This window comes from Hemiscyllium ocellatum, chromosome 6 (genome assembly GCF_020745735.1).
Source record: "Hemiscyllium ocellatum isolate sHemOce1 chromosome 6, sHemOce1.pat.X.cur, whole genome shotgun sequence".
Taxonomy (NCBI): domain Eukaryota; kingdom Metazoa; phylum Chordata; class Chondrichthyes; order Orectolobiformes; family Hemiscylliidae; genus Hemiscyllium; species Hemiscyllium ocellatum.
The window spans coordinates 120089769-120161857 of NC_083406.1; the positions used below are offsets into that span (position 1 = coordinate 120089769).

General features: G+C 42.8%; 1 protein-coding gene across 1 annotated transcript; it reads right to left on the bottom strand.

Annotated features, from left to right (window-relative positions):
• Positions 1 to 9959: 9959 nt before the first annotated feature.
• On the bottom strand, positions 9960 to 57495 carry map6a (microtubule-associated protein 6a). Its single transcript, XM_060826897.1, has 4 exons — positions 57292 to 57495; positions 35509 to 35915; positions 18472 to 18706; positions 9960 to 10206 (listed from the first exon to the last, which is right to left on the bottom strand). Exons 1-4 carry the CDS (start codon positions 57493 to 57495, stop codon positions 10009 to 10011), a joined length of 1044 nt encoding a protein of 347 aa, XP_060682880.1. The 3' UTR covers positions 9960 to 10008.
• Positions 57496 to 72089: the final 14594 nt, after the last annotated feature.

Sequence of the window (72089 nt, forward strand, 5' to 3'; positions counted from 1 at the left end):
TGCCTGTGCATAAAGTCTCCTTGCTGCAACTTCTCAATGCTGGTTTGCAGCTCTGTTCTCCCTACGTGTTCTCCAACTGGATTGGAGAAAGGTCCATGAAGATCATGAAGTCATCGAGTTGTATGGCATGATTCCTGATGAAGGGCTTTTGTCCGAAACGTCGAATTTCCTGTTCCTTGGATGCTGCCTGACCTGCTGCGCTTTAACCAGCAACACGTTTTCAGCTCTGATCTCCATCATCTGCAGACCTCACTTTTTACTGGCATGGAAAGACCCTTTGGTCCAACCCATCTATGCTGATCAAATATCCTAAACTCATCTAGTCCCATTTGCCAGCACTTAGCCCATTTCCCTCTTAACCCTTCCTATTCATATACCCATCCAGATGCCTTTTAAATGTTGTAATTGTACCAAACTCCACCACTTCCTCAGGGCAGCTCATTCCATACATGCACCACCCTCTACATCAAAGATGGCCCCTCAAGTCCCTTTTAAATCTTCCCCCTCTCACCCTAAATGAATGCCCTCTGGACTCCCCCACCCCAGGGAAAAGACTTTGCCTATTTATCCTATCCACGCCCCTCATAACTTTGTAAACCACCATAAGGTCACCCCTCAACCTCCAACACTCCAGGGAAAACAGCCCCAGCCTAGGTGTTTGCAAATATCAGATGCCAGTGTCCGTGGATGAAGGGTGTGCCTGTGGATTGCATGCTCTCACATAGCCTGCAGTGTGAGGGGTGTTTGCAGATGGCAGTGAGCTGAATTAATTCTGTATTCACTCCAAATACCATGGCAAGAATTCTTGGCGTCTGTTTAACTGACGGCTGATGGTAGGATTGGAAGCTGCATTTATGTGAGACAGGATGTGCGGTTAATAAGGTAATTAACGAACAACAATCCATCCCAAAATGCAACTCGCTGCTGCCCAGTGAGAATCTAACCTAAACGACCAGAAGGTAGTTAAAAAATACGGCAACTTGTTTCCCAAAGCCAAGACAATCTTCACTGAACTTGTCACATGATTCTATCACATTTCATGCTGTCATTCAGGCCCCTGTATGATTCCACCCCACATGGCAACAGTACTTTGGATGTCCTGACATTGTGAACGCTGCTATATAAATGCAGGACTTATTTTTGTTGTCTCACAAGTAATGGTTAGGTGTAAGAATAATGTGATGACACAGAATTCCTTGTAGACCTGTCGTACACTCCCAGTCATTGGGTTGGCATTGTATCTGCAACGGACACTGTGACATTTACACTTCACTGGGTTTCATCATTTCTGCTTTTTAATATTCGATTTAGCTGCTAATTACTGCCCCTCGCTTCCCGGAATAACATCACAGTATTGATCGGCTCAGTACAGATCCAATTGATTCCTTTTCATCTCCATGACAACACCACTAATCATTAATCCTTTCTATGCAAAGAGTTCTAGGTGTCTGTACTTGCTGGGTCAGTGAATGACCCAAAGGGGTGGTGAATAGCCTTGTAAGTCCAGATGGCTTAATTTACACAGCCAAAACTGATCCCACACTGCTCATAAAGCAGAACCTCTTCAGATTATATTTGCTCCTCATGTCCCGACAGGATTATGATCTACCTCAAAATTGCCTCCCTAAACTCTTTGCTTCCCCAAACTTCTCCTGGTACATTAATATTCATTGTTAGTTCCCAGTCTCTCAAAACTCCCATCACCCACTATCTCCTTAACCTCCTCCAGCCCTACAACCCTCCAAGAACTCAGCATTTTTCCACATTCCCTCATTCCTGATGAAGGGCTTTTGCCTGAAACGTTGATTTTCCTGCTCCTCGGATGCTGCCTGACCTGCTGTGCTTTTCCAGCACCACTCTGATCTAGACTCTGATCTCCAGCATCTACAGTCCTCACTTTCGACTATTCTTCCAGATTGGGCAAGTGCGGCCTTTTACACATCCCCACTAGCTCACCAGCGACACTGCTGGGCCCTGAGGCTCTCCCTCATCTCCTCCACCTCCTTTCCCTCATTGTTCTGGTCACTGCACTGTAGGAGGCATGCGATTGCACTGAAGAGAGTACAGAGAATTGTCCTTTGTCCTTGTTCTTCTAAATGGAATTGGTCATGGGTTTGGAAGGTGCTGTCTAAGGAATCCATGTAACTCCGAGTCCTCTACAGAGCTTTGAGGGCCAAAGGCTTGTTCAAACAGGATAGTTTTGGAAAATGGTCTTAAAGGAGGAAAGAGAGATAGAGAAGCTGAAAGACTGACGTCATGGTGGCTCAGTGGTTAGCGCTGCTGCCTCTCAGCTCCTGAGACTTGGGTTCGATTCCAGCCTTGAGTGAATGTTTGTGTGAAGTTTATACATTCTCCCCATATATGCGTGGCTTTCCTCCTGGTGCTCTGGTTTCCTCCCCCAGTCCTAAGATGTACATGTTAGGTGAATTGGCCATGCTAAATTGCCCATAGTGTTCAGGGATGTGTAGGTTAGGTGCATTAGTCAGGGGTAAAATGTAGGGTAGAGGAATGGGCCTGGGTGGGCTACTCTACGGAAGGTCAGTGTGGGCTTGTTGGGCCAAAAGGCCTGTTTCCACACTGTAGGGGTTCCATGATTTAGGGAGGGAATCTCAGAGCTTGGGCCTGAGGTAGCTGAAAGCACAATGCCAGTGAAAGGACAAATAAAATTGGTAAGTATGTAATTCATAACCTGTTTAAAACCCAACTATTTCCACAATGGCATACTTTAAAAATGTTACAGCTGTAAGATTTTTCAAAGCCAGCAATTAAAGTGAGTGTTCATCAAATCCGTTAAAGATTAAACTTGATTATTCAACCACGGCTGCTGCTTCTCTTCCCTTCAAAACCTGGACGGGCTAGACACTAATTGCAATACTTGACTTCTAAGTTCCCAGCATCCCCCCCAAGACTCCCCCCTCCAAATTTCCCAACCAAGATCAACCAGCTCAACTGAAACCATCTCAAAGAATTGATTGTGTTTATCGCAGACAAAGCCAAATTTTGTTGCCCGTCCTGACATTGCCTGCTGAACATATTCCTGACAGTAGTTAGGAATCATCCACATTGCTATGGGTCTGGAATCACATGTAGGCCAGACTGGGTAAGGACAGCAGTTTTCCTTTCCTGAAGGACATACCTCAACATGCGTGCGTGAGAGATCATGTCTCACAAACTTGATTGAGTTTTTTGAAGAAGTAACAAAGAGGATTGATGAGGGCAGAGTGATAGATGTGATCTATATGGACTTCAGTAAGGTGTTCAACAAGGTTCCCCATGGGAGACTGTTTAGCAAGGTTAGATCTCATGGAATACAGGGAGAACTAGCCATTTGGATACAGAACTGGCTCAAAGGTAGAAGATAGAGGATGATGGTGGAGGGTTGCTTTTCAGACTGGAGGCCTGTGACCAGTGGAGTGCCACAAGGATCGGTGCTGGGTCCTCTACTTTTTGTCATTTACATAAATAATTTGGATGTGAGAATAAGAGGTATAGTTAGTAACTTTGCAGATGACACCAAAATTGGAGGTGTAGTGGACAACGAAGAAAGTTACTTTAGATGACAACAGGATCTTGATCAAATGGGCCAATGGGCTGAGAAGTGTCAGATGGAGCTTAATTCAGATAATTGCGAGGTGCAGCATTTTGGGAAAGCAAATCTTAGCAAGACTTATGCACTTAATGGTAAGGTCCGAGAGAGTGTTGCTGAGCAAAGAGACCTTGGAGTGCAGGTTCATAGCTCCTTGAAAGTAGAGTCGCAGGTAGATAGGATAGTGAAGAAGGTGTTTGGTATGCTTTCTTTTATTGGTCAGAGTATGAGTGCAGGAGTTTGGAGATCATGTTGCGGCTGTACAGGACATTCGTTAGGCCACTGTTGGAATATTGTGTGCAATTCTGGTCTCCTTCCTATTGGAAAGATGTGGCGAAACTTGAAAGGGTCCAGAAAAGATTTACAAGGATGTTGCCAGGGTTGGAGGATTTGAGCTACAGAGAGAGGTTGAACAGGCTGGGGCTGTTTTCCCTGGAGCATCGGAGGCTGAGAGATGACCTTATAGAGGTTTACAAAATCATGAGGGGCGTGGATAGGATAAATAGACAAAGTCAGGGGTCAGGGAGCCCAAAACAGAGGATATAGGTTTAGGGTGAGAGTTGAACTTTTTCACACAGAGTCATAGAGTCATAGAGATGTACAGCATGGAAACAGACCCTTAGGTCCAACCTGTCCATGCCGACCAGATATCCCAACCCAATCATGTCCCACCTGCCAGCACCTGGCCCAGATCCCTCCAAACCCTTCCTATTCATACACCCATCCAAATGCCTCTTAAATGTTGCAATTGTACCAGCCTCCACCACTTCCTCTGCCAGCTCATTCCTTACACGTACCACCCCCTGTGTGAAAATGTTGCACCTTAGGTCTCTTTTATTTCTTTCCCCTCTCACCCTAAACCTATGCCCTCTAGTTCTGAACTCCACAACTCCAGGGAAAAGACTTTGTCTATTTACCCTATCCATGCCCCTCATAATTTTGTAAACCTCTATAAGGTCACCCCTCAGCCTCTGATGCTCCAGGGCAAACAGCCCCAGCCTGTTCGGCCTCTCCCTATAGATCAAATCCTCCAACCCTGGAAACATCCTTGTAAATCTCCTCTCTTCATGTTTCACAACATCTTTCCGATAGGAAGGAGACCAGAATTGCCCACAATATTCCATCAATGGCCTAACCAATGGCCTGTACAGCCTCAACATGACCTCCCAAATTCTGAAATCAATACACTGACCAATAAAGGAAAGCATACCAAACGCCTTCTTCACTATCCTATCTACCTGCAACTCCACCTTCAAGAAGCTATGAACCTGCACTCCAAGGTCTCTTTGTTCAGCAACACTCCTTAGGATCTTACCATTAAGTGTATAAGTCCTGCTAAGATTTGCTTTCCCAAAATGCTGCACCTCACATTTATCTGAATTAAACTCCATCTGCCACTTCTCAGCCTATTGGCTTATCTGGTCAAGATCCTGTTGTAATTTAAGGTATCACTCTTCGCTGTCCACTACACCTCTAATTTTGGTATCATCTACAAACTTGCCAACTGTACCTCTTACCCTTGCATCCATATCTTTTATGTAAATGACAAAAAGTAGAGGACCCAGCACCGATCCTTCTGACACTCCACTGGTCACAGGCCTCCAGTCTGAAAAACAATCCTCCACCACCCTTCTACCTTTGAGCCAGTTCTGTATGCAAATGGCTAGTTCTCCCTGTATTCAGTGAGATCTAACCTTGCTAATCAGTCCCCCATGGGGAACCTTGTCGAACGCCTTACTGAAGTCCATTTAGATCACATCTACCTCATCAATCTTCTTTGTTATTTCTTCAAAAAACTCAATCAAGTTTGTGAGACATGATTTCCCACGCACAAAGCCATGTTGACTATCCGGAATCAGTCCTTGCCTTTCCAAATACATGTACATCCTGTCCCTCTGGATCCCCTCCAACAACTTGCCCACCACTGAGGTCAGACTCACTGGTCTGTAGTTCCCTGGCTTGTTCTTACCACCCTTCTTAAACAGTGGCACCACGTTTGCCAACCTCCAGTCTTCCGCCACCTCACCTGTGACTATCAATGATACAAATATCTCAGTAAGAGGCCCAGCAATCACTTCTCTAGCTTCCCACAGAGTTCTAGGGTACACCTGATCAGGTCCTGTGGATTTATCTATCTTTATGTGTTTCAAGACATCCAGCACTTCCTCCTCTGTAATATGGACATTTTGCAAAGTGTCATCATCTATTTCCCTCCAGTCTACATCTTCCACATCCTTTTCCACAGTAGATACTGATGCAAAATACTCGATTAGTATCTCCCCCATTTTCTGTGGCTCCACACAAAGTTCACCTTGCTGATCTGCATGGCAGATGCAGTTTAATGTGGATAAATGTATGGTTATCCACTGGTGGCAAGAAGAGGAAGGCAGATTACGACCTAAATGGAGTCAAGTTAGATAAAGGGGCAGTGCAAAGAGATCTGGGTGTTCTTGTACACCAGTCAATGAAGAGCATCCAAGGAGCAGGAGAATCAATGTTTCGGGCATAAGCCCTTCTTCAGGAATGACGAAGGTGTGAAGAAGGGCTTATGCCCGAAACATTGATTCTCCTGCTCCTTGGATGCTGCCTGACCTTCTGCGCTTTTCCAGCAACACATTTTTCAGCTCTGATCTCCAGCATCTGCAGTTCTCACTTTCACCAGTCAATGAAGGCAAGCATGCAGGTACAGCAAGTAGTGAAGAAGGCTAATAGCATGCTGGCCTTCATAACAGGAGGGATTGAGTATAGAAGCAAAGAGACTCTTCTGTAGCTGTACAGGGCCCTGGTGAGACCACACCTGGAATATTGTGCGCAGTTCTGGTCTCCAAATTTGAGGAACGACATTCTGACTATTGAGGGAGTGCAGCGTAGGTTCACAAGGTCAATTCCTGGAATGGTGGGACTACCTTATGTTGAAAGACTGGAGCAACTGGACTTGTATACCCTTGAGTTTAGAAGACTAAGAGGGGATCTGATTGACACTTATAAGATTATTAAAGGATTGGACACTCTGGAGGCAGGAAACATGTTTCCACTGATGGGTGAGTCCCGAACCAGAGGACACAGCTTAAAAATATGGGGTAGGCTATTTAGGACAGAGATGAGGAGAATCTTCTTCACCCTGAGAGTGGTGGGTGTGTGGAATGCTCTGCCCCAGAAGGCAGTGGAGGCCCAGTCTCTGGATTCATTTAAGAAAGTGTTGGAAAGAGCTCTCAAGGATAGTGGAATCAAGGGTTATGGAGATAAGGCAGGAACAGGATACTGATTGAGGATGATCAGCCATGATCATAATGAATGTTGGTGCAGGCTTGAAGGGCAGAATGGCCTACTCCTGCACCTATTGTCTATAGTCTATTATCTTTGAGGGGCCCTATTCTCTCCCTAGTTATCCTTTTGTCCTTAATGTATTTGTAAAAATTCTTTGGATTCTCCTTAATTCTATTTGCCAAAGCTACCTCATGTCCCCTTTTAGCCCTCCTGATTTCCCTCTTAAGTATACTCCTACTGCCTTTATACTCTTCTAAGGATTCACTTGATCTATCCTGTCCATACCTGACATATGCTTCCTTCTTTTTCTTAACCAAACCCTCAAATTCTTTAGTCATCCAGCATTCCCCATATCTACCAGCCTTTCCTTTCACCCTAACAGGAATATACTTTCTCTGGATTCTCGTTATCTCATTTCTGAAGGCTTCCCATTTTCCAGCCGTCCCTTTACCTGCGAACATCTGCCTCCAATCAGCTTTCGAAAGTTCTTGCCTAATACCGTCAAAATTTGCCTTTTTCCAATTTAGAACTTCAACTTTTAGATCTGGTCTATCCTATATTTTAAATAAAATAGAATTATGGTTGATAGCCCCAAAGTGCTCCCCCACTGACAACTCAGTCACCTGCCCTGCCTTATTTCCCAAGAGTAGGTCAAGTTTTGCACCTTCTCTAGTAGGTACATCCACATACTGAATCAGAAAATTTTCCTGTACACACTTAACAAATTCCTCTCCGTCTTAACCCTTAACATTATGTCTGTCCCAGTCTATGTTTGAAAAGTTAAAAGGTGGTACGTGTATGGAATGAACTGCCAGAGGGAGTGGTGGAGGCTGGTACAATTTCAACATTTAAAAGGCATTTGGATGGGTATATGAATAGGAAGGGTTTGGAGGGATATGGGCCGGGTACTGGCAGGTGGGACTGGATTGGGTTGGGATATCTGGTCGGCATAGACGGGTTAGACTGAAGGATCTGTTTCCATGCTGTACATCTCTATGACTCTATGATATTAGAGAACCAGATGGGTTCTGTTCTGAGACAAACATTTCATTACTGCTTTATTATTTGTGTCTTAGCAATGAATTTATGTTTCATCAGCTGCATTAGTGTCTGCAGCATTCACCTGGGCCAGTAGAATACCAGCTTAGTGACATTATGATTATGGATCAGTCTTGCCTTCTTCTGAGAATTGCCTCCCAATCTGGAGAGTATCCAGGGCAAGCTGTTTAGGAGGGGAGTTAGAGAGAAACAGATCAAATGAGAGCTAGAGAGGAGCACAGAATTATATAGAGAGAGAAGGGTAGATACAAAGAAAGAGAGAGACAGATAGAGAGAAAATGATGAGTAACACACAGGTGGAGGAATGTACACACAGAGACTACAAAAAAAGAGTGGATTGCTGAGAAATGAGATAGAGAGAAAAAGATGGACAGTGAGAGACATAGAATGTGAGATAGACAAGTGACACAGGGAAACAATGGAAACACAGAAATCTACAGAGAGTAAGACTCTGATAGAAGGAGATTAAGAGAGAACGCATTGAAAGTGTTCACAATTTGCATTTATTGGTAAATAACTGCAAGCAAAGGTCACAAAGCACATCACAATCAGGAGCTTTACACTTACGTTAATTGATCATTCCCATTGCCACAACATGAATGAAATAGCACCAAGTGTGGTGTCCCCAGCACAATCAACGGAAAACTATCAGCGTGTCCGCAACAGGGTCAGGGCCACGTGGCATTGAGGAGAAACTTCCCATCATGTCGAGGAACCAATGGTAAAAAATGTATAATGCAGTCCTTCATTGCTGAGGTGACAGGGAGTGTTGCAGGAGTGGAGACATATGCAATAGAACTGTTCCATGTGCTCATGTGTTTCCATGCTCACATTAGTTTTACACCTGTTGAATGTTACCTGTGTGTGGACACACACACACACAGGAGGGCTCTTGCGGCACATTGGTAGTGTCCCCATCTCTGAGCCAGGAGGCCCAATTGTAAAGATTTCACACACACACAGGCTTCGGCACTAATGAGTGAGTGAGTAAGTGAGTGAGTGAGAGAGAGGACATTTAAAAAGACATAAAGTGGGGAATGTGTGTTGCATCAGTCATTGCACAATCAGGCCCTTTATGTGACCACCTCCAGGATGAATCCTAAATAAATCTACTTCTCCCTTGTCAATTTCAGCAGCCTACTAATATACACTACTCAGATTTATTTTCTTAATTACAGAAGTGGTTCATTCTTTCTCTGACTTCCACATCTTTCTCACCTCCAACTCACTTCTGTCTGGTTTCTGTACTAAAAGGTGAATGGGCCATAAACACAGGCCCATAAAAAGACCCCAACCAGATTCCGAACGACCTTTTGTTGGGTCTTGTCTCTTTGCCACTGACTAGACATAAAAGGCGGCCCTCATGGTGTTTTTCGAGGGGCAGTGAGGAAGGGGAGGAAAGGTGTCAGAGGATTTGAATGAGGGTCATTCTTAATTTTAATGTTGGTGCCAAAGTCCATCCCCTGGACTCAGCTTTAAGACCTTCAGAATGCTGAATGAGGAAGGTAGGGGATGATCAGCACCCAGGGCTGAAATTGCGGACTGGAATCTATTAAAATTTGGATGATTATTATAAAAAGCCTAAGAGCTACCCTAAGAGCTAAGCGATGGACCAAATCAAGAGGAGCAAGTAATTTATGTGGAGAATCAAAGTGGTGACTTTGGGTTGTTCTGCACACATTAGGTGCAGGAGATCAGATGGTTAACAGCTGGATCCAGCAGATCAATAAAGTGAAGCCACTTTTTGTTGCTGTCTTGTTATCTAGATGATTAGTGTTGCTGCTGTTACTCTCACAGTGCCCAAGATGGTGATTGTCAACCCGTCATCACTAGAGAATAATCTAGGTATATTGCTGTAGGTATGGGATTCTGTGCTATAGAAGCTGTGTTTGGTTTTTGGGTTAGCAGGATTGTTGGACATTCTTTATCCTGTATATAGTAAATAGGTGAAATGGGGTATTGTAGCGAATTGATCTGTATTATTCAGAAGGGCTGCTGAATGGACTAAACGTGACCTCTGACCTTGTGCATGGTGGTGTCCCCGGCTGATGAGGAAGAGTCTGATTACTTGTTCCCGTGGCCCCATTTACAGAACGTTACTCTTTAGCCTCGGCGAGTTTATTGTTCATCTCCTGGCTCTTCGCCTCTTCCTCTGGCTTGGGGGCAGGAGCACTCTCCACCATTTTTTTCTTCACAGCCCGTCCCGATGTGCTCTGTTTCTCTTTGGCCTTTTTCGGCACTTTATGACTTGACGGTTTTTTTGGTTTCGTACTCTGGGTGCTTGGTTTATCCGGCTGAGGGCGGGAGGAAGAGAGGAAAACATTGAATTATTTACAAATGCCACATCAAACTGAAGTTAGAATCATATAGCACAGAAGGAGGCCACCTTCCTGTGTGTATCAGCTCTTTGCAATTAGTAATGCTGGAAAAAAAGAAACATATTGGGGAAGTATTTTGTTTTTCTCCTACTAGGATGGATGCAAGAATGCAACTCTCAAGGGGGTGTGACAATGCTGCTCCTTTAACAAGGCAATATTGTCCTTGGTTTTCTCAAAAGGGGTTGTAAAAGGCATCAGTTCTGATTTATCTGGGATAAGGTCACTTGGATTAGGGCTTACAGATACAGTCTAAGACAATAATCAGGGAAAAGGACTTTCAGCTTTTTTAAAGAACATTTGTGCAATCAAAGTGGAGTGGCCAGTTCTGCCGGTTCAGGGATTTTTTTCGGTTTGGTTTAGTTTTATCTGGGAATTCAGAGAAGCTGAGTGCTTCAGCAAATGATCCCTGGCTAATCCTCTCTGCAATTTCTCTGTCTCCTGTAAGAACCAATGTTTGAATTTGCCTTTTTGTCAAGGATTGCACTTATGGGATGTTGCAGGAATTCGGAACAGCTCCGTGTTAACTTGAGGGAGATATCATGTCAGTCAGGTTTTCAAATTGTTATTCGAAATTCTGTTTACTTTTGTTAGTGTTTCCTTCGGCAGTGTGTGAATAAATTCTCTTTTCCTAAAAGTGAAGCGCTTTGACCACTCCTGGGATATCCACCTTACATCTGCCCAAAGCAACTAGACAAGTTACGGTCTGGGCTACCTTCTTAAAACATTTTGAGGGGGTCCGGCCTGGTCCATAACAGGAGACAACAATTTACACTATACAAAAGGAGTCATTCAGCCCCTCTGGCCTGCTCCATCATGCAGTGAGATGGCATCTGATTTCATTTTGTTCTCAACTGCACTTACTCTGGTCAGTTTTTTATTCATTCATAGGATGTTGGCTTTGCTTGCTAAGCCAGAATTTATTTCTCATCCCTATTTGCTCAGAGGTCACTTAAGAGTCACCACGTTGCTGTGGATTTGGCATGACATGTAGGTCAGACCAGGTAAGACTGACACTGAAGCATATTAGTGAACCTGATTGTTTTCCAATAATCGACATTGGTTTCATAGTCTTCATTAGGCTCTTAATTTCAGATTCTTTAAATTTACTTTTTTTTTCGCTTTTTATTCATTCACAGGATGAAGGTGTCATTGACCATGCAGCATTTATTGTCCTGAGGGCAATTAAGAATCAATCACATTGCTGTGGGTCTGGAGTCACGTGTAGGCCAGAATGGCTGTTTCCTTCCTTCAAGGACATTAGTGAACAAGATGGGTTTTTTTCCTGACAATCAACAACAGATTCATGGTCATCATTAGACTCTTTAATTCCAGATATTGATTGAATTCAAGTTCCAACATCTGCTGTGGTAGGATTTGAACCTGGGTCCTCAGAACATTACCTGGATCTCTGGGTTAACAGCCCAGCGATAATTCCACTCCTGCTGTTATTAATTATTGACTCACAGGGCAGTCAGGAGTTAATAGATCTATGCCATTAAAATACTCAATGAGTCCACCTAACTGCTCTCTGGGGAAGAGAGTTCCATACATATATGGTCTAGTTAAATTGAATATAGCTGGAAAAAAGACACATTGACAAAGCTCTCATCTTGCACTCATCAGTGCACACATAAGAACGAATGCAATTTGTAATTAGCCATGCTATAAGCTCAACTGATAATCTTCAATTGACTAATAGTGTTTCCCTTGAAATTTGGCATTCTTGTCTGTGTGTCCAGATGAGTGCAAGATGCAAGATGCCCCAATGTGTCTCTTTGTTAGCACTACTCAAGTTCCACCTTATCATATCTAATTAGTTCCACTTCACCCTGCTCTTTCCCCATTGTGCTGCAAGTATTTCCTTTTAATTAATTATCCTTATACATTTAAAGTAAATTATTTAAAATGACCTTTTGAAATCGTCACTGAATGTGCCCTCACTACACGACCAAGCAATGAATTTCAAATCATTACAATCCACTTTTCATCTCCCTAAAGTTCCTTCATAAATTATCTTAAATCTGTGACCTGCAGTTACCAATCCTCCTGCCATTGAAAGAAGCTCCCCCCCTTTAACTAACACTGCTCTAAGGAGAACAGCTCCTGTATGCTTATGCAGATTGTGTGGATGTATGTGTAACAATAACTAGTTGCATTTAAGTTGCACCATTTTATCATGGAAAAATATGTCTCTGAAGATGTTTGAGAAAGCGAGGGAAGAGAAGAAATGAGAGGATGGTTAAATATTCGGTTCAATGTGGTTTTCAGAAACCGAAAAGCAGATGGAGCTGATAATATTTAATTAGGTTTCGAGAGGCCAACAGGTCATTGAGCCTGTTCAACTATTCAACTAGATGATGGCTGAACTGCATCTCAACTTCAGTTCCCCATCTCAAGTGCACATCCGTCGTACACCAAGGGAAGGAGGAGCAAGTGGAACAGATCGTGAGGGTGCACAAAGAAGACAACAAAGAGAATGTTAATGCAAGTAGAGGTGTTGCATTTGGTAAGGCAAATCAGGGCAGGACTTATACACTTAATGGTAGGGTCCTGGGGAGTGTTGCCAAACAGAATAGTTGAGAAAGCATTTTGTACACTTGTCTTAATTGGTCAGTGCATTGAGTATAGGAGTGGGATGTCATGTTGTGGCTGTACAGGGCATTGGTTAGGCCATTTTTAGAACACTGCATTCAATTATAGTCTCCCTGCTAAAAGAAACATGTTGTTTAATTTGAAAGGGTGCAGAAAAGATTTACAAAGAATTTGCCAGGGTTAGAGAGTTTGAGCTATAGGGAGAGGCTGGAAAAGCTGGGGCTATTTTCCCTGGAGTGTCAGAAGTTGAGGGGTGATGTTGAAGAGCTATATAAAATCATGAGAAGTATGGATAGGGTAAATAGACAAGGTCTTTTTCCCAAGGTAGAGAAGTCCAAAACAAAGAGTGGAAAGATTTGAAAAGGCTATAAGCGACAACAGAGGGTGGTGTGTGTATGGAATGAGTAGTGAGAGAAAGGATGGAAGTGGGCACAAATATGACATTTGAAAGGCACCTGGATGGGTACATGAATAGGAAGGGTTTAGAGGGATATGGGTAAAATGGGACTGGATATATTGAGGATATCTGGCCAAATGGACCTAAGATTCTGTTTCTGTGCTGTATAACTCTATGACTGTATGAGTGATATAAATAAAGAGTAGCTGTTAATGGTATTAATGGAAGATGTCAACTGCAGAAAATGGGTCCACTTTGCTGAGTGCAAGCAAGGCAACATGTGTCGTTTCACCTCCTCCCTCCTCACTGTCCAGGATCCCAGTACACCTTTAAGGTGAAGCAACATTTTACTTGCAATCCTTTCAATCTAGTCTACTATATTTGCTGCTCATAATACAGTCTTCTCTACATTGGTAGTACCAAACGCTTTGTGAAACAGTGATGCTCTGTCTGTAAGAATGACTCTTCCAGTTGCCATGAGGAGGAAGTGAGGACTACAGATGCTGGAGAGTCGGAGTCAAAAAATGTGGCTCTGGAAAAGCATAACAGGTCAGGCAGCTTCTGAGGGGCAGGACAGTTGACATTTCAGGCATAAACCCTTCATCACCCCTTCTAGTTACCTGTCATTTCAAAGACAGAGAAGAACAAAGAACATAGAACAGTACAGCACAGAACAGGCCCTTCAGCCCACGATGTTGTGCCGACCACTGATCCTCATGTATGCACCCTCAAATTTCTGTGACCATATGCATGTCCAGGAGTCTCTTAAATGTCCCCAATGACCCTGCCTCCACAACTGCTGCTGGCAATGCATTCCATGCTCTCACAACTCTCTGTGTAAAGAACCCGCCTCTGACATCCCCTCTATACTTTCCTCCAACCAGCTTAAAACTATGACCCCTCATGTTAGTCATTTCTGCCCTGGGCAATAGTCTCTGGCTATCGACTGTATCTATGCCTCTCATTATCTTGTATACCTCAATTAGGTCCCCTCTTCTCCTCCTTTTCTCCAATGAAAAAAGTCCGAGCTCAGTCAACCTCTCCTCATAAGACAAGCCCTCCAGTCCAGGCAGCTTTCTGGTAAACCTCCTCTGAACCCTCTCCAAAGCATCCACATCTTTCTTACAATAGGGCGACCAGAACTGGACGCAGTATTTCAAGTGCAGTCTAACCAAAGTTTTATAGAGCTGCAACAAGATCTCACGACTCTTAAACTCAATGCCCCTGTTGATGAAAGCCAAAACGCCATATGCTTTCTTAACAACCCTGTCCACTTGGGTGGCCATTTTAAGTGATCCATGAACCTGCACCCCAAGATCCCTCTGTTCCTCCACTCTGCCAAGAATCCTATCCTTAATCCTCTACTCAGCTTTCAAATTCGACCTTCCAAAATGCATCACCGCGCATTTATCCAGGTTGAACTCCTTCTGCTACCGCTCAGCCTATCTTTACATCCTGTCAATGTTCCGTTGCAGCCTACAACAGCCCTCTATACTGTCAATGACACCTCCAACCTTTGTGTCATCTGCAAACTTGCTGACCCATCCTTCAATCCCCTCATCCAAGTCATTAATAAAAATTACAAACAATAGAGGCTCAAGGACAGAGCCCTGTAGAACACCACTCACCACAGACTTCCAGGCAGAATATTTTCCTTCAATTACCACTCGCTGTCTTCTGTTGGCTAGCCAATTCTATATCCAGACAGCTATGTTCCCCTGAATCCCATTCCTCCTGACCTTCTGAATGAGCCTACCATGGGGAACCTTATCAAATGCCTTGCTGAAGTCCATATACACCACATTCACAGCTCAACCCTCATCAACTTTTCTAGTCACATCCTCAAAGAACTTGATAAGGTTTGTGAGGCATGACCTGCCCCTCACAAAGCCGTGTTGACTGCATTTAATCAAGCCATGCTCTTCCAGATGCTCATAAATCCTATCCCTCAGAATCCTTTCTAACACCTTGCAGACGATAGACATGAGACTCACTGGTCTGTAATTGCCGGGGATTTCCCTATTTCCTTTCTTGAAGAGAGGAATTACATTTGCCTCTCTCCAGTCCTCAGGTACGACTCCAGTGGAGAGCAAGGATGAAAAGATCTTCGTAAGTGGCGATGCAATTACATTTCTCGTTTCCCAAAGCAGCCGAGGACAAATCTGGTCCGGGCCTGGCGACTTGTTAATCTTAATGTTTGACAAAATTTTCAGCACATCAGCTTCCTCTATCTCTATCCATTTCAGCATACACACCTGCTCTTCAAAGTTTCATTCGCTACAAAGTTTGTTTCTTTTGTAAAGACAAGCAAAAAACTCATTTATCTTGTTCTCAGGCTAAAATTTTTGTCATTGAGTCATAGAGATGTACAGCATAGAAATATACCCTCCAGTCCAACTTGTCCTTGCTGACCAGATATCCTAGTGTAAAAAATGAGGACTGCAGATGCTGGAGATCACAGCTGCAAATGTGTTGCTGGTCAAAGCACAGCAGGCCAGGCAGCATCTCAGGAATAGAGAATTCGACGTTTCGAGCATAAGCCCTTCATCAGGAAATCTACTCCCATTTGCCAGCACTTGGCCTCCATTCCTTTAAATCCTGCCTATCCATATACTCTTCCAGATTCCTTTTAAATGTTGTAATTGTACCAGCCTCCACCACTTCCTCTGGCAGTTCATTCCATACACGCACCACCGTCTGTGTGAAAACTTTGCCCCTTAGGTCCCTTTTAAACCTTTACCACCTCACCTTAAACCTATGTCCTCTAGTTCTGGACTCCTCCACCCTGGAGAAAAGACTTTGTCTATTTATCCTATCCATGCCCCTCATGATCTTATAAACGTCTATAAGGTTACCCCTCAGCCTCCGATGCTCCAGGGAAAACAGTCCCAGCCTGTTCAGCTTCTCCTTTAGCTCAAAATCTCCAATTGACAACATCCTTGTAAATCTTTTCTGAATCCTTTCAAGTTTCACAACATCCTTCCTATTGGAGGAAGCCCAGAATTGCACACAATATTCCAAAAGTGGCCTAACCAATGTCCTGTACAGCTGCAAAATGACCTTCCAACTCCAATACTCAATGCTCTGACCAATAAAGGAAAGCATACCCCTGGACTTACTTTAGCATTCCAGTGAAGCCCAACATAAGCTGGAAGAATATTGAGTCACTTTTCATTTAGGCACTTTACAATCTTTGGGATTCAACATTGAGTTCAATAGCTCTGGGCCACAAACACTGTGCCCCTGTTTCAATTATATTCCCTGCCCAGTATTTTGTTGGCATCGGTGTGCTCTCAGCAGAAGTCACCTATTTCTTAATAGTGACATCTATCTTTGACACCTAGATTATTCCTCTATCATTGGCATGTCCTTTGGCTTCTGCTTTGGGAACTCTCACCATCTGTTCCATTTATTCCTCCTCCCATTTTGGCAACATTGTAGAAACCATCAATGTCTCGCCACCCACCCCCACCTTCAGTTCCGAAGAACAATCATTGCATTTGAGAGGTTCAATCTATTTCTCTCTCCACAGATGCTGCCAGACCTGCTGGGCTTCTCCAGCACTTCAGTTTCAATTCAAACCACTTGCATGTTCAGCACTTTGGTTTTATTTGAGTGTTTATTGCCTTTATGTTTGAGGATACAATTGTTCCCTTGCATCTTTTGGAGGGTGACAGAACCAGATTTCCATTCCCCTTTGTGTGATATAATGTTGCCTAATTTCAGGTCTGGATCCAATTTCAAGATTACACTCTGTGGTTTGTGACTGTTTCCTAACTCCCAACTTGACCTGTACCTCCCCACATCACCACTCCCCACCCCCCAACCCCCTGAACCAGCAGAGAAAATAATTTCTCTATTATCTATTGTTTGCAATTCCAACATCTCAGTTAGATCAATCTTCAGCCACCTAGACCAAAGAGAATAGAGTCAAATCTGCATAATCTGGTCTCCTTATTTACACTTTTAAATTCCAGTGTCAATCTGCCTTGCACTCCCTCGGAGCTGGGTCTTATCTTCCAGAGGTGTTTGGGCTCAGAACAAAACTCAAATAATAAGGCATTAGAAAATCATAAGACACAGCAGCAGTCGGCAATTTGGTCCATCGAGCCCATTCTGTTGTTCAATGAGATCATGGTTGAACTGAAAATCCTCTACTTCATTTTCCTAACATTTCCTCCTAACCTTTGATTCACTGACTGATTAAAACATTATCATTCTTAGACTTGAATATACTTAGAGCCATAGAGTTGTAGAGATGTACAGCATGGAAACAGACCCTTCGGTCCAACTTGCCCATGCTGACCAGATATCCTAATCTAATCTTGTCCCACCTGCCAGCACCCGACACACATCTCTTCAAACCCTCCTTATTCATATACCCAGCCAGGTACTTTTTAAATGTTGCAATTGTACTATCCTCCAGCACTCCCTCTGGCAGCTCATTCCATATACGTACCACCCACTGCATGAAAAAGTTGCCGCTTAGGTCTCTTTTATATCACTCCCTTCTCACCCTAAACCTATACCCTCTAGTTCCAGACTCCCCACCCCAGGGAAGAGACCTTGTCTCTTTATCTTATCCATGACCCTCATGATTTTATAAACCTCTATAAGGTCACCCCTCAGCTTCTGGCACTCCAGGGAAAACAGCCCCAGCCTATTCAAGCTCTCCCTATAGCTTAAATCCTCCTACCCTGGCAACATCCTTGTATATCTTTTCTGAACCCTTTCAGGTTTCACAACATCCTTCCGATAGGAAGGAGACCAGAATTGCACACAACATTCCAGCAGTGGCCTAACCAATGTCCTGTACAGCCACAACATGACCTCCCAACTCCTGTACTCAATACTCTGACCAGTCTCGAAAGCCCTCTGTAGTAAAGAATTTCATAGATTCACTATCCCCTGAGAGAAGAAATTCCTCTTCAATTCTATTTTAAATGTGTGACCCCTTATTCAGAGATAATGCCTTCTAGTGCTTGGCTCTCCCACAAAAGGAAATAAGCCATTCACTTTTACCTTTTCAAATCCCTAAGAATCTAGCATGCTTCAACAAGGTCTCCTCTCATTGAAAATATCTTTCTGAATAAAGACATTGGCCAGTTGATAGAGATTCCCCTTGACGCCCTTTCTCATGGAGGTAATGAAATTGGAAAAAAGGCGAAAGGTGCTGGAATCTTTAGTCTTACCTTGGCAGGTTCCTTATAGGCTTCACTGTAGAGGCTTCGCATTTTCCTGCGTTCAGGGGCCTTGGTATCTGCTGTCCCGGGCCTGATAATCTCTGCCCGCTTGCTAAACTGCCCCCGAAAGGTGGTGTTATAGCTGGTTTCATGAGCCACCTTGGCCTCTGGGGGATGGTACAGCTGCTTCGCTTTGACTATCTTTGTAGGTTTGACATCTACTGTCCAGGGTCTGAATTCGTTCCTGTAGAGACAGAGAAATTTCCATTTGTTGCAGTTGAATTTAAGGAAGGATTATGAGGATGTTGGGAATTAAGAGCTGGAGCCAACCATTTGACCTTAACAGCCTCCACTGCCACTCACTAAGGCAAGGACTTACCTTCTCCCTCTCACCTGCTTGCACCCTCCCCACATATCGGTCTCCAAAGAATCTCTCCATCTCTGTTTAGAATCGTCTCAATGCCCTAACATCCACAGCTCTCTACAATACAGGCATCTAAAGATTCATAAATCTTTGAGAGAGATCATTTCTCCTCATCTCAATGCAAAAAGATTGATTTTCTTTATTGCAAGTTTGTGACCCTTTTGTTCTAATTCCCAAGCGAGGACGAAATAATTTTTTACATGCTATGTTGTCATCAAATCATGGAATCTCCACAGTGCGGAAGCAGGCCACTCAGCCCATCAAGTCCATAACACCCTTCCGAAGAGCATCCCATCCAGACCCATTCCCCTATCCTATCCCTGTAACCCTGCATTTCCTATAGCCAATCGACCTATCCTACATATCTTTGAACTGTTGGAGGAAACCGGAGCACCTGGAGAAAACCCATTGTCAAGTCTCTGTCATGACCGTTAAGAATTTTACAGGCATTAAAGGCTACTGCTCATTAAAATCATAGAGTCATAAAGATGTACAGCACAGAAACAGATACTGTGCTCCAACTCGTCCATGCCGACCAGATATCCCAGCTGCAAATGTGTTGCTGGTCAAAGCACAGCAGGCCAGGCAGCATCTCAGGAATAGAGAATTCGACGTTTCGAGCATAAGCCCTTCATCAGGAATAAGAGAGAGAGCCAAGCAGGCTGAGATAAAAGGTAGGGAGGAGGGACTAGGGGGAGGGGCGATGGAGGTGGGATAGGTGGAAGGAGGTCAAGGTGAGGGTGATAGGCCGGAGTGGGGTGGGGGCGGAGAGGTCAGGAAGAGGATTGCAGGTTAGGAGGGCGGTGCTGAGTTGAGGGAACCGACTGAGACAAGGTGGGGGGAGGGGAAATGAGGAAGCTGGAGAAATCTGAATTCATACCTTATCCCAACCCAATCTAGTCCCACCTTCCAGCACTCGGCCCATATCCCTCCAAACCCTTCCTATTCATATACCCATCCAAATGCCTTTTAAATGTTACAGTTGTACCAGTCTCCACCACATCCTCTGGCAGCTCATTCCATACACGTGCCATCCTCTGCATGAAAAAGTTGTCCCTTAGTCTCTTTTATATCTTTCCCATCTCACCCTAAACCTATGCCCTCTCGTTCTGGACTCCCCCATCTCAGGGAAATGACTTTGCCTATTTATCCTAGACATGCTCATGATTTTATAAACCTCTATAAGGTCGCCCCTCAGCCTCCTAAACTACAGGGAAAACAGGCCTAACCTATTCAACCTCTCCCTGTAGTGCAAATCTTCCAACCCTGGCAACATTCTTGTAAAAGCACAGCAGGTCAGGCAGCATCAAAGAATCGATTCTCCTGTTCCTTTGATGCTGCCTGACCTGCTATGCTTTTCCAGCAACACATTTTTAAGCAGCTGAAGTCCTCACTTTCTCCCAACATTCTTGTAAAGCTTTTCTGAACCTTTTCAAGATTCAGAACATCTTTCTGATAGGAAGGAGACCAGAATTGCATGCAATATTCCAACAGTGGCCTAACCAATGTCCTGTACAGCCGCAACATGACCTCCCAACCCCTGTACTCAATACTCTGACCAATAAGGGATGGGCTGAGTCGACACAATCTTTCCTCCAAAAGCCAGGGAAGGAAGAACATAATGAGTAGGTGTAGACCATGTGAGTATAGCAATTGGGAGGTCATATTGCAGCTGTGCAGGACATTAGTTAGATCACTTTTGGAATACTGCATACAATTCTGGTCTTCCTTCTATAGGAAGGATGTGTGAAACATGAAAGGGTTCAGAAAAGATTTACAAAGATGTTGGCAAGGCTGAAGGGTTTGAACTATAGAGAGAGACTGAATGGGCTGGGGCTGTTTTCCCTTATCAGAGGTTGAAGGGTGACATTACAGAGGTTTATAAAATCTTGAGGAGCATGGATAGGGTAAATAGACAAGGTCTCTTCCCTGAGGTGGGGGAGTCCAGAACTAGAGGGCCTAGGTTTAAGGTGCGAGGGGAAAAATTTAAAAGGGACCTAAAGGGGCAACGTTTTCACAGAGAGCATGGTGCGTTTATGGAATGAGGAAGTGGTGGAGGCTGCTACAATTACAAATTTAAAAGGTATGTGGATGGGTATATAAATAGGAAGGGTTGAGAGGGATATGGGCCAAGTTCTGGCAAATGGGAGTACACTAATTTAGGATATCTTGTCTGCATGGACGAGTTGGACCGACTGACTCCATACCTCTATGTTTGCTCTGCCCTTCAATATTATGATAACTGATCATTTATCTTAATTCTGCTTTCTAATCTGTTACCTCATATCCTTCTTTTCCTTGGGAGAGTAGAATATATAGCCATAAATCTATTCAATAATGCAGCATTCACAATGACTACTTTGGTGAAATCCATAGAGTCACAATATCCTTTGAACAAAGAAGTTTCTTCTTATCTCTACACTCAATCCTCAGCTCCTGTCTCTGAGATTGTGACTCCAGGTTCTGGATTCCCCAGATATGGGTTAAAACCTTTCAGTGTCATCCTGCTGAGTCTCTTCAGAACCCTGAATATCATAATTAACTACTCTTCCATGCAACACATTGTATAGGCTCAACACTACCGAGTCTCTGATTGTAAGACAACCACATTATCTCAGGTGTCAATCTATTGGACATCCACTGTACCACCTCCACTGCATTGATAACCTTCCTTCAATATGGAGACCAAAAGTGCACACATTATTCCAGATGTCTATGGAACACCTTGCCATAGAAAGCTATGGGGACAGAGTCCTTGTGTATATTTAGAGCTGAGATGGATAGATTCTTGACTAGTTGGGGAATTGTGAGTAATGGGGAAAGGGCAGGAAAGTGGACGTGAGGAATGTTGAATCAGCCATGATATTATTGAATGACTGAGCAGGCTCAAGGGCACAATGATCTAACTGATCCCTACTTCTTCTGGTCTTATGGTGTGGTCTCACCAAAGCCCGGTACAGTTACAGTAAGACTTAGGGGTGGCACAGTGGGTAGAACTGCTACCTCACAGCGCCAGGGACCCAGGCTTGATTCCAGCTTTGGGTGACTATATGGAATTTGCACAATCTCCCTGGGTCTGTGTGGGTTTCCTTTGGGTGCTCCAGTTTCATCCCACAGTCCAAAGATGTGCAGGTCAGGTGGATTAGCCATGCTAATTTGTCCATAATGTACTGGCTAGCTGGATTAGCCATGATAAATGTAGGGTTACAGGGATGGCGTGTGTCTGGGTGTGATGCTCTTTGGAGGGTCAAAACAGATTAAATGGGCTGAATGGCCTTTTTCTGCACTGTAGGGATTCAATGGTTTATTCTTGTCTTCAAATTCCCTTTCAATTAAGGTCAATATGCTTTTACTTGTCTTCCAATATGTTTGTTATACCTGCACACTGACTTTCTGTGTTTCTTACCCAAGTACATGAAGTCTGTTTGAACATCAATCTTCACTCATATTGAGGATTTGCAAAATATAATTTCTACTTTTCTATTCTTACTACAAAAGTGAAAAAAAGTCCCCATTTCCCACTTGTTGCCCATTCTAACCTGACTACCCCAAATCTCACCCTCTCTGTATCCTCCTTACACCTCACATTCTCATCCATCTTTCTGTCATCATCATACTTAGATATATCATTTTGGTATCTCCCTCCAAGCCACAAACACGGATAAAGGTAAAGAGTAGGAATTTCAGCACTCAACCAGACAGCATTCCACAGCCTACAAACTTGAAAGAGACCCATGTATCCCTACTCTCTGCTTATTGTCTGTTAAACAATTTTTCTTTCATCTCCATTAGCCCTTACTGTGAACACTCATTGTGCGGTTCTTTATTGGAAACTTTGTGGAAATCTGAATACTCTACAGCTAACCTACCCTTTATATACCCTACTAGCTTCATCCCTAAAACAAACTGTAGAAATTGGAATGCAGGAAGTTGGATCTCATTAATTATGAGACTCCTGGTTGGGTTAACCTCAGTCAATCGGGGAGCCCTGGCTGACTGAGGTTAGGAAGTTCAGATGGTCACTCAATTTAGGGCCTGACTGGTCAGAGCCCAAGTACTGTGGGCATATAAACAAAGGGTGACTTGGTGACAGAATATTGACCTCTGTTCAGTTATTTCAAAAATGCAAATACATTACTTAACCATGATTTCCCTTCGGTGGAAATGAGTTGACTTTGTTTGATCAGACTATAACATTTTAGGTACTTTATTACGATTTCCTTAAAGGAGATTCCTGCATTTTCCAATGACCTAGGTGTCTAATTGGCCTGCAGTTCTTGGTTTTCTCTCCTCCCCTTTTCTCAATTACTCTTTTGAACTTCTAGTCTGCTGGGAGCCTTCATGAATCTGAGCAATTTTGCAAAATTATAACCAGAGTCACAGAATATTAGGATGAAGAAGGAGGGTGCTCATCCACTGTACTTTTTTAAATCCAATTTTTCTCAATTATTTTTATGACTAACAAAATAGCATTGAGGACATTTTATAGTGCAGAATTTGCATATTATTGAAAAGAGAGACATTTTGCTAAAACCTTTCATTGTGCACTCATCAGAATAACTGCAAGAATGCTAAATCTCTGACAATTGCAACAAGTTGGGATGTCAGAAGAGTAGTAGGATTATGGATGTATCTTTGAAATGAGCAGCATCTCAAATAGTACTTACCTGTTTCCAGGAAGGAATATAGTGCAGACAGGAGGAGGAGCAAGTTTGTATTCTCTAATGCTATTTTTTAAGGTTGGGGGGAGAGATATAATAGAGTCCAGAGGGTATCTGGAATAGGCTGCCAGAGGGAGTGGTGGAGGTGAGTATAATTTTGTCATCTAAGAAACATTCGGACAGATATATGGATGGGATAGGGATGGAGGGATATAGTCCAAACACAGGCAAATGAGACAAGATTATTGTGAACACTATACGGCAGGAACAAGTTGGGCTGAAAGGCCTGTTTCCATGCTGTAAGCTTCTATGAATCTATGACTACTTCAGGAGAACGTGACTGTGAACAACAATAGAGAGGATGAGAGTATGGAGCAGCAGGGGGAAGTCAATGTTCTCCCTAAATCTAAGGAAGACGACCATTCCGTTCAACAACAATAACTTGAATTTATGTAGTGTCTTCAATGCCATAAAACACACCAATACCCTTCACAGGAGCATTATTAAACAACATTTGATAGTGGGTCACTTAAAGAACTATGAGCATGGGTGGTCAGACAGGTAGGATTTCAAGGGTGTCTGAAAGGAGGAGAGAGAGAAAGAGGGCTGGAGACAGGACAGAGGGGAAATGTGAAAAGTGTTTAATTATGGTCTTTCCATCACAGTGACAGAACCAAAGAAAAGTTACAACACAGAAACAGGCCATTCGTCCCTTCATTTCTGTGCTGGCCAAAGAAGAGAGCCACCCATTATAACCCTACCATCCAGCACCAGGTCTGATACCTTGTAAGATGCAGCCTTGGGTGCTGGTGGCACAGTTGGTTTCTTTTTTAAATCCAATTTTTCTCAATTATTTTTAATCAGTGTGTTTGGGCAAGAAGTGACACACCTCAAGGGCCAAGTGGATCTTTAATTCAGGCCTTTTTTAGCCCAGAGGTTTCATTAATTTTCTATGCCTTCGGAACCTCACATTAAGATCAAAAGCAGACAGTTGTAAAATCTAAAGGACCTGGCATGGTTCTGGCTGTTGTGTACCAGAACGTGCCAACCACACCAACTCCTCCCTCACCCCCTAACCCCTGACTCTCACCCCAGCACACGCCACACTGGCGTCTCCTGACTGTGTAAAACTGACCAGTTGCGTGTGAGTGCGACATCACAGGATAACATAGCCATTTCCTTCCACTTCTCCAAAACCATCATATTGCTGTATAGCACTAGCTTACCAATAAACTGTCCATCAAGACTCAGTTCAGAAGACAACAGCGCCACACCACTCCACACTTGAATGTTTGCCACAATCCAGACAGGGTCACACCAGTTGACAGCAACTCCCTCAACACCGTGATAGCATTCACCTGAGCTTGACACCTGGAATTCTTGTATGGGGTGTGAGTGTGGTTGAAAAGGCCAGGATTTGTTGCCAATACTAATTGCCAGGGGCGATTTCAGAGGTGGTTAAGGGTCGACCACATTGCTGTGGTCCCAGAGTTGTATGTAGGCCAGTCTGGGTAAGGATGGCAGACTTCTTTCCCTAATGGGTTTCTATTACAGTCAAACAGCCAAATTTGACTGAATTCCTATCTCCACCATTTGCCATGATAGAGTCATACAGCACAGAAACAGCCTCTTCAGTCCAACCAGTCCATGCTGACCCATGTTCCCAAATTAAACTAGTGCCACCTGCCTGTGCTTGGGTAATATCCCTGTAAACCTTTTCCTATTCATGAACGTATCCAAGTGTCTTTTAAACATTGCGACTGTACCCACATCCACCATTTCCTCTGACAGTTCATTCCAAGCATGGCCCCCTCTCTGTGTAAAAATGTTGCTCCACATGCCTTTCTTAAATCTTCCTTCTCTCACCTTAAAGATATGCCCCCTAGTTTGGAACTCCCCCACCCTAAGGAAAAAAGACCCTTGCTGTTCACCTTATAAATGATCCTCTTAATTTTGTAAACCTCAATCAGGTTACCCCCCACCCTCCTTTGCTCCAGTGCCCTCCTCCCAAGACCATTAGTTTGGTTCACTGGATTACCAGCCCAGAGATCTACTACACCACCACCTCCTGCATTGTAGTTACAGTATCAGCACAAATCTTGTCTGTACTGGCTCCCTGGAAGAGTAATTTAGCTGGCATTACTCTGCCAAAACTTTATCAAACTTAGTTTTCAATTGGTACTGAAGTCTCAACAGTTGTGAAGATTTTGTGACCAACTAGGGGTCAAAGTCAAAATTGGTTGGAATTAAACCCGCCTCAAAAGAAGATATTTGTATTTGGGGAGGCTGTATTATTTGAGATTGTGTTTGAGTTCTGCCTGACACGTGTGGCTGGATTTGTGATTAAGAATGGCTCTGGAATCTGTTCAAACAGACTGGATCCTTTATGATTATTTATTTATTCTACGTTTTCACAGAATGTGGTGTCATTGGCTGGTCCAGTATATCCTACCCATCCATTGAGAAGGTGGGAGTGAGCTGCCTTCTTGAACCTCTCCAGTCCACGTGTGGCCGGTAGACCCACAATGTCCTTAGGGAGATAATTCCAGGATTTTGACCCAGTGACAATGCAGGGAAGATGATATATTTCCAATTCAGGATGGTGAGTGGCTCAGAGGGGAACTTACAGGAGGTGGTATTCCCATGTATTTGCTGCCTTTGTCTTTCTCAGTGGTATTGGTTGTGGGTTTGGAAGTTGCTATCAGAGAAAGCAAGGTGAATTTCTGCAGTGCATCTTATAGAAGGTTCACACTGCCGCTGCTAAGGTGAGGGGGTGGGCGGTGAATGGTGAAGGTGGTGGATTAAGCAGGTGTTTTGTCTTGAATGACGTCAAACCTCTTGTGTGCTGTTGGAGCTGCACCCATCCAGGGCATGTGGGGAGTATTCCATCACACTCCTGTGGATGGTGGACATGCTTTGGGGAGTCAGGATAAAAGCCTCTGACCTGCTCTTGTGCCCACAGTATTTATATGACTAGTCTGATTCAGTTTCTGGTCAATGGTAACCCCAGAATGTTGTTAGTGAGGGATTCAGTGAACCTTCTTGTTAATTAGGATGGTGAACGCAGCGTTTGTCAGACTTGCCTTCATTGGTAAGACCATTGAGTATAAGTGTTGGGACGTCATGTTGCAGCTGTACAAGACATTGCTAAGGCCACCTTTAGAATACTGTTTATAATTCTGGTCGCACTGCTGTGTGAACAATGGTGTTAAACCTGAAAGGGTACAGAAAGAAATTGCAAGGATGTTGCTGGGTTGGGAGGGTTTGAGCTATAAGGAGAGACTGGTTAGGCTGGGACCATTTTCCCTGGAGTGCTGGAGGCTCAGAGAGGACCTTATAGAAGTTTATAAAATCATAAGGAGCATGAAGAGGGTAAATTGACATGGTCGTTTCCCCAGGGTGGAGGAGGCCAAAACTAGAGGGCATAGGTTTAAGGTGAAGGGGGAAGGATTTAAAAGGGACTTGGGGAGCAACTTTTTCACACAGAGGGTGGTATGTGTATGGAATGAACTGCCAGAGGAAGTGGTGGAGGCTGGTACAATTGCAACATTTAAAAGGCATCTGGACAGGCATATAAGTAGGAAGGGTTTAGAAGGATATGGTCCAAATGCTAGCAAATGGGGCTAGACTTATACAGGATATCTGATTGGCATGGATGAGTTGAACGAAAAGGGTCTGTTTCCATGACGTATGACTCTATAACTCTGAATTCCATTCCGTTTTCTGAGATTCAGCAGAATAGAAGTGGTATGGTTGACAGTTAAGTGTGTGGGCCCAATGCCAAGGGGCGATGGTCCGATGCTCTCTTGATAGAGGCGGTCATTGCCTGAACACAGTGATCCAATCATGGGCTGATGTAAATACCCATCTGATTCACAAATGTCCTCCATGCATCAAACTTTTACCTGCTCCCTGAAATGACCTCTCAGTTGAAGGGCAATCAGGGGTGGACAAAGATTGCTGGTTTTGCTAGCAACACCCAAACCCATGAAAAAATAATGCAATTCTACTTGCATCTAATTAAATGCATTTTGAGTCTGTGGTTGCTATGGTAAGACTTAAACTCATGTCCCTAGGTCATGAGATCAATAACAGTACTACCACAACACCACATCTCCTACCTCCATGTTTACCCTAAGAAGGTAGCCACTGCAGTGAAGTCAATGTTGAACTTGACCCAGAAACCGACCAATAAAGAAAGGGATATCAGGGGCAGCTGATCATCAACGAGAGCTCTTTGTAGCTCTGCAGTTGAGTATAGTGCGCTGGTGTGACAGTGAAGTAACTGCACTTGACTTGTTGATCTCCAAATGGGCTGAGGTAGGTAGTGGGTGACCGGAATTTTCAAATTGACCCTCAGCATCCTCACTGCCTGGGCTGTCATTCTTCACTGTCCACTGCCAGCCATCTGCCATGATGTTGCTGCTCTGAGTGAACTCCACTGCATTCAGGAAAGTGAAGATCTCTCCATTCACCAGGACCTCAAAAACATCCTTCACCACTGCTCATAACCATGCAAGCCCATCTGAATCCATAAGCTTAGCGTTCAATGATATTAATCCCAACTTGATGGGCTTTGGAAAACCAAATGATATTCACAAAAAGTAGAAACAAATTTTGTGAAAACGAAACAAGAGATCTGATCCCAAACTTCAATGGTCTGAGATGCTCAGTGAAAATCCTAAGCAATACTCAGGCAAACAATAGCAAGTTCAAATACATAAGCGAGATGGTGATGATAACATGATAACGTTAGTGGATTCGTTAATCCAGTAGAATCCTGTTGTAGAAATAAAGAAAATAGGACGATGAGTAGACCATTCAGCTCTTCAAATCTGCTCCACCATTCAGTATGATCATGGCGGATCATAAAACCTTTTCCTCACTTTCTCTAAGAAAATATATCCAATTCCTTCTAGAAAATACTCAATGTTTTGGCCCCAACCATTTTCTGTGGCAGAGAATTTCACAGACTCACCACTGCGCTGAAATTTCTCCTCAGCACAGTCCTAAATGTCCTACCCCGTATCATAGAATCCCTACGGTGTGAAAACAAACCCATTGAGTGCACACCAATGCTTCGAAGGGCATCCCATCCAGACCTACCCTCCTATCCTAACCCTGTAACCCTGCATTTCCCATGTCTAACCCACCTAACCTGCTCATACCTGGACACTGGTTAATTCAGCATGGCCCATGCATTTAACCTGCATGATTTTATTCTGTGGGAGGAACCCAGAGCAAACCCATGCAGACACGGGGAGAATGTGCAAACTTCACAAAGACAGTCACTTAAGGTTGTAATTGAACTTCAGTCCCTGGTGCTGTGAGGCAGCTGTGCTAACCACTGAGCCACTGTACCATATCCTTAGTCTCCTTGATCATCGGGAACACCCTTCCTGCATTTCCTGCCTAGGCCTGTTGGAATTTTATGAGCTTCTATGAGATCTTCCCTCATTCCTCTACACTCCATTGCCCTGTAGATGGAAGTTTCAAATTCCACCATTGATCCTGGAGTTGTCAACTAGCCATTTAATTATAAAAGCTGAAATGGAAATCTCACTCTCGAAGGTGACTGTGAAACCGTCATCAATTGTTGTTAAAACCCCATTTAGTTCACGAATGTCCCTTGAGGGAGGGTCTTCCATCCTTTCCAGGTCTGGCCAACATGTGACTCCAGACCCACAGCAAAGTGGCTGACACCTCACTGCCCTTTGAAATGATCTAGTAAGCCATTCAGTTCAGGGGCAGTTGGGGAAAGGCAACAAATACTGACCTCGTCAATGATGCTCGATAACATTTCATAAAAGTTGATGCAGAAATGGAATTATTAAAAATGTTCCCATGTTTATCTGAGTCCAAGGCCCTTCAGCCCAACTTGTTCATGCCACCCAGTTTTCACAATTAAACTATTCCCGTTTCCCTGCATATGATCCGTATCTCTCCATACCTATCCCATTCACGTATCTGTCCAAATGTTTCTTCAATGACAAAATTGTACTCACCTCCGTCATTGTCTGTTAGCATCTAAAACAGACAATGGAAAATGTAACAAATTAATATCCGGGTACAAAGGAGATATCAAACCAACAACACTCAGTTATTACCTGGCTGGTTACTAATCCAGAGGCCTATGCTAATATTCTTGGGATGTAGGTTCAAGTCTCACCATAGTGGAGGGCGAAATTTCAGTTCAACAAAAATCTGGAGATAAAATAGTGATCATTGTTGATTTCGGTAAAAATTCCACCCATTCTTTCACTAAAGTCTTTGAATGAAGGAAACACTACTGTCTTTATATCAAACTAGGAAGCAGCTGATGTGCTGTGAATCTAAAACAGAAATTGCTGGGGAAACTCAGCAGGTCAGGCAGCATCGTTGGAGATAAAGCAAAGTTAACATTTGGATTCCAGTGACGCACCAATGAGTTTCTCCAGAAATCGCTGTTGTTGTTTGAAGTGATTAGCTATACTTGTCCCTGCACTCTGATTGTGTCTAACCATTGACTCAGCGTTGACAACAAGGGACAGACAATAAATGCTGGCCTGGTCAGCGATGTTTTACCTGTGATTGAATATAATGAGGGTGCTCTCAGATGTATGAACACTGACCCTGATAAGGTCAGGAGGCCTGTAGAATCCCTTTAGCACGGGAGCCGGCCATTCAGCCAATCGAGTCCATACTGACCCTCCAAAGAGCATCCCACAGTAACCCTGTAACCCTGCATGTCCCACATAGCCTACATGTCCCTGGACACTAAGGGGAAATTTAGCACAGCCAATCCACCTAAGCTACACATCTTTGGACTGTGGGAGAAAACAGAAGCACCCAGAGGAAACCCACACAGACACGGGGAGAATGTGCAAACTCCACACAGACAGTCACCCGAGGGTGGAATCAAACCCGGGTTCCTGAGCCACCGCACCACCACCTGTAAGGCTGCAACATTTTCCTCTAAACATTTGCTCTGTACACATCGTCAAAGACAGAGCTCGGTGCCTTGACATACGATTGAGGACAGCTCTTCCCAATCCCACGCTGTCCAGCTGGAGCACTGGAGGCCTTCTGATCCTAGATTCAAGAGTTTTTTAAAAAATTATTCACATGGGCAAAATAACAACAAGTTGCTGGGCTGCCTGAACGAGACCACTAATTAAACCCATGGGGTCTGATTGGATAATAAGTGGGTGTTATGGGCTGCCTATTTCACTGCTGCATACGCATGTATCTCAGGAATCCTCACGCATTCACCAAGTCTTGAAATAGATTCAGGCATAGCGCCACATGAAGCATCTGTTACATCACAGCATTTCCCCTTCTGTTATTAAAGTGTTTTTTTTTCTAAAATTAATTTTGTTCTCTATTTTCTATCAGGGGAACATTGGCCATTCAGACTTGAGCCTGTTCAATCAGCCATTCAGGTAAATTGTGGCTAATCTGTATCTCAATTCTGTGTACCCAGTGGAGTTTATACTCTTTAGCATGGAATAGAACCTCTGCAATGTGGAAACAGGCCCTTCAGCCCAACAAATTCACACCAACCCTCTGAAGAGTAACCCACCCCGACCTATTTACCCCTATCTAACCTACACATCTCTGGACACTATGGGCAATTTAGCATCGCCTAAACAACACATCTTTGGATTGTGGGAGGAATGTGCACACCCACACAGACACAGGGAGAATGTGCAAACTCCACACAGACAATTGCCAGAGGCTGGAATCAAACCCAGGTCCCTGGTGCTGTGAGGCAGCAGTGCTAACCACTGTGCCACCATGATTCCCCCAGTCTTGTACCGTCAGTAGTTTGTTGCATCACCCCAACCCCCTGCACACACACACACACACACACACACACACATTCTGGAGGGAGAAAGTTCTGGATTTCCACAACTTGTGTGATCAAAGGTACAGGAGTAGGCCATTCAGTCCAATGAACCTGCCCTGTCACTCAATATAATCATATGATCATGGCTGATTGAACATGTCAAAGGTTTTACCCAATCCATCTCCATAACCCTGTACCCCACAAGTAATTAGAAATCTATCAGTCTCTATCTGAAACATACTCAAAGACTCAGCTTCCACATGCCCTCTGTACTAAGGAATTCCAAAGATTCAGTAAACTCAAAGAAAAATAATCTGTCCTCATCTCAGAACTATGAATGATAAAACCTCAGACAGAGTGCAAAGGAGATTTTCTGGAATGATTCCAGGAATAAAAGATATTAATACAAGGCAAGATTAGAGAAACTGGGTTTATTCTCCTTGGAACAGAGAAAATTCAGAGGAGGTGTTCAATATTTTGATCAATTTCGATAGATTAAAGAAGGATCAGCAAGAGAGCGAGGGTGGGATAAGGAGAAATTTCTTTACTCAGATTGTTGTTAGGATTTGGAATGCGCTGCCTGGGAGAGTGGTGGGGCAGATTCTATAGGAGGGTTCAGAAAGAGAGCTGGGTCTAGATTTGAAAGGAATGAATTTAAAGGGTTACGGAGACAGAGAAATGGGACTAGCTGGACAGCTCTTTCGTGAGCCGGTACAGACACAATGGATCGAATGGCCTCCTTCTGTACTGTAAAATTCTGTGATTCTAACCAAGTGAGGAATGCAACCTGAAGGACCCAACTTTCATTGGTCCCTTGTCTGAACTCTTACTGCAAATATTCTTAACATCTTAGATCTTAATCTTCTATGTCTATTCTTTTTTATTCTTTCAAGGGAGATGCGCATCACTGATATTAGCAACATTTGTTGCCCATTCCTGGAACTGATTGAATCTCTTCAATTAGCAGTTAAGAGTCAACCACCTCGCTGTGGGGCTGCAGTGACACGTAGACCAGACCAGGTAACCACGGCAAATTTCCCTTCCTGAAGGACATTTGTGAACCAGATGAGTTTTTGAAACAAATCTCTATGATGATTTTCCATTCCAAGATTTCTTCATTGAATTAGAATTCCAGCATCTGCCACGTGGGATTTGAACCCCAGCTCTCATAACATTAGCCTGGACCTTGGGATTACTGTACCATACGAATGCCAGGCTATAATCATCATCAGTAAGAAACAATCCAACCATTGCTCGTTGACATTCAATGATGTTACCATCACTGAATCCTTCATTATCAAAATTATGGAGTTACCATTGACTAGGAACCCAACTGGACACATTACATAAACAAGAGTAGGTCAGAGTCTAAGCGAGTAACTCACCTCCTAACTCCTCAAAGTCTTTCCACCATCTACAAGGCAAAAGTCAGGGGTGCAATTGAATACGTCCTACTTGTCTGGATGGGTGCAGCTCCAACAACACTCAAGAAGTTTGACACCATCCAGGACAAAGCAGCCCGCCTGATCGGCCCCATACCCACAAACATCCACTCCCTGCTCCACCGAAAGTCAATTTCCAGCAGTGTGTACTGCAGGAATTCACCAAAGATCCTCAGACAGTACCTTCCAAACCCATGACAACTTCCAGCTTGAAGGACAAGCCTAGCAGAGATATGGGAATCTTACCACCTGCAAGTATGCATCCAATTCACTCACCATCGTGACTTGGAAATATATCATTGTTCCTTCAGTATCACAGGGTCAAAATCCTGGAATTCTCTTAGGGCATTGTGGGTCAACCCACAGCAGGTAGACTGCAGCAGTTCAAGAAGGCAACTCAGCCCCACTTTCTCACGGACAACTTTTTCAGCCCAGCCAGTGGCATCCATACCTCATGAATGAATAAAATAAACTAGCCAAGCGATTGTATAACTATGCCATTTTACCTCAGTGGAATATAAGCCTAGACTACACAACCTGTCCTCATAAGATAACTCTGAGAAACTCCAGTAACATTCCCCTGCACCCTCATGGAAATTACTGGAGAAGCTCAGCAGGTCAGGCAGCATCTGTGGAGAGAACAAGTAAAGTCAAAGTTTTGGGTTCAGTGATCACTCTTTTCTGCTTTAGTTTCAGATTTCCAGCACCTTTGTTTAACAGTCTCCTGTATCTGTGCAGCCTTCTCTTCAGAAGGTATGGTGCCCAGGATTGAATGTATTTACTGCAGATAGGGTGTAAATTGGATTGATTCAGTGCAGGAAGACTCAACAACCAACAATGCAATAATGACTGTTTTAGTGGCATTGAGATAAATATCAGCTACAATACTAGGGAGAGCTCCTTTATACTTTATTCTGAGTGTTGCAGTGGGATTCTTTACACAGACCTGAAGGAGGAGGTGTCTATTCAGTTTAATGCCTGATTGGAAAGACAACATTGGTGACAATATAGCATACCCTCAGCCTAGAATTTGTTTTATTTTCTAGTCTTTGAACTGAAGCTCAAACCCCCAAACATTGGATTTTGAGCTGAGGGAACTACCCACAGAGTAGAATTCTCTGCATGCAGACCCATATTTCATAACTAGGGCCCAGCTGGTCAACATTGACAGACAATCAGTCTCTGCTAAGTCGGTAGAAGCAGCTCAAAATGTAATTTACAAAGGACCATCTGTCAAGGAAAACTCATTTATCCCTTCATGTTTGTCATTTATATTAATCCCTCAGTGATGAAACGAGAGTGAGGCACCTTTCAAACATCCAACAGATGCACTCAAACATTGAATCGTATGGACACCCATATAACAAGTTGGTGCAAGCACGATGGGCAGAATGGCCTCCTTCTGTGCTGCAACACTTCTGTGATCCTCTGGTATAGCACAGAGGAGGCCATTTGACCCATTGCATCTCTGCTGGCTCTTTGCAAGACCTGTCCAGTTAGTTCCACTCCCTTGCTCTTTCTCTTAACTGTGCAAACCTTTTTCAAAGTTGCAATCTGCCCCCAGCATCCTATTGATGATCCAAATCATTCTCTTTGACTTCCTCTGGTTCTTTTGCCAATTATCTATGTCAGTGTTCCTCTTATAACCATGTCTCACACCAATGGAATCAATTACTCTTCATTTACTGTGTTGCAACCCCTCATCATTTTGAACAGCTCCATTAAATCTCCCCTTAATTTCCTGTATCTAGGGACAGTGGCCCTCACTTTAATTTTAAGCCCAGCTTCTCCTCAGTTTAACAAAGCAGTCTGACAGTACAGCACTCCCTCACTACTGCACTGAGTGTCAATCTAGATTTCTAGTTCCACCAGGTGAATGCCTTCTCTGTCTCTGACCTCTCAACACGTTTTCCACACACACCTTAGTTAGATCACCTCTCGGTTTGCTCTAGGAAACAAAACACAGGTTTATGAAAGGTGTCCTCATGACTTCATTGTTTAACCCTCAATCTGATAGACAGGACTGCTGAAGGGAATTAAGTCAAAGTGGATGAATGAAGTTAGAATTTGCTATTGTCACACTTAACATCAAACAGATTCTGTCACTTTATCTTACATTCAAAGGATTAAATTATTTTCCTTTACTCTTTCATAGGTAATGGCTGTCACTGGCATGGCCAGCATGTGTTTCCCATCCCAATTGTCCTTTGAACTGAGTGGCTTACTCAGCTAATTTAGAGGGCAATTCTCCCACCAGGATAAACACCCTCATTCAGTCAAGACCCCTCAGGATTTTACATGTTTTAAAAAAGTTTTCTTCTCTTCTAAATTCCAGCAAGTATAAGCTGATCCTGAACAATAATGCAAGACAATACAATCGCCCATTCTGGGTATTAGCCTGGTAAAGGTTTACTGAACTGCTTCCAGTGTATTCCATTGCTTCCTGAGAGAAGTGTCCTATATTGTACATAGTACTCCAGAGCTGGTCTCAGCTTGTATAACTGAAGCATAACCGGTGCTTGCAGATATTTTTGAATCAACCTTTCCCTGGGGATTTATTGCCCGCCTCTGGAGAAGGCATGACTTGAACACAGGCATCCTGATTTGGACACTACCTGCATCACAAGACCCTTTTGAAATGACTGAGAATGCCCACAGCGAAAGGAATCTCACTGCGGTTTGATCCGTTACCTGTAAGAGGTGCTGGTCCCTCTCTCCTCTTTGATCTGCCTGTTTAGAGCATCCGCCACCTTGCCCTTTGCTGGATCATGACCCACTACCGGCAGTGCTACAGGAGTTGCCATTGAACCTGATGGCTCTTCTCTGGTGGGCACTGGTGTCTGGCTGCCCCTCTCCCCCTTTGGTATCCAGGGATGGTGGTCGCTCCTCTTGGGGATGGGCCAGGCTTTGAAATCCTTCTTGTACTGTGTCTCTTTCTCAAAGGGTGTGTCTGTTGGTGTGTATTCCTGCTTGGGTTTACAGCTGGGCTCCGGGCGCACCTTCCAGGGGCGATAATCCTGCCGCATGACCGACTCCCGCCGCGATGCAGCCTTGGCACTCACAGATGCTGACACAACCTCGGTCGCTGCTTCAGATGCCTGAGTGTCCCAGAATTTAAAAAGACAGATTAGCTCATTGGCAGCATTGGCACATCAACAGCAAACATGCTTTTTACAGTTCTTCATTTCAATAGTTTCTCACTGAGGCTAAAAGTGCAAGACTGACTGGACATTTTGCTTCTTTTTTTTGGGATGTGGACATCAATGTCAAATTCAGCACTTCCTGTGAATTCTTAATCGTCCCCTGCACTAAGTGACTTATTGGCCACCTTCAGAGGTAGTCAGGTTTCAGGCCGTCAGTCAACCACATTGTTCTTGGTCTGGAGTTACATGTAGGCCAGACCAGGTAAAGATGGTGGATTTCCTTTCCTAAAGGACATGAGAGGGTTGTTAATAAACACAACAATTAATGGTAATATGACATAGGGTGTGTGATTTATAAATCTTTTAATTTATTTTTAATTTTGGATTTTTACATTTGAATAAGTGACATATGGGTTTTGCTGTGTGCCTGAAGGGTTTAATGATTAACATGGTGATTTCTTTCAAAGCAGCTTGAGAGTGATAGTCCGATTTGCTTTGATTTATTATTGTAACATGTACCTAGGTACAGTGAGAGGTTTTATTTTGCATGTAAAGCTGGCGGATCATACCATATGAAGTGCATTAGGATGATAGAACAGAGAGAAGAATACAATATTACAGCTGTAGAGAAGGTGCACAGAGAGCGATATCAACATTAAGTTAAAATTTGAGAGGTCCATTCAAAAGTCTGATAATAGCGGGGAAGAAGCTGTTCTTGAATCTATTCATAAATGTATTCAAACTTTATATCTTCTGCCTGATGGAGGAAGGTGGCAGAGAGTGAAACCGGGGTGGAAGGGATCTTTGATGATGCTGGCTGCTTTCCCGAGGCAGCGGGAACTGTAAATGGCGTCAATGGATGGAAGGCTGGCTTGTGTGATGGACTGGGCTGTGTTCACAACTCTCTGTAGTTTCTTGTGATCTTGGGAAGAGAATTGCCAAACACATTGTGATGCATCCAGGTAGGATACTTTCTATGTTGCATCTATGAAACATAATGAGGACATGCTTTGCTGGACTAATGGTGTTTTATTTACATTAGGAGAATTTACAAATGATCAAGGTACACTGGGTAGTACTACAAGCTTTCTAGTCAATGTTTCTGGACCTTTTTTAAACTTGGGGAAACACCCATGGCTGAAAAAATGGTTTATAATTTTTCTTCAGCTTGGGGCAGTTTTGCAGAAATCTTGGATAACGATGGATGTATAGAACAGTGCTACTGAGAAAAGGAGAAATTCGGAAAGTACACAGCCTTAGGTTCAGGAGTAATAGTTCCAGACCATAATTCTCTAGATAAAGCCCTTAAGAGATTATTTGAAGCTGAGAAAGTTTAAGCTCAGGTGTATGAATGCTTTAGGAAGCAGCTACAAGTATCTCTGGGAGTTGAAGCCACAGTTAATGTATACCTATTGGGGTGTTAGAAGACAAAAATGTTGTTCTCTGGTGCGAGCACTATGTAAGACTGCCTTTGGGATTTATGGTCAGAATTCACTTGACAGCAGGTCATAGTCCAGCAGGTTTATTTGAAATCGCAAGCTTTTGGTGCGCTGCTCCTTCATCAGGTGAAGGGTCCGAAAGCTTGTGATTTCAATTAAACCTGTTGGACTATAACCTGATGTCATGTGAATTCTGACCTTGTCCACCCCAGTCCAACACTGGCAACTCCACATTTGGGGTTTATGGACTATATTTCTTCTGTGCATTTCAATATTTTCAAAAGCATATCATATAAAGCTTTGGCCCAATCTATTTTATCTTAATTTCCTCTGCTTAATAATCTTCTGTTTTAATGTTAAAACCAAACTTGAAAAACAGTAATGTTTATGTTGCAGTGAGAGACTACTTCATCATATTCAAAGCAAGCAAAATATAATCTATCAAGCAACATTATAGTCATGAATCTGACTTGTTTCATAATAACATTAGCCAGGATCTGAACAATAGTCCGTAACATTACTAACCCTGCTAGCTATGAATTGAGGTTAAATTCTGTGGTCTTCCATAATGGTATTTTGAATTTGTGACACCACAGCGTTAGCTTGGACTTCTAGATCTCTAGAATAAAACAAAGAATTGCAGATGTTGGAATTGTGTTCTTACCCTAAACTTAATGTTATCGCAGCTCTGAGAAAGAGTTATTGAATTTGAAACATTATCTTTGCTTTCCCTCCACAGATACTGCCAGACCTGCTGAGTTTCTCCAGTAATTTTTGTTTTCATTTCTGAATTTCTAACTGAGTGACATTACCAATATGCAACCACCTCCCTTACCAATTGCCTGAACCAGGCTTGCACTCCCTCAAAGTTAAAAGATTGAGGCATTGAGACAGTTAAAGGAATTGATAAAGTAGACAGAGCAAAGGTATTTACTCCAATGATGGTCAATGGAGATAAACCGAATATTACAGCTTGGCCATTCAGCAGCACTTACTCACAAAATGAGCTATAGAAATCTGGAACTACTTTATCAATCACCATGAACCAGCTGTCAGAACTGGGAATTAACTCAAACCCAAAGGTGATAGAATATTGTTTGATAAGAAAGCTGGGTTTACAGGGGGTTGAGTAAAGATACAGATCAGATATCATAGAGTCCATAGAGTCATACAGTACAGAAGCAGACCCTTCAGTCCAACTCATCCACGCTGACCAGACATCCCAATCTGACCTAGTCCCATTTGCCAGCATTTGGCCCATATCCCTCTAAATCCTTCCTATTCATGTACCCTTCCAGATGCCTTTTAAATGCTGTAATTGTACCAGCCTCCACCAACTCCTCCGGCAGCTTGTTCCATACTTGAAAGCCCAAACTTGAAAAACTATAATGTTTATGTTTCACCTCCCAGTGAAAAAGTTATCCCTCAGTCATCTGATTGAATAACATAACATGTTCATGGGGCTGAATGGCCTGCCTTTGTGCTTTGTCTATGTCCTTTGAAATGACAAGGTAGTATATTGTAAGGTTCGATGGAACGGCGAGCATTTTCTTTCCTCCAGGATTTGAAAGGTTTTAAACCCAACACTGACTGACCAAGCTAAGATGTAATGAAGGTTTCAGATGATTTATGTATCAAACCTTGTATTTTGCAGAGTAGGACAGATAGTAGGGATAGAAGTACCCATGAATCCGATACAGGGGGTGAGATCAGTTATTTCATCTTTTCAGCTCATTAGATATGCAGGTGGGAGGATGACTATTCCGTTATTGCCTCACTGGGTCAAAGGTCCTGGCACCTCATTTGAAGGGACCCACAGATGCATTCATTCCCTGCAAATCAGGAGCATCACTCAGACTCTCGGAGGTCACAGTGCTATTGAACATGCTGACCCTTACACCTTCTCCTAGTGAGGCTGCCACCATTGGCAGGCATATATCCAACCTTGGCAAATCTCTGGACCCATGCCCATAATAATCCAGCCTCCCCCACCCATGTCATTTAACATGACTTGTGCAACTTTGACTACCAGTGCCTGATATCAATCCGGGCATGGGTTAGACGAGCTGTCCCAAAAGAGGTCAAAGCACTGGCTATTCACTCCAAACTCAAGTAACAGTACCTTGCCTGCTGAGTATGTCTTTTCAAATCAACATGTTCAGAAATCTGGTCTGTATGGACCAAAGGGTCTATTTCCATGCTGTACATCTCTATGACTCTATGACTTTAAATACTAGGTATCTCAGATGAAGAGCTTTTGCCCAAAACGTCGGATTTTCCTGCTCCTCGGATGCTGCCTGAACTGCTGTGCTTTTCCATCACCATTCTACTCCAGAATCTGGTTTCCAGCATCTGCAGTCACTGTTTTTACCTATTCTTTCTCAGCAGCAGGGACATTACCAAAGCACCACAAGATCCCTTTGCACAGCTCTTGTAAGCAATTGGGAGTCAAAAAAACCATATTACTTGCTCATGGAGAACATAATTGGGAAGGAGGACTTAATTCTGGCAAATAGGCCTTTTAGTGAGCATGCATGATTTACAATAAAAACAGACATTGCTGGGATAGCTCAGCAGGTCAAGCAGCATCTGTGAAGAGAGATAAAAGTTAATGTTTTGGGTCTGGTGAGCGTTATTCAGAAGGTTTTTATCATGCATGATATGCAATAGGTCTCCCCAACCACCCTACCACCATCTTTAAAATCCTGGAAACCTAATTAGAAATGTTCATCCTACCCTGGGAATCTGACTTGTGACTTTTCATGCTATTATGTTGTCGCAACAGCCCCCCTCCATCCCACCCCCATCCCACCCCAGCCATACCCCAAACTTCCTTGCTTCCAGTCCAGGAAGATTCCACAAGAGAGGAGCTGGGGTTTAATACAGGGTATTGACCAATTAAGTATCATGTCATAATATCAGAAGGGTTAGAGAATTTACTAAACACTTCTGGTTTAGGTCGGTATGGAGGCTTTACATCTCATTAAGCTGTAACCCTATGGGGCAAAAGTGAGGATTGCAAATGCTGGCAACCAGAGTTTACATTAGAGTGGTCCGAGGAGCAGGAAAATCGCCGTTTCGGACAAAAGCCCTTCATCAGGAACCCTATGTGGTTCTGTGAGAGCAGGGGAGGAAGAATACAATGTATTACTTAAGAATTAATGACCATGCTTCCTGTAATCCTTGGAAATTGGCTTTGAGAAGCTTGTCAGTGAATTAGTTCATGTCTGCATTGTGGAGTATTTGATGATTATCACTGAAAATAAGATTATGGATGGAGTGCAGTACAGAAATCAGAACTGGGGGCGGTGATGTCCTCGTGATATTATCACTGGACTATTAATCCAGAGACCCAGCTAATGTTCTGAGGACCTGGGTTTGAATCTCACCAAGCAGAAGGTGGAATTTGAATTCAATATAAATCTGGTGTTAGGAGTCTTATGATAACGATGAAACCATTTTTGTTGGAAAAGCCCATTTGGTTCACTAACAGCCTTGCGGGAAGAAAGCTGCCATGCTACAAGTTAGTCCAGACCCACTGCAATGTGGTGGCTCTTAAATGACCCTGGGGAGGGATAATAAATGCTGGCCTCATCCCGTGAATAAATTTTAAAAAGTAAGAAGCTGTTGCCCCTCCACACAGGTTATGGTCAATACCTGGTGTTTCGTAGAATCCCTGCAGTGTGGAAGCAGGCCATTTGGTCCATCAAGTTCCCACTGACCCTCCAAAGAGCATGCCACCCAGACCCAGCTCCCCACCCTTTAATCCTGCATTTACCATGGCTAATCTATCTAATCTGCACCTTTTTGGACTGAGGAAGGAAACCAGAACACCCGGAGGAAACCCATTCAGACACAGGGAGAATGTGCAAACTCCTCACAGACAGTCACCGAGGATGGAGTCAAACCCAGGTCCCTGTGCTGTGAGGCAGCAGTGCTAACCACTGAGCCACTGTGCTGCCCACTGGAATAAGTATATTTGTTTTATTTATTCACAGCATGAGGGCGTTGCTGCCTAGACCAGCAATTCTTGTCCATCCCTAATTGCCCAGAGGGCAGTTAGGAGTCAACCACATTGCTGTGGGTCTGGAGTCACATGTAGCCCAGATAAGAATGGCACCTTAGAGTTTTTTCACGGGTGGGACTTTCTGAACAGTAGGCAATGAGTCCAACCCTGTGAGATGAAAAATGGATAAAAAATGAAATCTGCAGATGCTGGAGATCACAGTTGAAAATGTGTTGCTGGTTAAAGCACAGCAAGTCAGGCAGCATCCAAGGAATAGGAAATTCGACGTTTCGGGCATAAACCCTTCATCAGGAATGAGGAGAGGGTGCCAGGCAGGCTAAGATAAAAGGTAGGGAGGAGGGACTTGGGGGAGGGGTGATGGAGATGTGATAGGTGGAAGGAGGTCAAGGTGAGGGTGATAGGCCGGAGTGGGGTGGGGGCGGAGAGGTTAGGAAGAAGATTGCAGGTTAGGAAGACGGTGCTGAGTTGAGGGAACCGACTGAGACAAGGTGGGGGGAGGGGAAATGAGGAAACTGAGTTCAAACTCAGATTTCTCCAGTTTCCTCATTTCCCCTCCCCCCACCTTGTCTCAGTCGGTTCCCTCAACTCAGCACCCCCCTCCTAACCTGCAATCTTCTTCCTGACCTCTCCACCCCCACCCCACTCCGGCCTATCACCTTCACCTTGACCTCCTACCACCTATCACATCTCCATCGCCCCTCCCCCAAGTCCCTCCTCCCTACCTTTTATCTTAGCCTGCCTGGCACCCTCTCCTCATTCCTGATGAAGGGCTTATGCCCGAAACGTCGAATTTCCTATTCCTTGGATGCTGCCTGACCTGCTGTGCTTTAACCAGCAGCACAGATGAAAAATGGAGTCAAGCAGGAAGCTTGCTGAAGCAACAAGGTGTCACCAACTCTGTTTAATTCATGAAGGAAATGTCTTGAAAGCTCTCTGAGAGAAAACATGGGATCATTATAAGCACACGAACAAGGAACAGGAAGACACCACTTCATCCCTCGAGTCTGCGTTACCATTCAATAGATTCATGGCTGATTTGATTGTATGTTGAAATCGACATTCCCGTCTACCTTTCATAGAATCTCTACAGTGCAGAAGTAGGCCCTTCAGCTGATCAAGTGCACACAAATCTTCCCAAAAGCATCCAAACCAGAGCCATGCCCCTACACTACTGCTTTAGCCCTGCATTTCCCAAGGCCAATCCACCTGATCTGCACGTCTTTGAACCTGGAAGGAAACTAGAGCACCCAGACAGACAGACACAGGGACAATGTGCAAACTCCACGCAGCCAATAGCCCAACGGTGGAATCTAACCCAAGTCCCTGGCACCATGAGGCAGCAGTGCTAACTACCGAGCCACCTATAAATGTAATTCCATGATCACCATTACTGAGAGAAGCTTGTGATTCCACATTTACTGATTTAATTAAAGCTCCACCAGTTGCTGCAGTGAAATTTGAACCCTGCCCATAGGCTCTGGATTTTCCCAGTCCAGTGATCTTACCACTACACTATCGTACCCTCCTATTGGTCAATTGAGTTAACTGTTCTGCACTATTCCAAAGAAGGGTCACTGGACTCGAAACTTTAATCTCCATAGATGCTGCCAGACATACTGAGCTTTTCTAGCAATTTCTGTTTTTGTTTCTGATTTTCCATAACTGTAGTACTTTTGGTTTTGTGTCTAATTTGTTTTTTCCCTAACACTGAGACTTTGCTCTCTGATCCTAGACTCTTCCACAAGGGGAAATGACTTTTTCACACCTAACTTGTCAAGTCCGCTAAAAATCCTGTATGTTTCAATAAGCTTGTTTCCCATTCTTCTAAACTCTAATGAGTGAAAACTCAATCGACTTAACTCTTCACATAAGACAGTTCCTCCATATCAGGGATCAGCCGAGTCAACCTTCTCTGGACTGCCACCAATACCCATATATCTCTCCTTAGACAAGGGGCTAAAAACTGCTCACAGTATTCCCACTATGGTCTGTTGAGTGCCTCGTATGATTTTATCAAAACCTCCCCTATTTTAATACTCCATTCCCTTTGAAATAAAGGCCAACATCCTTTGTCTTCCCTATTACTCATTGAATTTGGACTCTTGTTGTTTATGATTCATGGATGAGGCCTACCAAATCCTTCAATATCAACCCCTTTAGGCCTTGTACATATTTCATCTGCTGTTACACCCCCAAGCCATCACTAGTCACAGAGCAATTTTAAGTTACTTAGTCTGAGAAGTGTGACTGCCCTCTGGAATGAAATATATACGTTACCCTTCTCTAATGTGCAGCTCAGACTCCAGCCTTGTAACTCAAATTCAAAGTTCTTTGAGCTGCAAATACTTTCTACTAATGTATTTACTTTGGATCATGTGGTGTCCAGCAACTTCCACATACTGCAGTAGCAACACATCATCCATCCTGCCACTTCTGTTGGATTTAATTTAACATGGAAGTTAATGAATCTGGTTTTCCTGCTTTTTATGTTTTACTGTAATATTTTAATTTTGTCAAATAAGAAGTGACCAATTTCAATCAGAAATGTAAGCAGCTATTTTTAAGAAAAGAGAGAAATGAAGAGAGACCTGGAGACCTGAATACAAGCTGAAGATTTTACATTTACTTTAAAGACTAGAAATATTCAGCAATCAGCCTCCTTGCCCTCATGTCATGCTGTGGTTTGCAACATTATTCTGCCTCACGATTCATCCCTTTTATCCTCTCTTGCTCATCTCTTATTCTGGAGAGTTTGACTCTTGCATTATCATTAGGGAAAGCACCTGCATTCCTTTTTGCACTTGAAACCAAATTTTCAAGAGTGTATTCACTCAACCTCTCATCTCACACTGAAGTTTCCTCTGCCCGTGATTCTTAATGTTTTAAATCTCTGTTCCAAATAAGTTTCTCTTCATTTTTAAACTGTAATGCCTAGTTTAGATTCTCCCATGAAAGGAACTATTATTTCCTCAACAAACCGTCAAGACAGCTTAGGATCTTATGATGCTTCAATCAGAGTTACATCTTACCTTTCTAAATTCCAGTGGATACTAAGCACCCTGTCCAACCTATCCTCATAAGACAACATAATCATTCTATGTTTGTTTAAAATTCATGCACAGGATTTATGAGTCATTGGCGAGGCCAGCATTTATTGACAGTCCCCATTTTGACACTCAACCGCATTTCTATGGGTCTGGAATCACAGGCCAGACCAGGTAAAGATGACAGATTCCTTCCATGAAGGACATTATTGAACGTGATGGGGTTTTCACTGACAAATGAGCAACAATTTCATGGTCATCATTAGAATCCTTTGAATTCAAATTCCAACCATTTGCCTGTCTATTCTAGTGATAGCAGCATAAGCCATGAGCTCTCCCAGTACAAGGCTGGATCATGTTTTCTGGTCTAAGAGGAGCCCCAACAAGTCAGTAGGATGGTGGGTCTCATGCATTGAGCCAAATACATTTCCCAGAGACTGTTTTAGCTCCAGTCACCAGTTTGCCCACCTCACTGTGAGCACAGGCAAGCCCCCTGAGGTGTACAGCATGACTGGGTCTAAAATGAATTAACAGTTTTGTTTCCATCATTCAGCTATTGAAATATTATGTCACACTTTTGCTGCCTCTTATACTCTCCAGTGTCAGCTGGGGTTCAGTGGCTAGTCCTATTATTGGGTCGAAGATTGTGGATATAAGTGTCACTTCAGAGTTTTGAGTACTAGTGCAGTACAGAGGGGGTGCTGCACTGTTGGCAGTGGTGTATTTGGAGGAATTGTTGAACCAAGGTCCTCCCTTTCTTCTCAAAGAGAAGTTCTCCTCCATGTCCGAGGAATTATTTATTTCTCAAACAACGTTATAAAACAGATTGTCTGGTTGCAATCTTCTGGGATTTTTTTCAATCTATGAATGAGAATTCCAACACTGTTGAAACAGACCCTTCAGCCCAACATGACCACACCGACCCTCCAAAGAGCGACCCACCCAGACTCACTCCATTATCCTATATTTACCCCTGACTAATGCACCAAACCTACACATCCATGAATACTATGGGCAATTTAGCCTGGCTAATTCACCTAACCTGCACATCCTCCTCTGCAGGATATTGGTGAGGCCACTTTTGGAATATTGTATGCAATTCTGGTCTCCTTCCTATCAGAAGGATGTTGTGAAACTTGAAAGGATTCAGAAAAGATTTACAAGGATGTTGCCAGGTTCGGAGGATTTGAGCTATAGGGAGAGGCTGAATAGGCTGGGACTGTTTTCCCTGAAGCATTATAGAGGTTTAGAAAATCATGAGAGGCATAGATAAGGTAAAAGTCAAGGTTTTATTCCCTGGGGTGGGGAAGTCCAGAACTAGAGGGCATAGGTTTAAGGCAAGAGAGGAAAGATTTAAAAGGGACCTAAAGGGCAACTTTTTCACACAAAGGATGAAGTTTGTATAGAATGAGCTGTCAGAGGAAGTGGTGGAGGTGAATACAATTACAACATTTAAAAGACATCTGGATGGGTATATGAATAGAAAGGGTTTTGAGGGATATGGGCCAAGTACAGGCAAATGGGACTGGATTAATTTAGGATATCTGCTCAGTATGGACGAGTTGGACCAAAGGGTCTGTTTCCATGCTGTGCATCTCTATGACTAGGAGGGAGGAAAGTTGCAGATACAGTCACATAGATGGGTTAACTCCAGGAAAGGTAAGAGAGGTAGGCGGGTAGTGCAGGAGTGTTTTATGGCTATCCCCATTTCAAACAAGTATGCTGTTTTGGAAAATGTAGGAGGTGATGGATTCTCAGGGGAATGTAGCACGAACAGCCAGGTTTCTGGTATTGAGACTGGCTCTAATGCAATTAGGGGCATGTTGAGTTCCAAGAGATTGATTGTGTTCGGGGACTCTCTAGTCAGAGGTACAGACAGACGTTTCTGTGGCCAGCAGCGAAAAATCAGAATGTTGTGTTGCTTCTCTGGTGCCAGAATCAAGGATGTCTCAGAGAGGGTGCAGAATGTTCTCAAGGGGGAGAGGGACCAGCAGGAGATCATTGTCCACATTGGAGCCAATGACATGGGAAGGAAAAAGGATGAGATTCTGAAGGGAGATTACAGAGAGTTAGGCAGGAATTTAAAAACGAGGTCCTCGAGAGCAGTAATATCTGGATTACTCACAGTGCTACGAGCTAGTGGGGGTAGGAATAGGAGGATAGAGCAGATGAATGAATGGTTGAGGAGCTGGAGAATGTAAGAAGCATTCACATTTTTGGATCATTGAAATCTCTTCTGGGGTAGAAGCGACCTGTACAAGAAGGACAGATTGAATCTGTATTGGAAAGGGACTAATATACTGACAGGGAGATTTGCTAGAGCTGGGCAGGAAGATTTTAACTATTAAGATGGGGGTGGGGGCGGGGAGTGGGATGGGACCTGGGGAGATAGTGAGGAAAGAGATCAGTCTGAGACTGGTTACAGTTGAGAAAAGAAATGAGTCAAACAGTCCGGGCAGGCAGGGACAAAGCAGAGAACAAGGTAGAACTGATACATTAAACTGCATTTATTTCAATGCAAGATGCCTAACAGGGAAGGCAGATGAACTCAGGGCATGGTTAGGAACATGGAACTGGGATATCATAGCAATTACAGAAACATGGTTCAGGGATGTACAGGACTGGCAGCTTAAGGTTCCAGATTTGATCGCCATACTGTAGGAAGGATGTGGAGGCACTGGAACGGGTGCAGAGGAGGTTTACCAGGATGTTGCCTGGTATGGTAGGAAGATCGTATGAGGAAAGGCTGAGGCACTTGGGGATGTTTTCATTGGAGAAAAGAAGGTTTAGGGGTGACTTGATAGAGGTGTACAAGATGATTAGGGGTTTAGATAGGGTTGACCATGAGAACCTTTTTCCATGTATGGAGTCAGATATTACGAGGGGGCATAGCTTTAAATTAAGGGGTGGCAGATATAGGACTGACGTTAGGGGTAGATTCTTTACTCAGCAAGTCGTGAGTTCATGGAATGCCCTGCCAGTAACAGTGGTGGACTCTCCCTCTTTATGGGCATTTAAACAGGCATTGGATAGGCATATGGAGGAAAGTGGGCTAGTGTAGGTTAGTTGGGCTTGGATCGGCGCAACATCGAGGGCCGAAGGGCCTGTACTGTGCTGTATTTTTCTATGTTCTATGTTCTATGTTCTAAAATAGGACCCTTCAAAGATCAGCAAGGCGGCCTCTGTGTGGAGCTGCAGGAGACGGGCAAGATACTAAATGAGCATTTTGCATCAATGTTTACTATGGAAAAGGTCATGGAAGATACAGAATGTTTGGAAATAGATGGTGACATCTTGAAAAAAATGTTCAAATTATAAAGGAGGAAGTGCTGGATGTTTTGAAACACATAAAAGTGGATAATTCCCCAGAGCTTGATCAGGTGTACCCTAGAATTCTGTGAGAAGCTGGGGAAGCGATTGTTGGGCCCCTTGCTGAGATATTTGTATCATCAATAGTTGCATTGTATGTGAGCATAAGAGATATAGTTCGTAAGTTTGCAGATTACACCAAAATTGGAGGTTTCGTGGACAGCAAAGAAGGTTACCTCAGATTACAATGGGATCTTGATCAGATGGGCCAATGGGCTGAGAAGTGGCAGATGGAGTTTAATTTAGATAAATGCGAAGTGCTACATTTTGGGAAAGTAAATCTTAGCAGAACTTATACACTTAATTGTAAGGTCCTAGGGAGTACTGCTGAACAAAAAGACTTTGGAGTGCAGGTTCATTGCTCCTTGAAAGTGGAGTTGCAGGTAGATAGGATAGTGAAGAAGGTGTTTAGTATGCTTTCCTTTATTGGTCAGAGTCCTGGTTAGGCCACCTTTGGAATATTGTGTGCAACTCTAGTCTCCTTCCTATCGGAAAGATGTTGTGAAATTTGTAACAGTTCAGAAAAGATTTACAAGGGTGTGGCTAAGTTGGAGGATTTGAGTTATAGGGAGAGGTTGTATAGGCTGGGGCTGTTTTCACTGGAGTGTCAGAGGCTGAGGGGTGACCTTGTAGAGGTTTATAAAATCATGAGGAGCATGGAGTGGACAAATAGACAAAGTCTTTTCTCTGGGGAGGGGAGTCCAGAACTAGAGGGTATAGGTTTAAGGTGAGAGGGAAAAGACATAAAAGAGACCTAAGGAGCAAAGTTTTCACGCAGAGGGTGGTATGTGTATGGAATGAGCTTCAAGAAGACGTGGTGGAGGCGAGTACAATTGCAGCATTTAAAAGGCATCTGGATGGGTATATGAATAGGAAGGGTTTGGAGGGATATGGGCCAAGTGCTGGCAAATGGGATTAGATTAGTTTAGGATATCTGGTTGAAGTGGACGAGTTGGACTGAAGGGTCTGTTTCCGTACTGTACATCTCTACGACTCTGAGTTGGGATGCAGCACTTCGCACATTACCATGGGGACTTATCGTCAAAAAGAATTGGTGGGAAACAACTATAGAAAATCCTGAGATTGGGAAAAGTGCTTTACCCTTCCTTCTTGTCTTTTGAGTTTCAATTGGTTTCCTGTGAAGCTTTATTCCCAAGTGGATGAATCTGACCTTTATGGTTCCTGCTCAAGCAAGTTCTTGATATTTGAGACCACCTCATTTCCTTACCTCAATGGTGCCAAGGAAGCAGAGTCTTGGTATTTCCTGCCATAAATGAGGACTGCTGCCAGTCCACTAGTTTTAATTAAGAGCAGAATTAGACCATTCAGCCCATTCAAGCCTGCTCCACTAAGGTCATGACTGAGAGTGCATGCTCCTGAAAAATCAGCAAAGTAACTTAGACTTCACTCCAGTATGTGTGCCAGTTACAACTCCACTGCTGACACAGTTGTTTCTGAGTCATAGAGTTATGGGAGCAAGTCTTGATATCGTCCTTGAGTATGACAACCTAGGTTAACACATGATGTGTGGTACCTGGGGAATTGATGCAAGTGCTGTCTTTTGGATAAGACAATAAACCAATACTATCCAAGATGAACGTAAAACACGCTACACCAGTACTTAAGGGAAGAGCAGGGAAATTCTCTCCAGTATCCTGGCCAAATTAATCCCACAATCAGGATTATAAAATCAGATTATCTGAACATTGCAACATAGTTGTTTGTGGAAGTTGACTGCATGTAAATTGGTTGCTATGTTTCCTGTATTTAAACAATATCACTTCATTGTGTCCAAAGCAACTTGAAGCATTCTTGGTCATGACAGGCACTACATAAATGCAATAATTTTGTAATCCTGTACGGCATTTCTGGTCTGGAAATTTCTCTTGTGTTCACCACTTAAAATTGCTCCCATGAATTGGCAGAACTATAGTTCACCCTGGCCCCCTCTTCCAAACACAACCCAAACTTGTTAGAAGGAACACTTACACGTGTATTGCCTTTCATAATCTCTGGATGCTCCAAATCACTTTAATAATAAAGGAGTTCTTTTGAAATTCTATTAGGTTTTAATGTAAGAGTTTTAAAAGATATGTTCAAGGGACATGTTGCTGGCAAGGTGCCTATTTTTATTAGAGTAAAAAATGAGGTCTGCAGATGCTGGAGATCACAGCTGCAAATGTGTTGCTGGTCAAAGCACAGCAGGCCAGGCAGCATCTCAGGAATAGAGAATTCGACGTTTCGAGCATAAGCCCTTCATCAGGAATATTCCTGATGAAGGGCTTATGCTCGAAACGTCGAATTCTCTATTCCTGAGATGCTGCCTGGCCTGCTGTGCTTTGACCAGCAGCCTATTTTTATTAGCCATCCCTAATTACCCTTGGATAGGTGGTGGTGAGCTGCCTCCATGAACTGCTGCAGTCTTTGGCTGCAGGTACTTCCACAGTGCTGTTAGAGAGGGAGTTCCAGGATTTTGACCCAGCTAAACTGAAGGAACTTCAAGTTGTCATGATTTGTGGCTTGGAGAGGAACTTGTGATTGATGTTCCCATCCAACTGCTGGCATGGATTTTCTAGGTAATGGAGGTCAGGGGTTTGGAAAGTGCTTTTGAAGGTGCCATGGAAGTTGCCACAGCAGCTTTTCGCAAACAATAATAATGATCAGGTAATTACTGTGGGTGGCCTCACAGCATCAGGGGCTCGGGTTCAATTCCAGCCTCAGGTGACTGTCTGTGTGGAGTTTGTACATTCTCCCTGTGTCTGTGTGTAATGCAGAAGATGCAGGATCAGTTCATTCCAAAAAGGAAGAAAGATCCTAGGAGGAGGCATGGGTGGCCGTGGCTGACGAGGGAAGTTAAGAAACATATAAAGTTAAAAGAGAAAAAGTATAACATAGCAAAGATAAGTGGGAAAACGGAGGAATGGGAAACTTTTAAAGAACAACAGAGAATTACTAAGAAAGAAACACGCAGAGAAAAAATGACGTACGAAGGTAAACTGGCCAAAAATATCAAGGAGGATAGTAAAAGCTTTCTTAGGGATGTGAAAGGGGAAAAAAGTGGTTAAGACTAAAATTGGGCCCTTGAAGACAGAAACAGGGGAATACATTATGGGGAACAAAGAAATGGCAGAAGAATTGAATTGGTACTTCAGATCTATGTTCACTGGGGAAGACACAAGCAATCTCCCTGAGGTAACAATGGCTGAAGGACCTGAACTGAAGGGAATTTATATTTGCCAGGAATTGGTGTTGGAGAGACTGTTAGGTCTGAAGGTTGATAAGTCCCCGGGGCCTGATGGTCTACATCCCAGGGTACTAAAGGAGGTGGCTCGAGAAATCATGGATGCGTTGGTGATTATTTTCCAGAGTTCGATAGATTTGGGATCAGTTCCTGCGGATTAGAAGGTGGCTAATGTTGTATCACTTTTTAAGGAAGGTGGGAGAGAGAAAGCAGGAAATTATAGACCAGTTAGTCTGACCTCAGTGGTAGGAAAGACGCTGGAGTCTATTATAAAGGATGAAATTACGACATATCTGGATAGTAGTAACAGGATAGGTCAGAGTCAGCATGGATTTATGAAGGGGAAATCATGCTTGACTAATCTTCTGGAATTTTTTGAGTATGTAATTCTGAAGATGGACGAGGGAGATCCATTGATGTATTGTACCTGGACTTTCAGAAAGCTTTTGATGAAGTCCCACATAGGAGGTTAGTGAGCACAATTAGGGCGCATGATATTGGGGGCAAAGTACTAACTTGGATTGAAAGTTAGTTGGCTGACAGGAAACAAAGAGTAGTGAAAAACGGCTCCATTTTAGAATGGCAGGCAGTGAACCGTGGGGTACCGCAGGGATCAGTGCTGGGACCGCAGCTTTTTACAATATATATTAATGATATAGAAGATGGTATTATTAATAACATTAGCAAATTTGCTGATGATACTAAGCTGGGTGGCAGGGTGAAATGTGAGGTGGATGTTAGGAGATTACAGGGTGACCTGGACAGGTTAGGTGAGTGGTCAGATGCATGGCAGATGCAGTTTAATGTGGATAAATGTATGGTTATCCACTTTGGTGGCAAGAACAGGAGGGCAGATTGCTACATAAATGGAATCAATTTAGGTAAAGGGGCAGTACAGAGAGATCTGGGTGTTCTTGTACACCAGTCAATGAAGGTAAGCATGCAGGTGCAGCAAGTAGTGAAGAAGGCTAATAGCATGCTGGCCTTCGTAACAAGAGGGATTTAGTATAGAAGCAACGAGGTTCTTCTGCAGCTGTACAGGGCCCTGGTGAGACCACACCTGGAGTATTGTGTGCAGTTCTGGTCTCCAGCTTTGAGGAAAGACATTCTGGCTATTGAGGGAGTGCAGCGTAGGTTCACGAGGTCAATTCCTGGAATGGCAGGGCTACCTTACGCTGAAATACTGGAGCGACTGGGCTTGTATAACCTTGAGTTTAGAAGACTGAGAGGGGATCTGATTGAGATGTATAAGATTATTAAAGGATTGGACACTCTGGAGGCAGAAAACATGTTTCCGCTGATGGGTGAGTGCCAAACCAGAGGACACAGCTTAAAAATATGGGGTAGACCATTTAGGACAGAGATGAGGAGAAACTTCTTCACCCAGAGAGTGGTGGCTGTGTGTAATGCTCTGTCCCAGAGGGCAGTGGAGGCCCAGTCTCTGGATTCATTTAAGAAAGAGTTGGATAGAGCTCTGAAGGATAGTGGAATCAAGGGTTATGGAGATAAGGTAGGAACAGGATACTGATTAAGGATGATCAGCCATGATCATACTGAATGGTGGTGCAGGCTCGAAGGACAGAATGGCCTACTCCTGCACCTATTGTCTATTGTCTATTGTGTGTGTGGGTTTCCTCACATTGTCTAAAGATGTGCAGATTAGGTGGATTGCTGTGCTAAATCGCTCAGAATGTCCAGGGATGTATAGGTTGGATGGGTTAGCCACGAGAGATGCAGTGTTACAGGGATAGGGTGAGATGCCCTTCAGAGGAGTTGGTGTCAACCCAATGAGCTGAATGGCCTACTTCCATGCTGTAGGGACTCTATTCTATGATTTAGTGATGTTCACTGATAGTAAGTATTAGCCAGGGTACTGGGAAAACTCCACTATTCTTCTTCAAAGTAATGACATGGCAGCTTTTCCATTCAACTGAAATGGTAAAATTATGATCCCAATTGATGGTAATCCTGGATAAGTCAGAGCTCAGACTTGATCCAGCATAGGTTTTATATTTGCAATTTGGTTACTGCGATGGTCTGTCACTGAATTTATTCATAAAAGGCAACAAAAGAACATTTAAAAGTATATTCCACATGAGAAAATATCACAAATACACACATAAAAAGCCTGGAAAGATCTTACTTTAAACATCAGAACGAAAGACTTGACCCTTTTCCACAGCAATGTACTTTACAGGCAGTCAATCCCTTTGACAATGTCACAAACATTTCCTTATGTGAAGTTCTGCATACTCACCAGGTATAATTCTCTCCATTGTAAAAAATGAGGTCTGCAGATGCTGGAGATCACAGCTGCAAATGTGTTGCTGGTCAAAGCACAGCAGGTTAGGCAGCATCTCAGGAATAGAGAATTCGACGTTTCGAGCATAAGCCCTTCATCAGGAATCCTGATGAAGGGCTTATGCTCGAAACGTCGAATTCTCTATTCCTGAGATGCTGCCTAACCTGCTGTGCTTTGACCAGCAACACATTTGCAGCCATAATTCTCTCCATTACCATGATTCTCAAACATACACAGGCACAGTTTAACTCATTGGCATTTCCTCACTGATCCCAAAGAAAATCTCACAATGTGGGCCAGCTTGTCTATGTAAACTGCTAAAATACCTTAAGACTTAATTCCAGTTCCGATGGCCTCAAAACTAAACTGCCCATTGCTGCTATGGATCTTTTCTTAATCATGCCTCTGCCTTTTTTTAATATGCTTGGCTTTACTTCTGAATGGCCATTTATTGCCCATTCCTAGTTGTACTTGAGAGAGTAGTAATGAGCTGCCTTCATGAACTGCTGAAATTCGTGTGAATTTCTGAACTGCTGAATTTCAGGATTTTAACACAGTGACAGTGAAGGAACAGCAGTATATTTTCATGTCAAGACGGTCAGTGGGTTAGAGGGGAACTTGCAGGTGGTGATGTTCTCATATACCTACTGCCCATGTCCTCCTAGGTGGGAGTGGACATGATTTGGAAGATCCTACCTGAGGATCTTCGGTGAATTTCTGCAGTGCATCTTCACGATGGTACACACTGCTGCTGTTGAGTGTTGATGGTGGAGGGAGTGGATGTTTGTGGGTCTGGCAACAATCAAGAAGGCTGCTTTGTCCTAGATGGTATTACACTTATTGAGTGCTGTTTAGAGCTGCACTCCTCCAGGCATGTGGGGAGTATTCCATCACACTCCTGACTTGAACATTGTAGATTGTAGGCAAGTGGGCAGTCGGGAGGTGAGTTACTCATGGCAATATTCCTAACCTCTGAGCAGGGAGTGTGTATCGTAAAAATAGAGGCAAGCCTTAATGCAAAACTTGAGAGGGTTCAGAAAAGGTTTCCAAGGATGTTGCCAGGAGGAGGGAAAGAGTTATAGAGACAGTTTCTCTATAACTACGGAGGCTATGGGGTGACCTTATGGAGGTTTATAAAATCATCAGGAGCATGGATAGAGTGAATAGTGAAGGTCTTTCTCCTAGGGTGGGGAGTCCAAAGCTCGAGTGCATAGGTTTAAAGGAGAAGGGAAAGATTTAAATAGGATCTGAAGGATAACGTTTTCATGCAGAGAGTATATATGGAATGGTGGAGGCTGGTACAATTACAACAATAAAATGCATTTGGATAGGTATATGAATAGGAAGGAATTAGAGGCATATGGGCCAAATGCTGGCAAATGGGATTAAGTCAGACTGGGATGTCAGGTTAGCATGAACAGGTTGGACCAAATGGTTAGTTTCTGTGCTGTATAATACAATAGCCTGCTCTTATAGTCACTTATATGTCTAGGTCAGTTTAGTTTCTGTATGTTGTAAAAACTCAATTTAACTTACTTGTTCTTAATTCATTCATAGGCCATGGACATTACTGCACAATCCAGTTATTGCCTATCCATAATTGTCTACGATCAGTTAAGTGCCAATGTCATTGTACATCTGGAGTCAAATGCAGAGCAGATCAGGTAAAGATGGCGACTTTAATTCCCTCAAGTGTATTGGTGAATGATAGTGAACTGTGATTACTGTATTGATGGCAAATTTGACCATCTAATGATAGAATTTATACCCCATTCCTTAGATCATTAGCCTGGGGCTCTGAATTGTTAGATTAGAGTGGTGCTAGAAAAGCGCAGCAAGTCAGGCAGCATCCGAGGAGCAGGAAAATCAATGTTTCGGGCAAAAGCCCTTCATCAGGAATAGAGGCTCTATTCCTGATGAAGGGCTTTTGCCCGAAACATCTATTTTCCTGCTCCTCGGATGCTGCCTGACCTGCTGTGCTTTTCCAGCACCACTCTGATCTAAACTCTGGTTTCCAGCAGCTGCAGTCCTCACTTTTGCCTCTGAATCGTTAGTCCAGTAACACCAGCATTATGCCACTGCCTCCATGTTAATTTCCCTGATTATCTCACCAGCTAATTTTGCTAGGCACTGAGCTTGAGTCACATGGTTTTCTGGAAATGCTGTTTTGACCAACTATCAGAAAAACCATTTTCTCACCCTTAAAAATAAGCCACCTTTGAAGCACCGAAACAGATAAAATCTCCTCTTTAGAACCCAATTTCCCAAATAATAATATTATATAATATTATGGAATATATTATATAATATATAAATATTGATCATTCAGATAAAGCTTCAGCTTAACTTCTCATCCAAAAGTCTGCACCTCCAACAGTGCAGCATCCCTCTCAATACTGCACTGGTGTGTCATCTTGCATTTTTGTGCTTCAATTGTTGAAATGAGGCTCTAATCCTTTGACTTGGGTGAGCATGTGCCCCACTGAGTCATAATTGACAAATATTGATTTAGGACGGAATCGATAATTTATTTATTCTAGCCAGTTCTGTGCAAAGGAATACAGAGTAAACATTTCCAACCATGTTTGCATTTCAAACTCTAATGCTGAGGACAAGTTTTTTTTTCAAAGATGCTTATTTTAACACTTGCTGTTTAAAAAAATCATCATCCAGTCCTGATGAGCTTGAACAACAAAGACCACTCATTCCATTAGGGTTGTATAAGTACCAGTAATAAATGATTTAACTGAACTGGTTTGGAATTGAAAAGATCCTAGTCTTTACTGCAGTGCTGTTGACAGCTTCCTGTATTACTAGACTCTATATTGGCGCTGCATAGGCACTGCATTTCAGGTGGTATGACGCAGTTTGTGTGAGTCTTGATCAAAAAAGGGGTGTGGGATCTGGACCTGAAATAAAATTAGACATTTATGGTTTTCATACAATCGAAGTATTCCCTGTTCAACTTGCAGACTGTGTAGGAAACAAAAACAAAAGGGGAAGGTGAAGGGGACTAGCAATGTTGGAAAGAAAAAGGGCGTGTGTTTGATTTGTCTACGTGTGCTTTTGTGTCCCTCTTTTTTTAAAAATTACATTAGGTGGGCTCTCCACCAACTTACTAGATTCTTGAAAAAAATAATTTAGAAAAGCATCTAATAGAATATTTTACATTGGTTACCAACAGGATTGTACTGCAATCTCTCATAAACTAAATTAAAATAATTAAATATGGAAATCACTTTTAGGTAGGGATGTTCATTCGGCTTCACACTTTTACATTAAATTGTATCCAATTAGTTACTGTTGTCTAAATAAATGGAAAAGGGGAGAATCAATTCTGAGAATGAATGACTTTTATCTGTTTATATATCTACTTCCCTGTCTATCCAGCTGTCTATAGGTCGGCTCTGCATGTATTATTTACGCTTCCATTGGTCCAGTGTTTAATTCAGTTTTTGCTTCACGTTCCACTTCCAGCAACTGCATTTAATAAACGTTTAAAAGCTATTTTTAGGGAAGTGAAGGGGCTAAAGGGGGGTCACTGGGTCATATATCCAGAATTTACAGAATGCCAGGATAGGATAATCAGAAAGCAAGTACTTGAAAGGGCGCGACAACAAGGGAGGAGGGAGGGGTCGAGAGCTACAGATAGCAGGTAGAAAGACAGCCACGTCTGCTGCCTGGAGACTGTAGGCCGGTGGAGATGGAGGAGAACACTCGTGGATGCTAATGGATAAAGGATATGCCAAGGATTACACAACAGTCCTGGACCACACACTGAACCAGAAATTAACCTGATATTCGCATTAACCTGCAAATATCCAAACAGAGATATGAATTGTAGTGCAGAATGTAACGACATGAATTCTTTCAGGTTTTTTTTGTAGAAAACAATAATAGAAAGGGTACCTCGGTCGTCTTGGCAACCGATTCCTGGTCGCCCCCTGTAGGCTGTGCATCGATGCCCGGGGCTCGGATTTGATGGTGGGGAGTAGCCCCATCGGTAACCTCGGAATATTTCGTGAAAACTAGAGGCACGGCAATGTCAGCCTTGTCTAGCTGGTTCCAGAAGCGAGCAATGCAACACGCCCGGCTAATGCACGGCCACGCCATCGCTGTCCAAGGTGCTGAAACTCCCGCTAGCTCCCCGCCACTCTGCTGTCCAGGGTCCTGAAACTCTGCTGCGTCCTCTCCAACCCGGTCAAAGATCCCCCCCGGCCCCCACCTCAGGAAGAATGACACCGCTCTCACGACCTGGATTTTTGTTCTCTCGCCTATTTATAACATCACATTTACGAATCTCTTTGCTGTGAAATGTCTCCCATCAACAACAAAAAAAAACCCCAGCTGTGAGAACTGGAGGAAACCACTCAAAGTGTGATCTGTCTCCTCTCGTTCCCAGAGGCTGAGCGAGACTTGTCCATTCGCGAGAACCACACCCTTTCTGGTTCTAACATCCTCAGTCTCAGGATGTTCCGGACGGAGTTGGATCCAAAGACAGTCTTTCCCTCCCCGTCGTCAGCTCACGCTGTGTGGCTGCAGAAACGAAGGATGGGGGAAGGGAGGAGAGAACAGTAGATAGTGAAACAAGCTACTTAACTGTTTGCTGCCTGGAGCTTAGCGTGTTGTCATAAAATGCAACTCTTCCTTAACACGGTAAAAATAACTACTAACACAGAACAGGCAGGAAACATATATTCCTGAAAACAAGTGGTAACCCTTACATGTTAATAGAATTGAACAGCACCATTGTACATGTATCTGTTATCCACATATCTACTGGACATTTCCAACAAGTTCTGCTTTTTTAGTCCTAACATTCAATGGTGTAGAATTATTGATGCACAGAATCAAACAAACAGAGAATAAGGACATTTGCCCATTGAGTCTTTGCTTGCCCTTTGGAAGTTCTATTCAATTCACCTCACACACCGTTTTCTTTTCCTCTATCAGCTTTACAACATTTTTGTTTTCAACTTTGTATCCTATTCCTTTTTTAATTGTAGCTGCTTACCCAATCTTACTGGTGGTTCAGACTATTTCAATGCATGACATTAAAAAAATTGTCCTCAGCTTCTCATGTTCTTTTGCCAATTTCTTAAACTTCTAAACAACAAAAATAAACTGCAGTTCTGAAGAAGGTTCACAGGACCTGAAACCTTAACTCTCCTTTCTCTCTACAAAGGCCTGCTAAGCTTTTCCAGAAAGTTCTGATGCTGCATCTTAAATGTCTGTCAAATGGTTACTGATCCTCTTGCCAAAAGATAATTTGCTCAATTTACTCAATTAAAATGCTACAATTTGTAAACTCCTCTATCTAATCTCTGATTCAACTTCTCATTTCCAAAGAAAGCAATTTCATCTTCTTCAATGTCCCTGCATAAGAAAATTTGGAGCTTACTATCACAAGGAATGATTGAGGTGAAAAGCAAAGAGGGAAGTTAGGTAAATATACGAAGAAGAAAGAATTTGTTGGCTTCATTGTTAAGATTAGATGAAAAAAAGATTTCGCAGATGTTGATATGAAGTGTAAAAGGTTTGTGTGGAGTGGATCCAAATGTCTTGCTTTGGTAGAATGCATTGTATAATACTTCACGAAGTCCTATTCTCCCCAGAGCACTGAAATCAAGATATTGACTTTTATCTAAATAGAAGGAAACCAACAGGGAAGGCCAAACATCTACTGTATGGTCTTGATGGCTGAATGCATCAGCCATTCGTTACATGTATATATTTTTAGTAGAAATTTGCATTGGAACGCAGTGTATTGTGAAAACCACATTAGTGCAAAGCTCTCTACTGACGACCTGGGAAATGTGTGCATTGGAACACAATCAGATTTATAGATATTGAGATGCACTGAACCTCTACCATGGAATATAAGTTAGAACATTTAACTAAATTTACCTCATTGTCAGTGATGCTTAAAAAGTGAAATGAAGAGAGAGAATGATATATTGGATTATGAGAGATAGATCAATAAAAGAAGTAAAAGGACTTTTTTTTTCCCAGGAACCATCTGGTACAGAAGAGGCCCTTCAGCCCATTGAATCTGTAACGCCAAACATTTCCTAACAAAATGCTTTTCAAGCTAATTAAATCCTGAAAGAATAAAACTCCATACCTGTAAATATTATTTTTTATGGCCAGTCAGAGTGCTTATCAATGAAACGGCTTCTCCAAGCACTTCAATGAATGATTGGCCATCATTAAGATGAAGAGTAAAAAGTGAGGTCTGCAGATGCTGGAGATCAGAGCTGAAAATGTGTTGCTGGTTAAAGCACAGCAGGTTAGGTAGCATCCAAGGAACAGGAAATTCGACATTTCGGGCCAGAGCCCTTCATCAGGAATCATTAAGATGAATCCTAGCATTAACAATTTACTCTGGAATAGACAAACTCTATCTTTTCCTGAATAAAAACTGAAAAAAACAGTGGGTGTTGTAAATCAGAAACAAAAACAGAAATTGTTGGAAAAGCACAGCAGGTCTGGCAGCATCTGTGAAGAGAAATCAGAGTTAATGTTTCGGATCAAGGTTCTGAGTCAGGGTCACTTGACATGAAATGTTAACTTTGATATATCTTCACGGATGCTGTCAGACCTGCTGAGCTTTTCCAGCAACTTCTGTTTTTGTTTCTACCTTTTCTTGAGCAGTCAGCGCTTTAGTTTTGAAAAAAAAAATGCCATTCATAGAATATAAGCATTGCTGGCTGGGCTAGTATTTTCTTATCCATCCCTAATTACACAGAGGGCAGCTAAGACTCAACCACATTGCCTTGGGTGTGGAGTCACATAGATAAGGATAATAGATTTCCTTCCCTAAGTGAACCAGGTGTATTTTTTACACCAATTGATAATGGTTACTATTAGACTAGTTCTTTTTAATTCCATGTTTTTATCAAATTTCATCATCTGTCATGTTGGGAATCAAACCCACTTCCTCAAGACATGAACCTGGGTGCTGGATTACTATCCCAGTGACATTACCACTTCACAACCATCTCTCCCAAGTTATATATGGTAGACACAGCAAATCTATATAATCAATTTTGAGTGTCCTGGAAGGACACTTTCTCATTATAACTTCTGTTGGAACAGGGGAATGGAGACTTCCCCTGTTTAACTATAGATGTGTGGTTACTGGAAGTCTATCATCTGATTTACACTTTCCTATCAGTGAACAAACACTGCCAGCTATTTATTCCACACGTAAATTCCTGGCCTAGATCACACCAGATAATTCCATCATCCAAAAATAATGCAGGAACTTGAGAAACGTATTGCTCCATTTTAATTTTAATGTTGTGTATTTATATAGAAACGAATGTATAAAATTCCATCCCAGTTTACATTTAATGTAGCACTTGAGATTTGGTGCATTAATACTTCACTGTAAGTCAATTTTGTTCCATGGTGAATCATCAGTAAGGTGCAATCAGGAATGCAAATTGCATTAAAAAACAATAAGTGACGAGGGCAATACATAAAGTAAAAGATGTAAGTATGGAATGTTTTTCTTCAAATAAATTTGTTGATTGTTGATGTCATCAGAACAGAGTAAACTTTCATGCTATCTTTTTCAAGTTAGTTTTTTCCTCAGCCCAACAGAAAATGCCATTTAAATAAAAAAACAAAGTAACTATAGATGCTGTAAATCAGAAACAAAAACGGAAATTGCTGGAAAAGCTCAGCAGGTTTGGCAGCATCTGTGGACAGAAATCAGAGTTAATGTTTTGAGTCAAATGACCCTTCTTAAGAACACAAAATTTGTGAAAAAGGATCACTCGAACTGACATGTTAACTCTGATATCTCTCCAGAGATGCTGCCAGACTTCCTGAGCTTTTCCAGGAAAATTCCACTTATTGTTTTCTGATTTTTTTTCCCAGCCTTGTCCCCCTCTTATCCTGTAATTGTACCATCTTCTACCTTCTACAAGTGACCTGTAATTTATGCATGAGCCAAGGGAGTGAGCGTCATGGAATCATACGAATAGGTGAGAATGTACTGCCAAAAATGCATTAAATCATACACTAGTCCCACTTTACAGTATCAGGCCATAGCCTGAATGTTATGCCATTTCAAGAGCTCATTCAAGTAATTTTTAAATGTTGTGAGGTCACCTGCCTAAACTACCCTGTCAGGTATTGAATTTCCAATCCCTATCACCCTCTAGGTGAAAACATGTTTTAAAAGTTCCCTCTCAATCTCCTGCCTTTCAGTTTAAAATTATGCATTCTTTTGGTTTGACAAAGGTAAGAAGGAAGTAGGAGTGAGACATTGGGCCACTGGAAAATGAGGCTGAAGGGGTAGTAATGGGATCAAAGAAATGGCAGAGGAGCTGAATAGGTATTTTGCATGATTCTTCACAATAGAAGACACTAACAGCATAGCAGAAGTTCAAGAGGGTCGTGAAGAGGTGAGGGTAGTGTCATCATTAGGATAGGTGCAGGGGAAGCTCAAAGGACTCAAGGTGGATAAATCACTTCGACCAGCTGGACTGCATACCAGAGTTCTGAAGGAGATAGCACTGGAGATTATAGAGGCATTAGTGGTGATCTTTCAAGAATCACTTGAGTCAGGAAGGGTCCCAGAGGATTGGAAAATGACTAAGGTAACACCCTTGTCTAAGAAGGGAGAGAGGCAGAAGACTGGAAGTTATGGGCCCATTTGTCCCACTTTGGTCATTGGTAAGAGTTATGAGTCTACTATTAAAGGATGAGATTGTAGAATATTAGGAGGCGCATGGGAAAGTAGGGCTGAGTCAGCACAGCTTCATCAAGTGGAGCTCATGCCTGACAATCTGTTAGAATTCTTTGAGGAAGTAATGAGCAAGTCAGCCAAAGGAGAGCCAGTGGTTGTGATCTATTTGGTTTTCCAGAAGACCTTTAACAAGGTGCCATACAAGAGGCTGCTAAATAAGAAAAGAGCCTGGGTGTTAGGGCAAGGTACTGGCATGGATAGAAGATTGGCTGACTGGCAGAAAACACAGAGTAGGTATAAAAGGATCATTCTTCAGTATGGAAGTTAGTGATTAGTGGAGCTCTGCAGGAGTTAGTGTTGGGACGACAACTGTTCCCATAGTTATACATAAATAATTTTGATGATGGAACTAAGGGCATTGTTGCTAAGTTTTTAGATGACACAGAGACAGGTTGAGGGGTAGGTCATGACGACGAAGAGGGGAGGCTGCAGAGGACTTGGACAGGCTAGGAGAGTGGGCAAGGAAGTAGTAGATGCATGAGCCAAGGGAGAATCATACAGTATAGAAAAGGTCCTTTGACCCTTTGTGTCTCTACTGCCAAAAATGCATTAAATCTACACTGGTCCTCTCTTACAGCATCAAGCCCATAACTTGAATATACAATGTGGAAAAGTTGAGGTTATGCATTTGGTAGGATGAATGGCGGCTTAAACTATGTTCTAAATGCGGAAAGACTTTGGAAGTCTGAAGCACAAAGGGACTTAGGAGCTCCAATTCAAGATCTATTGGACTTCAGTAAGGTGTTCGAAAAGTCCCCCCATGGGAGACTGGTTAGCAAGGTTAGACCTCATGGAATACAGGGAGAACTAGCCATTTGGATACAGAACTGGCTCAAAGGTAGAAGACAGAGGGGGTGGTGGAGAGTTGTTTTTCAGACTGGAGGCCTGTGACCAGTGGAGTGCTACAGGATCAGCGATGGGTCCACTACTTTTCATCATTTATATAAATGATTTGGATGTGAGCATAAAAGGTATAGTTAATAAGTTTGCAGATGACACCAAGATTGGAGGTGTAGTGGACAGCGAAGATGGTTACCTCAGATTACAACAGAATCTTGATCAGATGGGCCAATGGGCTGAGAAGTGGCATCACTAACAGTGCAGCACATCCCTCGGTACTAGAGTGAAACCAGAAGAACTATGGATGCTGTAAATCAGAAACAAAAACTGAAATTGCTGGAAAAGCTCAGCAGGTCAGACAGCTTCCAAAGAGCAGGAAAATCGACATTTCGTGCAAAAACTCTTCAAGCAGGAATGAAGGACTTTTGCCCGAAATGTCGATTTTCCCGCCCCTTGGTTGACATTTCAGGTCCGGTGACTCTTCCTCAGAATTGATGAAGGGTCACCCGAACTAAAACGTCAACTCTGAATTCTGTTCACAGATGCTGCTAGACCTGCTGAGCTTTTCCAGCAATTTATGTTTTTGTTTCTGATTCACGGTTCTTCTAGTTTTACTCTAGTACCGCGGGATGTGCTGAACTGTTGGAGATGCAGTCTTTTGTGTGAGGTATTAAACTGATGCCCTCTCTACTGCCTAAAATGTATTAGAAAGATCCCACGGCAATTTTTTGGAAGTAAAGCAAGGGATTAAAACCGCTGGTGACTCAGCCTATATTTAATCCTTGACCATCATGACAAAATTATCTGGATGTTACATTGTTGCAGACTTTCTCATGTTAAAAATTGGCTTAATTATTCCCATATTATCATAGTGACTGCACTTCAAAAAGGAACATTTTTTGTTGCAAGGCCTTTGGTATTTCCTGATATCATGGAAATGCTGTACAGATTGAAAAAACATGCTCTTGCCTTATAGAGTCGTAGTTAAAGTGTTGTACAGCATGAAAACAGACCCTTCGGTCCACCTTGTGCATGCTAACCCAATCTAGTCCCATCTGCCCATATCCCTCTAAATCTTTCCTATTCATGTACCCATCCAGATGCCTTTTAAATGTTGCAATTGTACCAGCCTCTACCACTTCCTCTGGCAGCTCATTCTATACACATACCACCCTCTGCGTGAAAAAGTTGCCCCTTAGGTCTTTTTATATCTTTCCCCTCTCACTCTAAACCTATGCCCTCTAGTTCTGGATTCCCCCACCTCAGGAAAAAGACTTTGTCTATTTATCCTATCCATGCTTCTCACGATTTTATAAACCTCTATAAGGTCACCCCTCAACCTCCAATGATCCAGGGAAAGCAGCCCCAGCCTGTTCAGCCTCTCCCTAGAGCTCAAATCCTCCAACTCTGGCAACATCCTTGTAAATCTTTTCTGAACCCTTTCAAGTTTCACAACATCTTTCCGATAGGAAGGAGACCAGAATTACATGCCATCTTCCAACAGTGGCCTAACCAATGTCCTGTACAGCCGCAACATGACCTCCCGACTCCTGTACTCAATACAAAACACCTTCTTCACTATCCTGTCTACCTACGATTCCACTTTCATGAACTATGTATCTGCACTCCAAGGTCTCTTTGTTCAACAACATTCCCTAGGACCTTACCATTAAGTGTATAAGTCCTGATAAGATTTGCTTTCAAATGCACCACCTCACATTTATCTAAATTAAACTCCATCTGCCATTTCTTAGCCCATCTGATCAAGATCCTGTTGTAATCTGAGGTAATTCTCTTCGCTGTCCACTACACCTCCAATTTTGTGCCAGCTGCACACTTACTAACTATACCTCTTATGCTCACATCCAAATCGTTTATATACTGATCCTTGTGGCACTCCACTGGTCACAGGCCTCCAGTCTGAAAAACAGCTCTCCACCACCCCCTCTGTCTTCTACCTTTGAGCCAGTTCTGTATCCAAATGGCTAGTTCTCCCTGTATTCCATGAGATCTAACCTTGCTAATCAATCTCCCATGGGGAACCTTGTCCAACGCCTTACTGAAGTCCATATAGTACTTCATTTACCACTCTGCCCTCATCAATCCTCTTTTTTACTTCTCCAAAAAACTCAATCAAGTTTGTGAGACATGATTTCCCATGCATAAAGCCACGTTGACTATCCCTAATCAGTCCTTGCCTTTCCAAATACATGTACATCCTGTCCCTCAGGATTCCCTCCAACAACTTGCCCACCACCAACTTCAGGCTCACTGTTATAGTCTATAGTTCCCTGGTTTGTCCTTACCACCTTTCTTAAACAGCAAGGGTCTCTTCTTTCATTCCTAGTCTGGCTTAACAATGTTGAAAGTCACATAATTTTCACAAAATTCTGCAGGGAGAGGAGATTGGAAGACATAAGGGAAGATCGTGGTCTAGTGGTGTTGTTGTTACACTATTAATCCAACAACCCAGATAATATTCCAGGGAACGGGGCACTCCATCAGATGGTAGAATTTGAATTCAATAAAAATCTGGAATTAAAAGTCCACCGATGAGCATGAAACACTGTCAATTGTTGCTGGAAAATCCCATCTGGTTCCCTAATGTCCTTTGGTGTCATCTTTAGCCAGTCTGGCCTTGGGTGACTTCAGACCCACAGTGAGGTTATTGATTCTGAACTGCTGTCTGGGCAATCAGCGATGGGCAATAAATGCTGGCCTAGCCAGAGATGCCCACATCATGTGAATGAATTTTAAGAAAACCTCAAGGAAACAAGGTTAACATGAGGTACAATGTGACCCCTGTGTCTGCGGAATCGTTTTCCACAGTTTCAGTTACCCACGTATTACCGCGCCTCCAACATATTATAGGGAACCAGGGGCCAGGCGGCTTCTGGAAAGGTTCATTTCCCATTGAAATAAATGGGTTCACTCCTATCTGCAGTTTTGGGCTTCCACAGTAGATCCTGGAATGTATCTCCATGAGTACGGGGGTGATCTACTGTATATCAAAATTGATGCACTGTTTTCAGGTTGCCAGTCAGGGACAATGAATTCACCTTATGTTAGCTTGGTGGATATCACTAGTCATGGGAAAGATGATTATGTAAATGAAACCTTGCTCAGGCAATCAATTATTCATACAGATTGATCCCTATTTAGAGCTACGTTTAACGATCAGTGCACTGATTTTTTAAAAAAATGTTTTGAACATCAAAGTAACTGAATTCATTTCTAAGACTGTAAGAGCTGACTTTCGGGGTGACAATTAGTAGTGAAAATTCCAACCAGTGCCGAAGGAAATTGCAGACAGAACATAAGTACAACTTGACGACATGAATCGTTGTGACTGACACAATATGCAAATTTGGAAAATAACTGAAATATATTTAAGACTTAGCACAAACTGTGACAAAGAATCCAATGTCAACAGAAGTCAATTCCCTGAAGAAAAATGGCTATCACAAATTTCATTTATATAGCACCTTTAACATGGTAAAATAACCCAAGGCACTTCACATTAGCATCATCAAACAAATGTTACAACTGAGCAAACAGAGGAGATACTCATAAATACAAGCAAAACACTGCAGGCACTGGAAATCTGAAACAGTGTTCTGAAGAAGAATTGGATTCAGAACACCCAACAATGTCTCTTCTTCCTCATGCAGCTGAGGACATTTGGCACGATGGCAATTACCCTTGCAAAGGTTTGTAGGTGTGCCATCGAGAGCATTCTGTCTGGATGTATCACTACCTGTTATGGCAACTGTACCGTTCAAGATCGGAGACGGTTACAGACAGTGGTGAACTCGGCCCGGACAATCACACAGGCCAACTTCCCATCTATAGAATCCGTCTACCAGGCCCACTGTCAAGGAAAGGCCGCCAGCATTCTTAAAGATCCATCCCACCCTGGCAATGTTTTTCTACAACCTCTACCATCGGGGAGAAGGTACAGAAGCGTGAACACACGCACCAGTCAGTTTCGCAACAGTTTCTACCCCAGTGTTGTTAGAATACTGAATGGGCTCACAAAATCTAAATATTCACTGGTACCTGTGTTTTTGTTCATACTGCTGTTTACTATTATTTACTTATCTATGCTACTTAACTCTGTGATCTGCCTGTATTGCTCGCAAGACAAAGCTTTTCACTGTGCCTCAGTACATATGACAATAAATTCAATTCCATTCCATTTCTCTCTCCACAGATGCTGCCAGAGATGGTATCAGAGCTGGTTAATGTCTTAATCAAAAATACAAATATGCAAACATGTATTCAAATTTGGAGCAGGAGAAGGTCATTCTGCCCTTCAAGTCCTCTCCACCATTCAATAAGATCGCGGCAGATCTGGTTGTGTTTCGAATTCCACATTCCCATCCAACTCCCGATAATCTTTGATTCCCTGCATACCAAGAATCTCTCTATCTCCACCTCAAAATTATGCAATGACCCCAACTCTCCTGCCTTCCAAAGTCACATGACCTTCTCAGAGGAAAAATACCATCATTTCTGTCCAGAAAGTACAACCCTTACTTTGAATAGTGTCCCCATGTTATGGACTGATCCACAAAGGAAACCACCTTTTCAAACTTGTCAAAACCATTCAGCATCTTTTAAAATTCAATCAGATCACTCCTCACTCATTTAAACACCGGTGAAAACAAGCCTAGTGTTAAGAAGTTGTAGGTGTGTCCTGTACGTTTAAGAGAGAGTGAAAGCTGTCACGGACCTAGAAAAGCACAGAGGGTGCTGAAAACTTTAAAAATGTAACACTTGGTTATGAAAAGAATAGCTGAGCTGCATTGATATGTTACATAACAAATTCGAATTTGGCCAATCATATTAAATTATGCCCCAAGATACCAAAATTCAATCAAATTTGAATTTTTTTTGACAACATCAAACCAATCAGACATCCGATGTTTTGGGGTATAAAAATCAGGTATTTTGAACAGTTAGCAAGAGCAGCAAAGAGCACCAACAAACAGACTGCCCACATAGACCCTCTCTGCAAGTTATATGTTCATATGAAATCTGTGAAGCAGAAGACCGAAGAAAAGAAAACAGGAAGATAGGGAGGAGAATAGACACAGCTGACTGCTTTTGAAATTTGAAGTTTTTTGTAAAACCTAATCAGGGGTGTTTATTAAATCAGTATATGGTTGTAGGGTGAGAGCTGGATAAATTGATAAGAAAAAGGAACATTACAGTGTAGATAGTTGTTTAGATTAGACTTACAGTGTGGAAACAGGCCCTTCGGCCCAACAAGTCCACACCGACCCGCCGAAGCGCAACCCACCCATACCCCTACATTTACCCCTTACCTAACACTACGGGCAATTTAGCTTGGCCAATTCACCTGACCCGCACATCTTTGGACTGTGGGAGGAAACCGGAGCACCCGGAGGAAACCCACGCAGACACGGGGAGAACGTGCAAACTCCACACAGTCAGTCGCCTGAGTCGGGAATTGAACCCGGGTCTACAGGCGCTGTGAGGCAGCAGTGCTAACCACTGTGCCACCGTGCCGCCCACCCACTGTGCCACCATGCCGCCCACCCACTGTGCCACCGTGCCTTGTTTAATGTCCTTTTTTTTGGAGTCAACAAATAAATTGTTAATTTTTTTAAATAGTGAGATTTGGTAGTTCTTTGTCACTAATGCTTCAACAGATTATGAAGTGAGGTGAGCGTTTCTGTGAGCCTGGCTTAAATTAGCAGAAGGGTTGACCCCGTGTCAAAACACTAGCCTGTCCAATCTTTCCTCATAAGACAACATATATCAATCTTGTTAACCATTGCTCAACCATCCTCAATGCATTTACATCCTTTCTTAAATAAAGAAATTAAAACTGTGTATTATATTCCAGATGTGTTCTCACCAAAGTCCTACATAACATGAAAACATGGAAAATTCATGGATGATCATCAAACTTAGTCCCATGTTTCCACTATTTTCCTATTCTATTTTGATTCCTTTAGCCCAAAGAATATATTGAGTACAGGAGCTGGGAGGTCATGCACCTGTACAGCTCAATGGTTAGGCCAATTTGAAACACTGCATTCAATTCTGGTCTCCCTTCTATTGGAAAGATGCTGTTAAATTTTGAAAGGGCTTAGAAATGATTTGCAAGGATGTTGCCAGGATTGGAGGGTTTGAGTTATAGGGAGTGGCTGAATAGGCTGGGGATATTTTCCCTGGAACATTGGAGACTGAGGGGTGACGTTATAGAAGTATATAAAATCATGAGGTCCATGGATAGGATGAAGAGACAAGGTCTTTTTTCCCGGATAGGGGAGTCCAGAACAAGAGGGCATAGGTTTGAGGTGAGAGGGGAAAGATTTAAAAGGGACCTAAGGGGCAACATTTTCACACAGAGAGTGGTGTATGCATGAAATGTGCTGCAAGAGGAAGTGGTAGAGGCTGGTACAATTATATAGCATTTAAAAGGCATCTGGATGGGTACATGAATAGGAAGGGTTTGGAGGGATATGGGCCGAGTGCTGGCAAATGGGACGGAATGAATTTAGAATATCTGTTCGGCATGGACGACTTGGACCAAAGGGTCTGTGTCTGTACAGTACATCTCTATGACTCTATTAGTGGCTAGCCTGTATTTGTAGACTGTGATTATGGCCTTTGAAAATGACATCCTCACATTTAGGTTCAATTCCTTTCATAATAAAGGAGAATATTTCATTAGCCTTTTTAATTATTTGCTGTGTCAGCATCCTAACGTTTTGTGGCTCTTGCACTAGAACTACAAAATTCTCACAAGAGAAGACAGAGGAGATGTAGGAAAGATATTTCCAATGGTGATGAAGTCCAGAACCAGGGGTTATTGTCAAAGAATATGGGATTTTAATTTTTTAAAATTCATGGATAGGCTATTGTTATGGCAGATTTCATTTAATTACCAGAGTTGAAATTCACCCAGTGATCAGATTTGAACTCAGGTCTTCAGCACTGGTCTGACAGTATTTCATCAATATCACATTGTTACTCATGGTGATGGGGTCAGTTAGGTTGGATGACTGATTTGAGATACTGACTGTGCGGGTTCACTTCCTACTGTGGCTGAGGATACTCCTTCTCAGTATCTCCCCTTGCCTAAGGCATGGTGACCCTCAGGTTAAACCACTATCAGTTGTCTCTCTCTCTCTCTAACTAAAGAGCAGCCCCATGGACTGAGGCGACTTTACCTTTGTTATTTGTGGGAGCTGGCTATGGACAAATTGATTGCTGCAGTTCCTACATTATAGCAGTGGCTAGACATCAAGGCTAGTTCAATGATTGTAAACCTTTGGGACATCCTGAGATTGTGAACAATAATATATGAATGCAATTTATTTCTTTTTAAATCTTCCAGTGAGCCATGAGCGATATGAATCTCAAGTCTCGGAGATTCCATCATCTTCATTGGAAAAACAAACAAAGAGGAATTAGATTTGAAAGCTGATTTGACAAAGTTGAGATCAATTCAAATCGCATTATCAGATGAGAGATTTGCAATTGCAGAATCAAATCAGGAAACAGAAGGCTAATGATCTGCTAACTTACAGCCAGAACAAAATGGAGCCACAGAATAAGCAAGAAATGGATTTGACAAGCAAGAAATTTCTCAGATTGAAAACAGAAATGCAAAAGAAAATTAAACTCAAATCAATGAAAGGAATAAACTGAGGCAGAGAATTTACAGCTGAATCCTTTCCAAAGGACCATGGAGTTCAAGCACTTGGAGAAAAAAGTGCTTCAACTCAATACATTAGCATAAAGCTATAAGTTTCAAACACTTATTTATGCATAGAAATAAAATTGGAAATTGCTGGAAAGTCTTGGCTGGTCTGGCAGCATTTGTGCAGAGAAAGGAGAGTTGACATTTCAGATCCAGCGACCATCCTCAGCAATTTCTGATTGCATTTCTGATTCCCGGCACCTGTAGTTATCTAATTTTTTTTTCTTTATTATTAGGGCAGGTTGTATAAACTACACTGGTGTGTCCCTCGAGTGTAAAAGAGTAAAAGGTGAACTAACTGAGGAGGTTACCAGGAGTTAAGGGGTTGAGATGCTCAGGAAAAGGAACTAATTCCTTTGGGTGTCCAGAATGGGAGTTGAGGAAAGGGTACAATCTTAAATTTGGAGCTAGGTTCATAGGTGGAATCATTTCTTCACACAAAAGGGACCAAGGCAGATAAACCAAGTTATGGTAAAAATTGACCACATTCTAACTAAATGGTGGAACAGGCTAGATGGACTGAATAACCACCTATTTCTGTGTAGAGAGTGTGGTGCTAGAAAAAGACAGCAGGTCAGACAGCATCCGAGGAGCATGAAAATGGTCATTTCAGGCATAAGCCCTTCATCAGGAAGGCCTGATGCTTGAAACGTCAATTCTCCTGCTTCTCGAATGCTGCCTGACCTGCTGTCTTTCTCCAGCACCACACTCTTGACTCTGATCTCCAGCATCTGTAGTCCTCACTTCCTCCTATTTTCTATGTTTCTATCCCCTACCCTCCCATCACCTCTATACCAATATTCTGAGATCATTTGTCAGTGCTGAATCAGTGGTCGCACCCCTACAGTCAGTCTGAATGTTGTGGATTTGAAACCTATCACAGAGCCCAAATTGCACAATTCAGATTGACACTGCCTTTGCAGTACTGAGAGGGTGCTGCATTGCTGCTGGTGTCATCTTTCAGATAGGTATTTAAGCAAAAAGTACCTCTCCTATGGATGTAAATAAATACATACAAGTTTGAACGATTCCAGCCTTGGGTGACTGTGTGGAGTTTGCACATACAACATAGTACATAGAACATTACAGCGCAGTACTGGCCCTTTGGTCTTCTATGTAGCTCTGACCTGAGGAACCAATCTGAAACCCATCTAACCTACACTGTTCCATTCTCGTTCATATGCCTACACAATGACCATTTAAATACCCTTAAAGTTGGCGAGTCTACTACTGTTGCATTCCATGCCTCTATTACTATTACTCTCTGAGTAAAGAAACTACTACTGACATCTGTCCTATATCTATCAACCACAATTAAAAGCTATGTCCCCTAGTGCTAGCCATCACCATCCGAGGAAAACAGCT

Excerpts from the sequence above, each read along its gene's own strand:
- map6a (XM_060826897.1), bottom strand. The coding sequence starts at position 57,495 with ATGGCGTGGCCGTGCATTAGCCGGGCGTGTTGCATTGCTCGCTTCTGG. Across the intron at positions 35,916-57,291 it reads CGGTTGCCAAGACGACCGAG|GCATCTGAAGCAGCGACCGA; the intron begins GTACCCTTTCTA and ends TGGGACACTCAG. Across the intron at positions 18,707-35,508 it reads GGGACCAGCACCTCTTACAG|GAACGAATTCAGACCCTGGA; the intron begins GTAACGGATCAA and ends CTGTCTCTACAG.